Below are 56,213 nucleotides of genomic sequence, written 5' to 3'. Positions count from 1 at the left end.
TTAATCAGCTCAAATGGTCAGGGATGTTCTGTGGAGCCTTAGAATTAGGAGACCAATCTGGTTCAGAGCCCTGTGGCTGTGGAAGAGCCATTCACACTTTATCCTCTCCCTGCCTCAGTTTCTCTGTGCAAGGAATGTGCCAACCCTCATGAGATGGATGAGGATTCGAGGGAAATGCAATATCAGTTGGGTTGCTGAGCTGTTTCCCTCATATTCCTCAGCAGGTCATTGCCATGTAGTCAAATAGGAGATTTTTCCCAGTGGGAATGCTGCTTTGGGTGCTCAGCTGGTGTCTGTATGGAGTCACTCAGTAGGAAAACAAAGCATAGGGCAATGCATTGCTGGGAGCAGGAATAGGAATATTTTGTATATTTACAGACATTTCTCTGCTTGTTATTCCCACACAGAGGAAGACCAGGGAATCAGAGGCTGGTGAAGCACACATTTCAACCCTCAAAGGGTTAATAATTATTTTTCTTAATAGCTCAGCAGCTTCTTTTAGTCTCTCCTTCCCTGGTGCAGCAACTCCCCTGACTCCAGCACTGCTCCCACCCCCAGCTGGCAATTGCAAAATCAATAATTTGACCACTATGTGCTTTTGGCTAAAATGACAGAGGCAGAGCGAGAGATTCTGGAGGCAATTTAAACCCCAAATTCAGCATGGCCACTTAGCAGCTGTAAAACAAAGAGCAAAGCCAGCTCTGGAGCATTGCAAATCAGTCAAGGCTCTTTGCACCCAGACCTTCTCCCTAATCTCTGTCATAAAACACCCCTAAATCTCTGTAAGGCCACACTGTAGGACATCCCAAACTGGAGAATCAGCTGCTCAGCACCACACACGGTGGGGAATAACTGAAAAGGGATATTTTGGGGGTTTTGCTGGCTGCTGTTGGGTGAATCAGCTCCAAAGCGGTACGGGGGGCATTTGGGGGGATAAAACACGCAGGGAGGGTGGGGTGGGGACAATTCTTACCGCCACGAAGAACATGGTGAAGAAGTAAACCATGGCTTCCATGTGGAAACGCCGCTTGGCCGCGATGCTGATGGTGGGGAGGAAGACCAAGGAGCTGAGGGTGGGCAGAAGGAGTTTGGCCACCAGCGAGCCCATGGGTGCCTCGTGGTCCCGGGAACGGGATCTCCGTGAGCTGGGCAGGAACGGTGGAGAAAGCAGCCGTGGGGAGCGTGCTTTAAAATTTAAATGCCCTGCGTGGAGGAGGGCTGCGGGCAGGGAACAGCTGCCACGGCCACAGCCGCCTTCCTCCCCGCTCATCCCGAATTCTTGACGCAGCCGGCTCCGGGCAGCAGATGCTCTGTGTCCCCAAAATGGTGCTGGGTGTTTCTAGAGGAGTAAAAGGGAGTGTTGTCCTTGCATGCCTGGCGCTGGGTGTTGGGTTGGATGTGCGGTGGGTGAGGACTCTGGGTTTGGTCGCTCCTCTTGGGGACATCCCAGCAGCCCACTGCCCCCGTGCCGAGCCTGGGTCAGTGCTGATGGAACAGCCTGGCAGGAAAAAACATCCTGTTTCCTCGTGGAATGGAGAGGCAAACTGATCTCTCCTCTCTGTTGACCAGTGACAGGACCTGAGTGGGTGAGGAGCTGGACTCGATGATCCCTGTGGATCCCTTGCATTATTTTATTATTCTCTGCTCTGCCCTTCCATGCAGGAAGAACTGGTATGTGACAGGCGCTAGGGGTTTTTAGAACACTGCCATGTATCCTACTACCTTTGTGTACTTGAGAAACGCACACCAAGCTCCAAATCTGCCTTTTATTTCCCCACGCGGCACATATGGAATGGGTGCAGACATCGCAGGGCTGCCTGCGTGCCCTCGGTGGAGTTAAATGCAGTTAAATTTCCCAGCCATGCCCTCAGCCTTTGCAGCCTGGCCACCTCCAGCAGTTCTGTCTGAAATTCAGGAGCCGAGCGTCTCCGGGCTGGAGGAATTCGAGCGGATTGTCGTGCGGCGCGGAAAAGCTGGAGGAAAGGAAACCCAAAGCCAAGCGGCGTTTGGGCTGCTAATCCACTCAGTGCTTCTCTCTTTTATTATGACTTTTTATTATATCGCTGCTGCTCCCCCCCTGCGTTAATATCTTTTCCTTGGAGCCTCGCAGGGATTCTCGGCATCCTTTCGGTACAGCTGCTCCTGGGACGCGGGGAGCAGGAATGCTGCGCTTCAGCAAGCGCCTTTGTGGCTGCGGCTTTGGGGAGGAGGCTGGGAGCTCTGATAGGAGCCACCAGCTCTGGGGCTGATAGGACGGGCTCGTCTGTCCCCCGGGAGGGCGTCTGGAGGGAAGACAGGCATGCACGGATGAAAAAAAAATCCTCTTTAAACCACTGCGGTGCGTTGGAAAGGGCTCTGGGAGCGGGGGAAGGAGGGCTGTGTGTGCAGGGACAGCTTTAAAGCCCTGACTCTGTGCCCAGAGCCTTCGCTGGGCTCAGATGAGCTGGGTAGGGCTCCCGTTTTTAGCTGATACTGCAGGAACCATCCACATTCCCCGGCTGGCTGCAGGCAGCATCCCTCCGCGGGACGCTGCCCGCACCACATCTCCAGCCGCCCTCCTGCCTGGGCAGGCTATAAACTTACCACAGAGCTCTGCAGAGCTGAATCTTGACCAATAAATATTGAAAAACTCTGGTGTCCCTGTTTGCTGTGGAAATGGATCTCTCCGAGCCAGCACATAAATGCCCTGATGCTCCCCAGGTGTCCAGCCCTAGCTGCAGGCAGATCTCCAGCTCATCCCGAAGTACCCTGATCCTTTTCTGGGCCATAGCCTCAGATATAGCCATTATTCTGTGTTATTCCTGCGTGGCCTGCTTGGACCAAGGAAGGCGCCATGGGGCAAAGCAGGGCTTGTCCTCATGGGGGTTTCGAGCAGATTTGGGGTTAACAGGTTGCACAAACCACTCTGGATTCCTGGCTGTGAAAACAGCATCTCTGCTGCTTTTGTGGCCATGAAATGGGTGTCAAAGAGGTGAAAGCACCACGGAAAGGAGCCCTATAAAGGTAGAGCCACCAGCTCAAACCCTGCTGCTGAGGACAGACTTCCATGTCTGGGTGCAGAGGAACCCCCACACCATTTGTGAGGACACAGCAGTCGTGCAAGGACGCGAAAGGGTGGTGGCTGTGCACGAGTCGAACGGCATCAGGTGAAAAATACCATCGAGCAGTTGTTAAATACATCCCCCTCACCCCCAGCCTTTGCCCAAAATCCAGCTGGCGCCCACTGGAAAGGAAACCCCGTTGGCTGCTGGATGCAGCAAGTGCCAGCCGTGGCAGGCGCTCCCCAAGCAGGGAAGTGTTGGAGCTCTCAGGAGCAAGAAAACATTCCACAGGTTGTTGGGGTTTTATTCTTTTTTTTTTTCTTTTTTTTTTTCCTCTCCCCAGCTGCACGCTCTGGGCTGGCGGTTGGGTTGCAGCCAGCGCTGTAGGCATGGGGGGGGGAAAAAAAATCTCCCACCGGGCTGCACACGTGTTTGAGCTATTATTGAAAAAGAGCCCCCAAAATAAATGGGGAGGAGAGGGGCAGGCAGGTGGGGAGCTCCTGGCGGGAGCTGCTGCTGCTTAAAAGCTCTTTGTTCGGGCTGCGAACACCGCGGTGTAGACGTGGGTTGGGCAAACCTTCCCGGGAAGGAACCCAAAAACAAAGGGCCAGCACTTTGCTCCTTCCCTCCTAAACAGGTAGGAAATGGAGAAAGAGCAAATTTTAGCTCCTGCGTTTAAGTGCTGCTGGAAAGGGAATTTTCAATCCGCATTCCACAGGGCTAATTTGGTGCGGACCGGCGTGCAGGCAGCAGTGGTGATATATATGGCTGAAAAGTGGCTCCCAGATGCCAAACCCAGGTTCTGGTATGCTGTCCTGGATCCTTCCAGGGTAACATTAACCATGGCTTTCTGCAAGCACTTCTACCCTTTCAACTCAGACGCTGCACCGAGGGAAAGAGACACAGGGAGTTTTGTTTTATTTTTAATATGAGGTTGATGGTTTGACGGCGGTGTGTGTTGGAACAGAGGATGAGGGGGCTGTGCCAGCTGAGAGTATTGGGAGTGTTTTCTCCTTGGGAGAAGTTTGGGATGATCTTTCATCTGCCTGTGGTGTAGACTGTGTCAGAATTGAAACCTGCTCTGTCTGTGTCACCAGTCACTGTCAGGCTGGAAATATGGGTGATAATGACCCAAAAACAAAGAGAGAAGCTGCAGCTTCCACCTGGGATTGTAGTTTGAAGGGCTGTGATGCTACGAAGGGCTTTTTCCCACTCCCATCCCTTCAGAGTTTGGTTTTTCATCCCCTCAACCCTCCAGCTCGTGCACTCTGATGGAGAGAAGCTGGCTGCTGGTCTGGTCTCAGCAGGTTGGTGTGGCAGAGCCCCTAGGAGCCCTGAGCAATCTGGCCAGCATGGCACCATCCATTTTGGGGAGAATTCCAGCCTTTTTCTGGTCAGGAAACCTGGTGTGGAAGCACCTGGTGCAGATTGGAGCAGCCCATGGGCACCAGCTCTTCCCTGCCCAGTTGGAGAGGGGATGGCATAAAACACCTGCATAAAACACCTCTCCCCACCCACTGCAGCCTCTGCTCAGGGCTGTAGGTGAGATCCTGGCGTGGGGAACACTTTCTGGACAGCTGGAATGCAGACACGAGCCCTGGCACCAGGGAAAGGAGCCCCATAAAGGCAGAGCCACCAGCTGTGCAGGAGCTCTTGCTGGGCTGGTGCTGCTCTGATCTCCCAGGCCCAGCCCTGCCAAAGCACCTGCATCCTTCTCCTTTTATTAGTGGAATAAATTGCCACTTAAATTATCCATTCTCCCTAAGGCCTGGCCCCATTTTAGGCAGCTTAACTGAATACTTACCCTTAAAAAAAAATAAAAAAAATCCCCCTTCCTGTCTCCCTGTTGAATAAACCTATTATGCATATTCCTCACAGGTATCCCTGCTGCTGTTTTCCTTAGGGTTTTTTCCCTCTTCCCTTTCCTCTCAGCCCTGTCATGGCCCATGACAAGCATGTCACCATTAATGATGAGGACATTTGATTTCTTGTCACCAGTTTCCCATTGCTCCTGCCTCTGGGGTGTCCTGGGGTGGGCCCCCCACTGCCACATTCATGGAGGCAGTGCAGGGGTTTATTGCTCATTTCGTGGTGTTTAATGGGGTTTTTAAACAGTCATAACTCCCGGAGCCCAGTAATGACATTGAGGGTCTCAGCTCTCACCCAGCTGGTCAAAAAAAAAAGTCATTTTCAGCAGAGAAATGCTTGAAGCTGTGATGCTTCAAGGCTCAAAATCCAAAAAGGGAATGAAACCAGTCTTGGGGTTTTTGGGGAGTCTGACTCACGGATTTTGAATGCCTGTGGTTGGCAGGGCTGCATAGCTGATGGCCCTCAGCACAATACTGCTCAACTTCCATGTCAGACTCATTCCATTCAAAGAAAAGCCTTTGTACTTTTTTTTTCCCCAATTTTCGCATAGCTAAAATTTCAAACCGAGCCTGACATGCCTGGAAGCTCCTCCAGGTCCTTGCAGGAATGTGTAACCTTTGGGGACAGGTAAAATTAAAGAAAAAAGACCTTCTTAAAACCATCCAAACTCTACAGCCACCACCATACCTGGGGTCACCGCGGTCACTTGTGGCTTTCAAACTGCCCTGAGATATTTTTCACAGGAATCCATCCGATGGCAAGAGCAGCTCAGTGGCTTTGGCTGGTTCAGCTTGACTCAACATTTTGCAAACCACCTCACGCTAACAGGACATAAATCAGCCCCATCCCATCCCCTCCCCAGTGCGTGCAGACACGCAGGGCTGAGCTGCCTTGCCCAACACTGCGCCGCAGGTCACTCTGCAAGGGACCAGGGCTGCCTCCAAAGAGCTCCTTCTGGTCTCCTTTTACTCGCCACTGGTGGGCCACAGCTGCAGCTCTTGGCTGCCAGGGTCTTTTTGGGGGGTTTTGCCACATTTTGATCCCCCCTGGCGAAGTTCTGGTGGGGCAGGGACCTCATGCACTCCTTGGACAGCTTCAGTCTGCCTGTGCCACGCCAGTCTGGCCTGGAAATAACTGGTGTGGCCATGCAGGGGTGGCAAATAAATGTATAATTTCTTCAGTCAGTCTTGGAAAGGAGGAAATCCAATCGGTTGTCTCATCCCTGAGTGAAGATGGAGCTGCTGGGAGGTCCTGGGCCAACACATTCCTGGTCACACTCGTGCTCCTGGACCTGGGCAAGCATTTTGGGGGGTCTGGCTACAGCAGAGCCACCCCATCTGCTGTGCCAGCACAAGGGTCGAGCCAGGAAAGGGCTGATTTTGGTGGCAAAGTGGTGCTGGAACTCCACAGCCCATGGCTGGGACTCAGCAAGAACAGGTCTTGTGGCACGAGGTGCATGCAGGGCTTGTCCCAGGGGTGTTCTCGGGGCTCAGGGGGGCTGGCTCAGCTCCAGCGGGTCTGAGGGGTGCTGCTTGGGTCAGGATTGAAAACAGTCCTGCCACGGGAAGCACAGGGAGGAGGTCAGTGTGTCCTGCCTGGATCAGAGCTTGCTGTCCCTCCCTGCTCCAGCTCAAGGCTGGAGCTCCCTGTGCCACAGTGGAACTGCCCCAGTAAAGGAATCCCCAGCAAAGGCATCCCCCAGCCCTCCATCCCTCCCAACCCTGCTGAACCCCGAGTTTCTCCGCTCAGCTGAGCATCCCTGGCTCCCACCAGCAGCACCAGTGCCCAGCCCAGCGCTTTGTTGAACTCATCTCAGCCAAGGAAACTCCTTTCCTCCGCAGGCACTTCTCTGGCCAAACCAGCAGCCAGTCGCCGGCAACGCTCCCCCGACCGGGGAAGGTTATTTTGGAGTGTCTGTCGCTCTTTTTTTTTTTGCGCTCTGAATTCTGCACGGCACCGGTTTGGGATGGAAAAGCCTGGCAGCTGCCTGGGCAGGGCTGCTCTGTGTCCCTTGGGGCGGCTGTGGGGACAAGAGCAGTGTCCTGGGGCAGTGTCCGGAGGTGAATGACCACCACCCGGATTGCTGGGATGCCTCACTGAAACGCAGGATGCAGAGCTGGATAAGGGACTCTCATCCAAATCCTAAATTTCCCTGGGAAAGTCCTCAGCGACCGTCCCGGGTGGGAAAGCCTCTCGCTGTCCATGCAGGTGCATCTTGTCTCAATTTACTGCGAGCCCAAAAGCAGTAAATAACATCTGCAAGCCATTTCTAACGCTCCTGCCAAAACCCGGGAGATAAACCCCGCTGTTGTCCGAGCCTGGCCGGCAGTGATTAATGCTGTACCTGCTACCCACGGGGCTCTGGGGACAGCGCTGTCCCCTGAGTGGGGTGGCACCCATTTTGGGGTGGCAGGAGCTGAAGCTGCGGGGTTTGGCTGATGAGAGAGGCGTGTTTTGGGTCTGCTCGCTGCTTGCAGTTTGTTTTCTGCGCTGGTTGAGCTCCCATCGAGGCGATGGCATCGCTCCTGCTGATTTCACGGGGCCGGGGCTGCGTAAGCTGCGCTGCCGAGGCCAGGGATAACACTGTGATTTATGGGAGCAATCAGTTGCCACTAGGAGCTGGTTAGGAATTTTCCGATGAAATGGGGATTGCGTCAGAAACCGCTGAGTCATCTCAACTGTTTCATAAAAAAAAAAAAAAGGATATTAAAAAAAAAAATTTCTTTGGCTTTGATGAACTTTTGGTGAAGCACAGACTGAGTGTGTCTCGCCTGCTGCCTGCTCCCCCAGCCCTTGCCTCAGGATCAGCATTCCCACCCTCTGGAATTCCTCCCTGGGAATCCCTGCAGAGGGATGATGGGGTGTGGGGTCACCCAGGGATGGGATCTCCTGGGATGTCACCTCCTACTCAGCGCCAGGCTTTGGGGATGCCGGGGCTCACACGGACCCGGGCTGCTCTGGCGTTTTCAATGTGCAATAATTCGATGCTTTTAAAACCTCTCGTGTTCAGACTTTTCCCTCCTGGTTGTTCCAAAACGGAAAGGGTTTTCTCCTGCATGTCTCGGGCTGGGATATTTTGAAATGCAGGAGTTGGGTGAACTCAAGTGCTAAATTTTCCCAGTGTCCTGGTCACAGCCAACCGATGGAAAATTGAAAGTTGCAAATCAACCTGGCTGGGTAAATTAGAACAGGCTGGCAGACGTTTAGCCAAACAGAAAAGGAGACTTCATTTCCCATGTAAATTTTTTGGGACGGATTCTCTGTCACACAGACATCCCTGCGAGGACTGAGTCCAAATTAACAACGCTGTGATTTCTGCAGCATACTGTGGGCTGTGTGGGAAACTGTGCCCCGTGATGGGGTGACAGTCACCTCAGGGCCCTGCAGCTGGGTGCTCCTGGCCTGGGACAAATGGTGACAGGGCTAAATGTCACCACCAAAATCCAGGAGCAGCCAGTGGGACAACCTGCAGGGATGGCCTTGAGTGCAGTGCCCTGCTGGGAGCAGCTTTTGCCCTGTGCAGGGTAAGTCTGGGAGGGAAGGAGGAAAGGCTGGAGCTGAAGCATCTCTGGTGGGATGTAGGAATGGTTCAGGTGAGCTGCTCAGATCTCCTGGGATGTGCTGAGGATGCACAGGATTGTGTGTCACCACATTTTACACGCACAGACCTCAGAGAACTAATAGATATATCATATATCATATATAGCTTGGGCACACCGTGTAGCTGTGGCCTTCTTTCCTGACACACAACCCGGCCATGGCTGTCACTGAGCCAGGGGTTTGTCCCCATCCAAAATGGCTCTCGACGTGCCCCAAGTCGATTTTCTGACCCCATTTTCTGCGTGGCAGAGAACTGTTTCAAGCAGCAAGACTGACGCCGAGCTTTAGCAAACCGAAAGCGCAGAACCTTGAGAATTTGGTTTATTTTCCAGCAGAAAGTGAAATTAAAAGCCTGGCAGACCGAATCCGGCCATCCCAGAGGCAGGATACGGCCGCACAGTGCCCGTGGAAGTACAGGGAGTTTTTTGGTGGCTTGTGATGGTGGAGCGGGCGGAGGGCTGGGGGCAGCAGGTACCGAGGAGCAGAGCGCAGCATCCTCCGGGAGTGCCGGGGGTAGGGAAGGGCAGCATCCTCCCGCGGGAAGGGGGGAAAGAGGAGCATCCTCCGGAAGGTCCCGAGGAGAGGGGAAAGCGGAGCATCCTCCCGAGGGTCCCCGGCGAGCGGCAGCGCAGCATCCTCCGGGGATGCCCGGGGGGACCCGGCGCTGCGCGGACCGGCGGGAACGCATGCGTGCGGTGCGGGCTCCCCCCGCCTGTGCCCCCCCGGTCTCGCCTCAGGAAACCGGCTGGCGGCCGCGGGCCGGCGCCGGGGGAGGCGAGGGGTTAACCGGGGTGGGGGCATCCCGGGCCGAGAGGTGTGAATTCCGCCCGCTCTCCCCCCTGCCTCCCCCCCGCCGCCGCTATAAGAGCGGCCGGCGCGGGCTGGGGGGAGCCACTGCGGCGGCTCCTCCTCGCTGGAAGCCCCGGCGCTTTTGGCTGCCCTTTGAAGTCGGAGAGGGAGAAGGAGGGAGGGAGCGTCTGGGGCCGCCGCTGCTCCGCTCCGCGCCGCCGCCGCTCCCGCCCGGCCCCGGAGCATCGTCCTGCCCGGCGCCGCCGCCGCCAGGTACGGCAGTCCGTCCCGTCCTGTCCCGTCCTGTCCCATCCTGTCCTGTCCCAGCCCGTCCCATCCCGGCCCCCGGGGGTCTCTCCCCGCCGGACCTTTCCCCGCTGCCCGCTCCGCATCACCCAGGCTCCGCATCCCCGCCCGCATCCCCTCCCGCGGCCGGCGCGCCCGTGCGGGGATCTCCCGGTGCTCCGCGATGCTGCTCGGCGACATCCCTCCCCCCTGCCTTAATTCTCCCTTCATTGAACCGCGCAGCGCCTGTAGGATAAACTCCGAGCGCGCTCTGGTATTGGCTTCGAGTCAGGAGTGTCTGGGAGCTTTAATGAGAACCAAGTGTAAGGCAAGGCTCAGCCACCTGTCCACGGGATCCCCGGCCAAGCGCTCTGGGCTCCCATTAATCAATGGATCTGCCTCTTGGAAAGTCTCTTTAGCATGCTGGACCTCTCCCCCAGCGCGATTGCAGAGCGGATTTGGGGACCTGGAAGCCCTCTGGTAATTTTTCTAAGCCAGCCAGCCAAGCAGGGCTGGTATTGCCGGCAGTTCTGCGATTTCAAAACCGCTACAAAAACCTTTGCAAGGAGGAAAAAAAAAAATCTAAAAAAAAGCCGGGTAGGAAAGGAGCTCTTTATATTGCAGGTCTGCAGTGTTGCCCCTTCTCCCCAGGAGCAGCACCTCTCCCACCCCCCTGCTTCCCAAAGATACTGCCTAGCTGCTTTTCAAGGGAAATTAGCTTAGGGGAGGATATTTTTTCTTTCTTTTTCTTACAGACGTGAGCTGCTTTGATTGCCTGGAAGCATGATTTCCTGAAACCTGCTCCTTTCTGGCTCTTGCAGGGAGGTTCACAATAAAACGTATTGTGGTTTTGAGCTGGGTTTTATTTAAGAGAATGCCATTCTGGGTTATTCTCTTTCATGAGGCAGATGGAGAAAGAGATGAAAGGCTGACACTTGGGATACTTCATTTCTGCTCTTTAATTGTGGGTCATGTCTTTTCTAGAAGAACAGGCGTCTTCCCTGGGAACCGAGGGGAATTGGAGTGGAATAAATGAAAAAAAAAGGAGAAATAATGGCTGTTAACTGCATTTTTTTGTTTTTGAAGCCTTTCATCTCATTCTTCCAGGAGCGGATCTGTAAATGGGGATATTTAAACACACTGCTTTTATAGATCCAGGAACACTTCTAGTCACTCACTGTGCAGCTCTCACTTCGGTGTAAGCCAGGCTCTCTTCCAAGACAGGCTTGGAGTGGTGTCAGGTGCAGCCACTGGAAACCAGTGCAAAGTTGTGGTTTGACAGATAAAAACCGAGCTGGGAAATGAGCCTGCACCATGTTCATGCTTCTATTAATTAAATAAAACTTCAGGCTCAAGCCCTTGCAGTCACTGGTGGGACTGGTGACAAGCTGACTGGGAATACTGGAGCAGACACGAGCTGTTGAACCCAGGCAGCCAAGCAGCCCCTGCTGCTGGTGGTGGCACTGGGTGGGAGTTTTGCTTAGTGCAGTGTTTGGTTGCTTTCTAGGATGGAGATCTCTAAGTGGAGGTGGAGCAGCATCTCCCTCAGCGCTCAGCTGCAGCTGAAAGGCGCCTTGGCCCTTCTTCTGGTGGGCAACGTTGTCTTTGTCATAGCTCAGGTAAGTGTGGCACGTTTTTGGGGGGCTCTGGGCTTTGAGGAGCTCTGGTGTCTGGGGTGGGAACTCCCCATGGCTTGCAGGGCTGCTCTGTGCACACACCAGGCCTCCAAAATTTGTGAGGATGCATGGCTTGCCTGAATTCTTTAGTCTGGGCTGAACCTAAGCTGTACCTTCCATGAGCATTCCCAGAGCATTTCAAGGACTCTGAAAGACCATGCCCTGCCCTCGGGTGAGCAATTCTCCTCAGTCCCTGCCGTGGCTGGAGCTTTCATTTGCTCTGCACACAATATTTGCAGCTCCTTTGCCCTCTGATGCATGGTGGGGGTGTCAGGGACCCTCCTGAGGTGACAACCCTGTGCTTGCAAAGACAGAACAGGGGTTTCTCCAGCCTGCTGGCACCCCCTGGCACCCATTAATTTGGTCTTCCTGCTGCAGAGGGGTTTTGCAAGGGTTTGCTGGAGCTTTCAGTGGAGCTTTCAGCTGCAGCTGGCTCTCCAGCTCCCTGAATTCTCTGTGGAGCAAGAGTCAGAGAGCACCGAAAGTCTTGGAGAGTTTAGGGCTGTTTGGGAGCTCGGTTTTGCCAACTGAGCGAAACAATGAGAATTTCCTTTCCTGAGGAATCCCAAATATTGCCACTTCATTCCAATTTTGTAATGAAAACACAATTGGAAGAATGCAGGGGTGGAAACCTCAGGCTTGACCTCAGCTGGAGAAGGCAATGCCAGGGTCGAGTGGGGCAGGCTGGGAGGGTGGGGGTGTCCTCAGTGTCCCCACAGAGGCTCTGAGGTTTGGATTTGACTCCTGCTCCTCTTCCCTCCCCCCTGCTCCGAGCAGGACCTGACACAGACATCCAACAGCCTGGAGGAAGGGTCAGATGTCACTGCTTACTGGTGGGGAGAGTGGACCAAGTGGACGGCGTGCACCAGGACCTGTGGGGGAGGCGTCAAATCCCAGGAGAGGCACTGCCTGAGGCAGAGGTACACCACCCACCGGCTGGGGGGGGTCAGCAGCTGGGGGTCAACACCTTTGGGGTCACCATCTGACCCCAAAGGTCATCCCTCAGAGAGCAGCACTGGTGGGAAGGTGTCTGGCAAACCCTGAGAGGGCAGGAGGTGATTCCCTCGCTGCTGTGAGGAATCCCTGGTGCAAGGCTGGTTGGTGTTCTGTGCATGGCTCTGCCCTCTCTGGGCGGTGTGGCTGCCAAAATCCACCTTGTAAGCCTTGTCCCCCTTGTCCCTCATCCCCTGATACCTCCTAGAATAGTTGATGATGCAGGGGACAAAGCCAGAGAGACCTTTGCCACCAGCTGCAGGGACAATGTGATAAATCTCTTGTACAACTGTTGTGTCAACACTGACCTTACAGAGGCAGAGAAGAAACGTATTTAAACAAGGGAAAATTATTTCTGCTCCGTCTAACCACAATTTCTTTATTCAGAAGGAAGTCAGTGAGTGGGCTGGCTAATAAAACTTGCACTGGAACATCCAAAAGATACCAGCTCTGCAAAGTCCAGGTAAGGATATCCTTTGTCTTGTTGCAACACTCGGTGTGGAAAGTCATATATGGCATTTCTGGGTCTCCCTTTGTCCTGTAGCTGTCACCCTGCTGCCTCTCCAAGCAGCTGGGAGTTCTCTTCTTTGGGATATCACCAGTATCTGGGCTTTGGGCCTTTTGGGGCCATAAAACCCATAGAGTGGTTTTTGCACCATTTCCCGGTGGGTTCCTGCAGTGGGAGGAGGAGGAGGAGGAGGATGTGGCCCTGGCTGGGGAAGGTGATGGAAACCCTCCTTGCAGCTGGTGCTGATGTGCCAGAAACCTTTCCCGCACTTTGTTTCCGTCAGGATGTTAATGTATCCCATTCTAGGAGTGCCCTGTGAACGGAAGGAGCTTCCGAGAGGAGCAGTGCTCATCATTTAACTCCCATGTGTATAATGGCAGGACGTATCAATGGAAACCTTTATATCCTGGTAACAAGACATTCTTTGTGTGTTTCATAATGCTCAGCCAAATATTTTGATAGTTGTGATGCTACAGCCCGCAGGAAGGCTCCTCCTCTGCTGTTTTAAAGTGGTTTTTCAGAGGCACAATCAGCTGTCTCCCGAGTTCAAAGGCTTGTTTGGCAGCTGCAGGGTAGCTTGAAAATTAAAGAACAACATGAATTCACGTCTGTAGCCTGTGCTGGTCAGAGGCTGGAGGAGGATGTGAGCAGGGGGTGATGGGCTGTGCTGGCAGGGACAGTGGGACAAGTGTCCTTTGAGCTGGGGACATGGCTGCTGTGCTGTTTGTGGTGACATTTGTCTCTCCCACGCCCTCTGTGTGCTCTGTCAAATGTCACCGAGAGGCTGTGGGTCACTTTGGTCATCCGGGGTGAGGGAGAGCTGCAGATACAACTTGGACTCAGAGATGGAGATTTTATTGAATTTGTAGGCGCTGAACTCCCACCAAAATCAAGCATTAAACACAAGCCATGGCCAAGCTTTAGAGCTGCTGGGAGCCCAGGACTCTTCTCTTGAGGAGGCTCCTGAGCTCTTGTTCTTCAGATTCACGTTTGGGTGCCTAAAAGTTGAGATGGAATCTACTACAACTTTATTTTAGGGGTCTCTGCACAAACCCAAGGACAATTATCTTCATCAAATCACTCGTCCTGTATAACAAACCCCTGGCTCGCCAGCCTTGGCAGGGTCAGCGGGGTAGAATTTGGTCCATGAGTGATTTCTCCTTGTCCCTTGAAGGTGACAACTCCCTTAAACACATTTGCTGTTCGAGCTGACTCACCAGGGACGTGTCAGTGAATTGTTTTGTGTTTTAGCAGGCGTTCATGTGGCTCCTGGGGGATTTGCAGGGGAGTGTTTTGACACTGCTGCTGCCTTGCTTGGGCGTGCAGGCCAGTGGGTCTCTGATTGCTCAGGAGTAGGTGGAGACAAACACTTGGCATTTCACTTCTGATGCAAAGATGAGTTTGTTTTCTGCTTCCTGTGGATGTTATAAAATGTGGGATTGCTGTGCTGGCGGATGCTGCCAGCCAGTTGTTGTCTGCAGAAAGCAAAGGGTGAATTAAGTCCATCTTGGGTGAAAGTTTATGGAAAACTTGTAGATTACAAAATGCTCTGAGTTGCTATGATGAATATAGTCTTACATATGTATTTCTAGCACTATATCTGTTAATTTAATTCACATACAAAGTGTTGCTATGTGAACATGCATGTTTTTATGAAATGTACATAGATCACACTACAAATTTTTGCACAAAGCAGTGCTGCTGCCTCAGTGCCTGCCCTGGGCTGATGCTGGTGATGCCTCTGGCATCCCTGGGGCATCTCTTCCTGCCAGGCTGTGCAAAGCCTGTCACGCTGCCCAAGTGCCACCTCCTGCCTAGCCTGAAACACAAGAGATGATGGCACCATCTGAACTCTCACTGCTCTGCAGTTGTGCTGGTGCTGCTGCTGTTTAGCTTGGCAGAGATTCACCGGCTTTGGTAGGATGAAAGTTGTGGCGTTCCTGCTGTTTTTGAATCTCTCTTTATATCCTTTCCCCTTAGATGACTATGTTCACATTTCTAGCAAGCCCTGTGACCTTCACTGCACCACCGTGGATGGTCAGAGACAGTTAATGGTTCAGGCTCGGGACGGAACATCCTGCAAATACACGGATTTCCGAGGGGTTTGCGTGTCTGGAAAATGTGAGGTTGTTAAACATTATAGCAAAAATATTGTTAGTAGCATTCAGAGCATCGCCACGGGCGCGACGTTTGCCTGACCCTCCACGCTCTGTTTGTGTGATTTTTAGCCCATTGGCTGCGATGGCATTCTGTTTTCCACCCACACTTTGGATAAATGTGGAGTTTGCCAAGGAGATGGGAGCAGCTGCACCCACGTAACCGGCAGTTACCGGAAAGGAAATTCTCATCTTGGTAAGGCTTTGGGGGCTGAGGGCTTTAGTTGAGAGGGCTGGGTTTAAATTTGATTTATTTATTTTTTTTTTAAATCTGCTTTCAGCTCTTATTGATTCCTCAGCTTCAGTTTTCCCCAAGTATACTATGCGTGTTACTGCCACTTGTAAATCTGGGCAGAGAAAACCTCCTTTGAAAATAACCAAAACAGGAAATTTTCATGGTGCTTGTCAGAAACCAGAGGTCTCTGATGCTGTGTGGTGCAAGAGGGTTATGCAAGAGGCTGGTATCTATTTTAGTCTTTTTTTTTAGTCATTTAGCCAAAAAACAGGACACTCATGACCCAGTAAAACTAGAAATAAACTATTTGTAATAACAGGAAGCAGCAGTATCTTGAAAGACCAGGATTTCAAAAATCGGTGTGATGTAAAGCAGCAGAACCTACATGTCCTAAATATAACAGTCTAATTCAGGAATTATGATTAATGCTCTCTGAGATGGAGCAAACTGCAGGAACTTCAGTGGCGTGGGAGGACTTGTCCTGTCCTATCTCCTGTCTTGTGCTAAGCAAAGAGGAGTCAGAGGAGAAACCAGCTGTCATCCCTTGCTGGGGTTTTGGGAACGTTGGCCAACACGGGGATCAATACTGAGCCACACAAAACAGCTTCCCTAGCTAATAAAACCATCTGCAGATATATTTTCTTCCACCAATTCAGATGAACATGATATTTGTACATTTGAGGATTAAATCCTTTTCCCCCCTCAGATGTGTTTCTCACCATTAACCAGGACACCCAATTCACACATTTTTCTCTTTTCTATTACCGACAAGCTCTTGTTTGCAGCCTAAAACATTCAGGGTTGGGGTTTTTTAATCCATAACTCATTAAAAAGTCCAGGCCAGCGTGTCTGACAGATTGCAGCTCTGCCTGAGGGGTGTTTCATTCAGATCACTGGTTACAAAGATCCTTTCATTAATCCGTAGTTTCCCGTAGGCTATTCCCTGGTAACTCACATTCCCGCCGGAGCGAGGGATATCCAGATAGTGGAACGGAAAAAGTCTGCAGATGTTCTGGGTGTGTATAACCTCTTGGTGCTTCCCTAGGATGCATGCCTATGCTGGTTAATGCTTTTTCCAATGCGGGGCTGGATGTAGTTTTGTCATAGAATCACAGAATATCCTGAGTTGGAAGGGAACCCGCAAGGATCATCGAGTCCATTTGTTGCAGACATGAGCTAAATCTGTAGTCAATGTAAATCCAGCCGTGCTGTCCGAGCCAGGGTGTTGCTCCTCTCTGCTGTCTGAGCACCTGGGCTGTGTTTGTCAGCTCTTTGCGAGCTTTAATTCAGAAACTGAATTTAAAAACCTGATGGATATTACTGGGATTTCAGTGGGGTATAACATCCCCCCTGGTGCTGGCCAAGTGACATCCCCTCCTGGCCAAGTGACTTCACCTCTCTTGTGATTCCCTTGACGTTTCCCTGCTTGGGGCATGTGCAGTGACAGCAGCACCAAGGGGATGTGACCTATGTGTGGCCTTGCTGAAGTGTTGGTGACCACACCACCCATCTCACGGGGGAGGTGACAGAGCTACTCAGGAGCAGTGTGGGAAAATCTGGACTTGCCAAGGAAAAGCACATTTGCTGCTGTCATGCTCTGCTGTCTCAGAGGCTTGTGGCCTCTGGAAGGTGGCTGTCCCATCCCTGGGAGTGTTCATGGCCAGGTTGGATGGGGTTTTGAGCAGCCTGGTCCAGTGGAAGGTGTCCCTGACCACAGCACAGGGTTGGAATGAGATGAGCTTTAAGGTCCCTTCCAATCCAAACCATTCTAGGATGATTCTGTGAATTGAAAGGATTGATGCAGGGAGCAGTTCCTAGGGTAGCTCAAGGTGACCTGTCTTGGGCCACTGCTGGCTCAGCTGGCATCAGCTCCTGCTCTTGGCCTCCTGCTCTCTGGGACTGTTCAATGGTCATGCTGGGCTGGTGACAAAGGGGTGACAGGAGCCAGGGGTGACTGTAAGCCCCATAGCCAGGAGTTTGCCATGTGGAGGGACACATGGCCTGGAGCTCTGGGCACATCCTCACATGGCGTGTGTTGGAAACAGGTGACCAGTGCATTGTCACATGGCAGAATCTCATTTCATCACTGTGACACTGATTTTATCCCCTGAACGAACCAGGGGCAGAGCTTTGCTCTCACATGTGGTGGCACTGACTTTTCTCTCTCCTTTGAAGCTGTGGCTGACGAAGCTGGGTACTATTTCTTCAACGGGAACTATAAAGTTGACAGTCCAAAGAACTTCAACATTGCAGGCACGGTGTTCAAGTACCGCCGGCCCATGGATGTGTACGAGACTGGGATCGAGTACATTGTTGCCCAGGGACCCACCAATCAAGGGCTGAACATAATGGTGAGCTTTGGCTTTTTGTGGGTGATGAGAAAGAGAAAAATCCACCTTGGACTGAGGAAGGGCTGAGCATGGGAACAGAGTCCTGCCATGGATTCACATGAGGAGGGGAGTGGGAGCAGTGACTGGCCAGTTCCTTACCCAATCCTATGAATTCACAGGGCTGTGACTGCTGAATGTGGGCTTGGTAACTCCTGTCTGCAGGGAGAAGATGCCTCAGGCACTGCGAGGGGATTTCTCTTCCACTCCTTGGCATTTTTATCCGAGTTACCTGGCAGGAAAAGCAAAAATAAGAAATTGGGCCAGAGAGCTTAGACAAGTGCATAAAACTTAAACCCCAATTCTTTCTTGAAAGCAAACCATGTAAAACCAGGCATTTGGAGAAAAGTCCCTGAATTTTCTTCTGGGCAGCTAGCCAAAGCCCAGCTCCTGACACCTTCCATGCAGCCCCTGGCTCCTCTGGAAGGGGAAGGGATGGTTGCTTGGGTGCTTAAAAAGCATTAGACCAGTAAGAAGTTGTCTCAGCTTGGAGATGTGGGAGCTGCAGAGGAGGGTGTGCTCTTTATAAAGCCACAAAAAGTGGCTTTGCAGGTGATGGTCAGCGACTTGTGAAGTGGCTCCCTTAAGCCTCTGGTGACTCAGTGGCAGAGGAGGAGGTGTGACCTGTGGCTCCTGAGCTGGGGTTTATCCCCATGGCAGTGCTGCCAAGTAACCCCTGGAAAATGGTGCTCCAGCAGGAAGAAGTTGGCACTGTGAAGGAAAGCAGACTGGAAATCACAAAGGAGATGCTCAGGTCCGAGATGAATCACTTGCTCTGCGCCCCACAAATCCCCTCCACCTGCTAATAACTTCATTTCCTTGCTAGGTCTGGAATCAAAATGGCAAGAACCCATCCATCACGTTCGAATACACTCTCCTGAGGAAGCCACACTCAAAAAATCTGCAGCCCATCTACTACACCTTCTCCGAGTCGGACAGCGAGGAGAGCCGAGAGTTCGATGGAGACGTGCCATTGGGCTTCATCCAGCACAATGCAACCTATTTTGGGAAAATCTCCAGGGAAAGGATAGACTTGGAGAACCAGGTGTTTGGAAGGCAGGACACGGAGGAAGATTTAAACTTGAGCAAAGGTCAGGAAACCAATGAGGTCTATGAAAGAGCAGAAACAATTGACTGTGAGCCAAAACTGAAGGGCAAACAACCCCAAGGTAAGGAGGAGACTTGGGCCTCACTGTTGTGCTTCTCAGAGCTCTTGTTGAGAAATGCTCTGTTTCTACCTCTGGTGAATCTGCTGGTTGGTGTTTTGGAAACCTCGGAAAGTTCTTGAAAACATCTCTGCTCACAAATCCTCTTTGCCCTTCAGATTCTGGTTTCTGGTGGGGGCGTGCTGGGGGTGGACACTGGGTGAGACCTCCCTGCTGGTGCCCTGCTGTGCTTCGCCTCACGCCAAGGACAGGAGGGAGCCCTGGGTGCACAAACAGCTCCTGTCACCTCCCACCCCTCCCAAACCCCCAGAAACTCCTTCCCGTGGCAGTCCCTCGGGTATCCCAAAGTGCCTGGAGTGCTTCCCCAGCATGGCTGCATGGGCTGTGGGGCTGGGAGGGCACCTTCCTTTCCCTTCTGCTATGGCTTCGGGCAGTGCTGGTGGGTGCTGAGCTCCCCTCTGACCACACCACAGCGGGATGAGCCCTCCCAAAGCTGCTGACCCCATAAAACTCCCCCTCCCCAGAACCCAACCCCTGCCTCTCGCCCCCCGTGTGGCTGCTCAGGCTCCCCGCTGCTCCGGGCTGCTTGTCCCTCCCAGCCTCGATGCATTTTGTGGTTGTCACTGTGGTTTCCCCCCTGTTGGCTCCAATCTAGATTCAAACGTAACCAGGTCTACTTACCAGACAGACCATGGCGACAGAGAGGTGGAGCCCGGGCTCAGCTCCAGGGAATTCCTGCTGGAGAACGCCATCACCGACAAGCTGCTGGGCAAGAGCTCGGACTCCAAGGAGCTGCTGCTCAACATGACCATGAACAGCATCTTCGCCCAGGGAGACCCCATCAACTCTGTAGGACCCCACATTGACAGCCTCTACGTGGACTACGAGGACACTGATGGCCTTGTGACCTACTCCATCAACGGCACCTTCATGGAGCTGAGCAACGGCAAAGCCACCAACACCTCTGCTGAGACACCGTTTGCCAACGCCACCGTCACCATGAGCAGCCCTCAAGGGAACAGAACCCACAAAGCAAGGTAGGAGACGTGCTTTTAATCCTAGTAAATCAAATTTTTTGCTGTTCTCGGCTCGTAATAGCCCTGTGCTCAATGCATGGTTTCCACCTCGGTGGAAGCAGGAGGTAAGTGGGGGTGGGATGGTGAAAGCTTTCTGTTGGGAGTTCATTTGGAAGGGAGGGCCAGGGGTTTGGGAGCAGAAAGTCAGGGGAGCATTTCAGCGAGAGGAAAACTCCATGCCCCCCTTGGTGGGCATGTTGGGAAGCCCATGCTGATATTTGCCAGCTGAGGAGTTGCTCTGTGCTGTCACAGCTTCTTGTCAGAGCCGTGGCCAGAAAGAAACCTCTTCCTTTTGCCTTCCCTTGACGTCCTGCTCCCACTCCCCAGCCCCTTCCTCCGAGTTCTGATGCAGCAGAAGTTGGTCCTGGCCCCTTTCCACCCACCCTTTTGATTGCCACCCACAATGCTCCTCCTTTGGTATGGCAGGAATGTTCTTCCAGCATCTCCCAGGCATGGCTCTGCCCAGGAGCTGCTGGAGAGGCAGAGCAGAGCACCAGGAGCTCCACTGTAAGTCCTGCAGGAACAGCCTGGTTTGTTGGTGCAGGGCAGGGAGTCACGGCTTGGACAGGAATATCCAAAGCTCTGCAGTAGCAGCTCACTGATTGATATTTGGATCACCATGTCAGGATTCCTTCAAATCCTGGTTTGAGTGGAAGTGGGGAGGTAAAGAAGGGCTGAGCTGGAAGGGAAAGCCAGAACTGTGCTGGAGGAAACAGGAATAGGACACAAGGAAAATCTGTTGTCCTGGAGTGGGGCAGAGCAAGGGAAAGGGCAAAGCTCTGTGGGGTTTTCTGTTTAGGGGTCAGCCTAGTTCTGGGCAGGAACTTGCAATGGAGACCTCCCAAATCCTTCCCAGGATCCGTTTGGGATGGGTTGTGGCTTTTTGCTCATTTTCAGTCCCTGTCAGTGAACAGGCAAGGGAAGGTCAGCTCTCTGGGGACAGCCTGTCCATGTGGGACAATGCTGGTTACAGGTGGAGGAGATAATTTCTCACTGAACTGCTGTAGTTCACCCAGTTACAGGAGCACCTTGCACCACTGTGGGGTGTTCTGTTCCCTCTCTGGGAACCAATCCAGCTGGGATGGATGGATGGGTGGCTCTGGTGCTGCTTTTCCTCTCCTGGAGCAGCTAAAAACCTTTCTGGGGTGTGCTGGGACAGATCCTCCAGGCACTCTCCATCCTCCATCCAGGGCTGATCCTGCAACAGGAGCCACGAGTTTCCCCCTTTGCTTAGGAATAAAAACTGAAATAAAACATCCAAGGATGGTGGATGGAGATCTGTGGTGCTTGTGTGCTTTTGCCAGGGTTATTCCCCTATTATGGGAACAGTTTTGGGGAAAGAGACAGCCCAGACCTCAGTTAAGGGTGAGGGACTGGTGCTAATTTTTGGTGCTGTTGCTGGCTTGAAAAGCAGATTAAAAGCTCAGGCAGGGAAGCAAATGCGTGACTTTGTTATTTAGCTCATAATAAAGAGGGAAAATAAAATAAAAGAGAAAATGCCCCCAGTTTTGTTGGACAATGGGCTGCTGTCTGCATTTGGAGGAGAGCAAAATGCCAGTTTTGTCTTTGCTGGAAATGAGCTGAAGGCTGCCCTGTGCCCAAATGTCTGATTCCTCTGGAAAGAACTTGTCCCTGGGACCATGTTATGGATAGAAGCTCTTTATTTAAGATCACATACATTAAAGGGACACTGTTGAAAGATTTACTGTCCTCAGATGTGGGATTAAGCTTATTTTGAAGATTTTCTCCCTTTCAAGGGAGAGGAGTCCTGGTCACAGGACAACTTTGGTGCCTTGCAGGGTAGGATATAGACTGGGGGGATCTAGGTAATATTAATTTAATTTCCAGGCAAATTAAAGCTCAAAAAGCAGATGCTGGCTATGTTTTAATGATAATTGTCATTTGTGAGCCCTCTCCTGGCTGGGTGGCAGCTGATGGCAATGGCAGGGATCAGGAGCTGGTTTGGGTCCCCAGGCAGAGCTGCTGTGGCAGATAAAACACTATTTATAGTGAGCTGAGGTTGTTATTTTTCCACCAAAAAAAAAAAAAAGAAAAAAAAAAAAGAAGTCACATTCATTTCAGTTCCATTTCAAGCGCAGGAAGCGACCATTTGCCAAACTGACAGAGGCAAAATCAACAGGGAAAATGAGATTGTTGTTGTTTTTAATCCTTCTGGAGGCTCAGTGCTGGCGGTGGAAGGAGGGTGGGTCGGAAAGGAAACGGCTGGATTCTCAACAGTGTCCTTTTAAAGGTTGATTTGATGGGCTGGACCTCCACTTTTTCTTGCAAACAACTAAATAAGGCAATTCCAGAGCTTCTGCTGCCTAGAAATCATACAAGCTGCATATCCTGCCAGGCCAGAGACAACTGGATGTGAGGATACAACCTTGTTCACTATTCCAGTGTAGCTGTTTCAAGGGTTTGGACAAAGGTATGAGAAGAGAACCGAAGCCTTTTTTTGTTGTAAAGGTGCAGTATCCCTGAGTTCCCTCCCAGCAAGGGGAGCAGCTGCAATTCTCGGTTTGAAAAATGCCTTTTCTCACACCAGGCTGACTCTGGTACTCCTCTCCCCGTGGCATTTTGTGTTTTGAGCAAAAAAAAAAAAGATGCAAATTCCCCACCTGACAAGCAAGAAAAAGAAATCAGAGCAAAACCAGAGTGGAAAAGCAGTGGGATTTGAGGAGAGGGGGTTTTGAGGAGCGAAGGCTTTTGGAGATTGGAGCAGCCAAAATCTCTGCTGCACTGAGCAGCACGAGTGGGTTTGCCCAGCCCTGGAGACACAGGGGAGGAGATACTGCACCTTTAGTCACTGTGTGCCGAGGGCCAGGTGTATTTGAGCAGAAAATGCAAACTTTGTTAAATTCTGAACTGTTGCTACTTGTGGGTATTTTTATCCCATTCTCTCTATTTCTAGACAGTGGAAGCTCTGCCTCTAACCGGGCTGGGGATTCTACTTGGGGCTCAGGACAGGTATGTTGTGAAACTAAAAAAAAAAAAAAAAAAAAAAAAAAAAAATTAAAAAAAAAATTAATTGATTCAAACGAACGAACCTCCCAAAAAATCAGAACAACCAAACCCAACCAAAGCCAAACCAAGCACATCCCCTCCCAAACCCAAACCCAACCGAACTGCAGCCAGATGTGTGTGTCTGTCGTGGGCTGTCACTGCTAGCCTTGTAAATGCCTTTTTTTTCCTTTTGTTTTGTTTCTTTCTTTTGTTTTCTTTCTTTTCTTTTCTTTCTTTTATTTTCTTTTTTTTTTCTTTTTTCTCTCTTTTTTTTTTTTTTTTTTTTTTGCTTATTGCTAGAAACAGATTGAAGTTGTTAAGAAAGGGCCAAGGTGTGAGTGCTGCTGACATGTACAGGTGGAAGCTTTCCTCCCACGAACCCTGCAGCTCTACATGCACCACAGGTAGTTATCAGAAGCAGCCCAATCCTGCACAGCCTGCTGAAATCACCCGGTGTGTGAGTCCATTTTCTGTCTGCTAGGGATGGGAAGGACCTGGTGGTGTTTGGGGGATTTCTGCTGCAGCACAACCCCAGCTCTGGGTGTAAAGGGGGGAGCTGAGCATGCAAAGCCCCCTGAACCATCAGGTGTGTTGAGGAGGTGCCCAGCATGTCCATCACCCCTCAAAACATCCTCCTTTGGGCAGCTCTGAGTGCTGCCTTCATTCCCCATGGCTTTGTGTCCCCCTGGGTCTCGGCAGGAGCTCCAAACCTGAGCTGAGCCTCCTTTTTTCTCCCCCCTTCCTCGCCTTTTTGACAGCTTCAAGGGGTTTGAAAAGCTCAGCTGCTTCCCTGCAGAGGGAAATCTTGAAGATTGTTCAGCTCTGGCAGGAAACACAATAGCATTTGGCTTTTTGATTGTGTTTTGTTTCTCCCACTCCTTCTACCCCGGAGCTGATCTGGGCTGCGAGGGTGTGAATCTGAGCAGCCACAGAGATGCCAGGGATAGCGAAACTGAGCCTCTAGTCTTTAGGCAGAAATTCCCTCTTTTTGCATAAATTCCTCCCTTTTTGTCCCCCCCCGGGAAGCTTCAAGGCACCTGATCTCCTCCCTCACCCCGTGGTTAGGGGGTCCTGGCCCCTGCCCATCCCTCGGGATGGATTGTGTGGGTTGTGCACTCGCCTGTGCTGCCCCTGAGATGATCCAGATCCTGCAGTGCTTCTGGAATTAAAAAGAAGGGAAGGAGGGGGAGAGAGGAGTTTACAATCTCAGGGACATCTCTAAAAGATCAAATGCAAGGATTTTACACTTTAAGCATTTGTTCTTGTCCAGCAGCCTCAAGCCTGCAGCAGGAGCTTTGTGAGATCTCCCTTTCCCCAAGATCCCATCATCCACACGATCTGAGACTTTTTTGTCTTTTTCTTTTTTTACTTTTTTGATCCCCTCTGAACAAATTTCTGCCTTGGCTGGGCCAGCCTGCTCTGCCCTGGTTTGCAGCGAGCCGAGAGAGGTTTAACTCAAATTTCTCCCTCCTCACTGCCTTTTCTCACTGACATATCGCAGAGAGGCAAAGCCATGTCAAGAGCTGTAGATCTTTTTTTAGTTTCATGTAAACCATATGTTCCCTGAGAGCTGAAATCCTTGTTACCTGTAGCCAGAGCAGCCTCCTGGTCCCCGGCCAGGTCTCAGAATGGACTTCCCAACATTTACTCTGGCACGGGAGGCTGTGGGGGAAAAGGTCTCTCTCTGACGACACCGGCTGCCGCTGCTCTGGAGGGGGAGCAGGAGGGGCAGGGCTTTCCTTGCCAAAAATCCAGGATCCCTGCCTTGGCCCGGAGCTCTGGATGCACCTGGGGAGCACCTGGTGCAAAGAGGGTGTCATTCACAGAGGGAGTGGGGGGATGGAGAGGGTTGGGGACTGTTTTCTGTCGCCTCCACCCAGGCAGGGTGGGAGCTGCCGAGCAGACTCGTGGCCCCGAGTTTTTCCTATAAAGATGTGTTAGTCATATATTGGTTTTGGTGGCAAGCCCTGGCAGGGGTGGCCATGCCCTGCTCTGAGCTGGCCAAGCTCAACCACACTGCTCAGACTGGTGGGGTGGCCAGTGCAGTCCTTCCTCCCAGCAGCACCCATCCCTTGGGACAGAAAGTCCAGCTTGCTGCTTTCCATCCGGAGGAACTTTTGAGAAATGCAGCTAAGAAAAAAAAACAACAAAAAAAAAGGTCTGGATGTCCATCTCACCGAGCATCCTGCTGTGTGTGTGTGTTCTCTCTGAGCCCAGGAGTGATGTCCACATATGCCATGTGTGTTCGCTACGATGGGATCGAGGTGGACGACACGTACTGTGATGCCATGACCCGTCCTGAGCCCATCCATGAGTTCTGTGCTGGGAGAGAGTGCCAGCCAAGGTACCACCTCACCTGGGCACTTCCTCTGCCCTGGGTGGCTTTGGGGGAGGGTTGGTGTGGATTTGGGGGGCAGCAGGGATAGTCCATAACACCCCCAGCCCTCTTCCCACCTGTCCAAGCTACGCTGGGATGCAGCAAGAATTTCCTCCTGAGTGCTTTAGCTCAATCTGCCAGGTTCAAATTTCCATAAATCCAAAAAGAGTTGGCACCTGGGGGTTCCACCGAGCCCAGCTTTCAGCAGGAGCATCCTGCCCTGCCTGGCACACAGAGGACCTGTGTGAATTGGGTGGAGAGGCTGTGCCTGCAAACTGTGCCCCAAACCCATCCCTGTCATCCCTCCAGCATCCCAAACTTCCTGAGGTTTGCTTGTGTTGGGACAAGAGCTGCTGCGGAGGAGAACTTACGCTGGATGTCCTTTGGAAAGTTTTTTTTCTGATGTGGCTCTTTATCCAAACACTGACCACAGACTGGAGCCAGGCTGTCCAGAGCCAGGCTGTCCAGAGCCAGACTGTCCAGCTCAGGACAACTCCAGCTCTGGTGTGGGGCATGGGGTGTGTTGGTTGGGAGGTTTGCAAGTCACAGAGGGTTTGGGAAGGACTGAGCTGTGGCTGGCAGAGGGAGAGGATTGTCTGGTCTGCTCTGGGCTGTGGATCAGGGAAAGGTTCTTCTCCCAGAGGGTGCTGGCACTGCCCAGGCTCCCCAGGAAATGGGCACAACCTGAGGCTGCCAGGAGTGTTTGGACAATGCTGCCAGGGATGCACAGGGTGGGATTTTGGGTGTCTGTGCAGGGCAGGAGCTGGGCTGGATGATCCTGTGGGTCCTTCCAGCTCAGGGTACTCTATTCTGTGACTGTGATGGTGACAGACTATGGGAGCAGTAAAGGGAGGTAAATCCAGGGATTCATGTCCTGGAATGGTGTGAACAGAGCAAAGCAGGAGTGAATTTCTGCTCTCTGTCATTCTGTAGAACAATAATTAGGGTACTTTTGGTGCTTAGATTCTCCCTCTAGTCTTTCCCAAAGCTATTCCTCCTTGTGGCTGTGCTGTTCCAGCTCCATGGACTCTGTGATTTACCAGTGACTGCAACTGGGGAGCACTGGGAACTCAAACAGGGCAGCCACCAGGCTCCCTAGCACTCAGGCAGACAGGAAAATGCTTGGGCTGGCAATGCTTTTCCAAGAGGAAATCTTGATTTTACATGATCTGGAGAGGGAAGACCTTTGTTTCATCTCCCGGCTGAATTTAGGTGACACATCTAAATGTGTGACATCTCTGAATGTGTGACATCTCCCTAGGCTGCTTGTTGTGCCTGGAGCCCCACATGGGGTGTGAGGCCTGTGGGAAGCTGGGATGGGGTTCTCCTGCTTGGAGAATGGCAGAAGTGACCTGGGGGTCACCCACATCCAGAGGAGCTGGGAATTCTGCTCCATTCAGATTTTAACTCATTCTTTCATTGCTATAATATTGCTGCACTGTAAAAAAACTTGACCTCTGATGTCTTTTCCCTTAGATTACAAGCTGCTCCTCTCTTGTCAGGACAGAGGTGGCAGGGGACAGTAAAGGACAGGCAGTGCTTGGAGCAGATCCCACTCTTCCAGCCTGTCACACGTGCTTAGCAGAGTCAGACTGATGGTGGGACACGGGTTTGTGTCCCAGTGGGACTCGGGCAGCTCTGTGTGACATTATTGCTGCCATCTGCAGGGTGATGGATGGGGTGTCCTCTCCGTATTTCAGCTGAGCAGGCAAAAAGAAGAGGTCAAACACGGGTAAAAAGCCTGATGGAGAAACATGCTGGCAGAACCCGCAGTGACAAACACTCAGCTGTCACCAAGGCCACCAGGCCAGGCCCTGCCATGCCACCCTCCCTCTTGACAAGCTGGTTTCAGCTGCAGGCACGAGCTGGGGTCTGCAGGGTGAGCCCAACATATGCTGATATTTCCCATCCCTTGGGAAAACCTCTCACTGTGTTGGCAGCCTGACTGCAGCTCCTCACCGCTTTCTCCAGCCAGACCCAGGCAGGGTTTTCTCCAGCCAGACCCAGGGAGGTTTGTCCAGCAGGGTTTTCCCATGGGATTGTCCAGCAGGGTGATGTCCTCTGTTCCCTGCCCAGGTGGGAGACAAGCAGCTGGAGTGAGTGCTCCCGGACCTGCGGGGAAGGCTATCAGTTCCGCATCGTGCGGTGCTGGAAGATGATCTCTCCAGGCTTCGACAGCTCCGTGTACAGCGACCTGTGTGAGTCTGCCGACATCGCCCGGCCTGACGAGCGCAAGGTGTGCAAGAACCCAGCCTGTGGGCCCCAGTGGGAGATGTCTGAGTGGTCTGAGGTGAGTCCTGCTGGTCCTGCTGCACCCAGGCTTGTGCTGCTCTTCGTTTTCCAATTTATCCTCATCCGCGGCCATCCGTATCCATCAGCCTGTCAGGACACACTGGCTGCAGTCACATCGATGTGCATCAGTGTTTTTCCCCCTAAAATGAAGCCCAGGCTCCCATTGAGGATGGGATAGGCACTCCCAGAGTGTTGGCACACTGAGGTAGGGCAGGAGCCCACGGCTTACATCCTCCCATCTCAACTTCCTTGGCAGCCTCTTCAACCCCAGTGTGCTGGGAAGGTGATCCCAACTCACACTTGAATTACATTCCCATAAAATTCCCTTCCTCATCTCCAATTCTCCTGCACCACGTGCAGAATGAAACCTTTTCCTAGCTGTGCCTTAAGCCAATCCCTGAAACCACTGGGAGGTGGTTTGGGGAGGCAGTGTGGCTCCTGTTCCATCTCTTTGGGTTTCTTGGGAAAATCTACAGAAAGGGTTTGTGGCCCTGAATTCCTTTCCAGGCACATCCCTTACAACCACAAACCCATGGGAACAACCAAACCAGTGCTGCATCCTCGGGGTGCCTCTTCCCAAATCAAGCCCAGACCTCATCTAAGCAAGAGCAGATGAGCTCTGAGCCGAGCTGTCCGTGGGTGCCAACCTGCCCCATGGTTTAAATCACGAGGAATATGACTCTTCCTCCTGGGAAGCTCCCAAAACTCTTCTCAGCCATAATTTAAATGTCTCCATTCCTCTGCAAGCTGGTGTGCATCGTTTCCCCGGAGCTGACGGAGGGGCTGGTGCATTCCCTGGTGGCGCAGGATGTTTTGACTTTCCCAGCTGGTAGAGACAAGCTCCCAGAGCACGTGCTGGAGAGTTATTTTGTCCGGCGTAGCAAACTGGAGAGGTTTATTTTACAGAAATCTGTATTCTCCTCCAGCATTTGTCAGGGACAGATTGCTTGAGACAGTGCTGGAGTGGATTGTTCTTAGCCAGCAGCAAAGCTAATCTCCTTTGGATCCCATCGGAGGTGGGGTGCCAAGTTGGCTGGGGAAATAGGCATTAAAAAAAGCACATTTCAGGGCTCTGAGGATTAACATCTCGGCACGGTGCGTCTGGGCCTTGTGCTGTTGACACTTTTCCCTGCTTTACGTTATGCATGGAGCAAATGCAATGTGTATGTGAGACTGTAGTAACTCAAATCCAGTTCTAAATAATGTCACCGGGCTGCTCGGTGCCAAATTTATCCACAGCATAAAAATCTCAGTTGTGCAGCTGGGGGGGAAAGCGTTCTCCGAAGAGGTGGAAAGGAGCTGGCTGTTCCTGGGAAGGAGGCGAGGGAGATCTCACCCTGTCTCTAAGTGACAGCTAAAACTGCATTTCTGGGGTTCCACCCTCTGGCATCACCTGCACCCGGGCAGGATGCATCCCTCCTGCGCTTTTAGCTGAAGCTTTTGAGGGTGTTTGGGCAAGATTTGTGCGTTTTCAGTGTGTGCTTTCCGAGTCGTATGTTAAAATATGGAAATGTGTGCCGGCAGCCCCGGCTGACGCTGTCCCCTGTCCCCTCCCGGCAGTGCTCAGCCCGCTGCGGGGAGCGCAGCGTGGTGACAAGGGACATCCGCTGCTCGGAGGAGGAGAAGCTGTGCGACGCCAGCGCCAGGCCCCTGGCTGAGAAGAACTGCACGGGGCCACCGTGTGACCGGCAGTGGACAGTGTCCGACTGGGGACCGGTGAGACCCCGAAGGAGTGGCCATTGTGCCCCCTGCATGGCCCTTGGCATTGGGGTTTTGGGGTTGGGGTCATCACGCCTGGCGGATCTCAGCTCCAACAAACTCGTGGGCAGCCTGGGCTGGGAGCTGACCTCCAAATAATCCCACTGCTTGGACTCTCCTCATGTCACCTCTGCCAGCATTGTCACCCTGAGTCACCCTGACTGGCCACACTTGCTCATCCAGCATCCCAGAGGATCCTGTTGCTTCCCTCTGGGTCCTCCTCGAGGCTCCTGCCCTGGGGGAAATGTGGTGCAGGAGGGGTTAAACCCTGAGAGACCTGGCTGAGGGCCTTAGTGGGTGTCAAAATCCTCTTGTCTGTCTGCTGCGCAGCATTCCTTGGCAATGCTGATGCTCCATGCCCAGAAATTGAACCTTTTAACTCTTTTCCCTTTTTTTTGTTTTCCCCTCTCTCTTTTCCCTTTCCCCCCCTTTTCCCTTTCTCTTTTCTCCTTCCCTCCTTTCCCCTATTTTTCTTCCCCCCTTATTTTCAATAGATAGATTTTCTTAGAAATAGATTTTTATAAATAAATATAAATTTTTTTATAAATAAATTTTCAATAAATAGATTTTTCTTCCCCCCTTATTTTCTCTCGCTCTCCCTTTTTTCTTCTCTTTTTCTCCCCCCGGCTTTTTCCCTTCCTGCACAATTCTGCTCCAGAGACCCCCTCCATCCCAAGCTATTTTTACCCAGGTTTTGATACATTCACATCAGCTAAAAATAAGCAGTTTCCATGGCAGCAGCAGCGCTAGGAAACACCGAGAGTCTCCGCAAGAGCGGCCAGGGAAGCGCCGGGGAGCACCGGCTGCTCCGGGCAGTGGGAGCTGATATTTGCAGCCACTTCCATGGTCCCCTTGGCCTCTTTGGGATCAACCTCAGGGTTCCCTGATGGTGGTGTTTCCCCTTTTTTCCTGCCCTGAGAGGTGTTGGGACTGAGGAACTGATTCAGGCTGCCCAGAGAAATTGTGGATGTCCCATCCCTGGAATTGTTCCAGGCCAGGTTGGATGGGGCTTGGAGCAACCTGGGATAGTGGGAGGTGTCCCTGCCTATGGCACAGGGTTGGAATAAGGTGATCTTTAAGGTCCCTTCCAACCAAACCATTCTGCAATTCCGTGATAATCAAATCTGTGTTGGCTGCAGGAAAGATCCACTGAGCTTCTGCAGGGCTGTTTTAAGCCGAGCCCCAAAAATCCCTCTGCAGTTTGGGGCAGGCAGGTGTGGGGAGGCAGCTGAGCCCTGTGGGGGCTCTGTCCCAGTTTTGGGATGGGTCAGGGCTGGATCCCCGTGCCTCCCCAGCGCTGAGTGCCCGCTGTGGTTGCAGTGCAGCGGCGGCTGCGGCCAGGGCAGGATGATCCGCCATGTGTACTGCAAAACCAGCGACGGGCGCGTGGTGCCCGAATCCCAGTGCAACCTGGACACCAAACCCCTGGCCATCCACCCCTGCGGGGACAAGAACTGCCCCTCTCACTGGCTGGCACAGGATTGGGAGAGGGTAAGTGCAGCCCCTGTGCTTTGGGATGCCCTCCAGTGGGGTCGGGTTGGGGTGAGCGGATCTCAGCTGACCCCACTGGTGACCCCACAGTGCAACACGACGTGTGGCCGGGGGGTGAAGAAGAGGATCGTGCTGTGCCTGGAGATTGTCAACGGCAAGATCAAGACCCGCAACCCTGCTGACTGTGACGTGGCCAAGAAGCCTGTGGAGGAGAGCACGTGCTTCGAGCGGCCCTGCTTCAAGTGGTACACAACCCCCTGGTCCGAGGTGAGCGGGGAGGGAACCCCAAAATTGGGCTGCCCCATTGAGGGTCAGCAGAATTGGGTGAATCTCCGCAGGACGTGGCCCCAGAGCACCCCAGGGGCTTTTGCTGCACTGGCAGCTCGGGGCAGAGAGCATGGTGCAGCTGGGACTGGCTGAGCCCAGGAAGAATGGGATCGAAAGCGAGTGTTTGGGGCCAGCTGCAGCTTTATTTTTTTTTCTTTATTTTTGTTCTTTTTTTTTCTTTATTTTTTCCCTGGTGCCACTGCTGGGAGTGTGGCTGGAGGCATGCATGGAGCTCACAGGGATGCAGAATTTGGGGATGCTGTGAGGGCACAGATTGCTCCAGCACCCTGCATAACCCAAAAGGCAGCCGGGGTTCTGTGGCCAAGCCTAGCGAGCTTGGGCTTCCTGAATGAGACGTGCCATTCAGCCAGGGGAAGAACTCCTCTCCTGCCCTAACATCTCCAGCAAGCATGTTCTGGCTCAGCACAGTCCCCTGGTGTGGCAGGGTCTTGTCTCACCCCCTCTCCCTGTCCCCCAGTGCACCAAAACCTGTGGCATCGGCGTGAGGATGCGCGACGTGAAGTGCTACCAAGGCAAGGACATCGTGAGGGGCTGTGACCCGCTGGTGAAGCCGGTGGGCAAGCAGACCTGTGACCTGCAGCCCTGCCCCACGGAGCCCCCAGGTGAGCCCCACCACCCCCAGCAGCACCCCATGGCCTTGATTTTCCATGGATCCCTCCAGCATCTTATCTTCCACTGCCCCCATTTGGATAATCATCCCAGGGAGGATGCACAGGGACAGCTCTCCCTCTGTGCCCAAGTTATGGAGGGCTGTGCACTGCCTCTTTCTGGAGATAAATTAAGGGGAGAGCTCAGAAAAACATGCTCTGACCTGCAGATAAAAAGGGCCTTTGCAGCGCTGATCTGGGTGCTGCTTCTGTAAGATTCCAGCTCGAGCCGAGGAAGTTCCATCTGTGCCATTATTTTAATGATTTTTGGTCTTCGGGTGTCCTGTGGGATTTGTAACTATCTCGTTATCTGACTCGTCTGCTGGCTCAGAGTCCCTGTGATCTTTAGCAAACACGCGGTTCTAATCCTTTAATAGGATTTGGGAATAAGGACAGTGTGGGAGAAAAGCATGAAAATGGGAGACAGATTTGGGGCCAGCTCCTGGCTCAGCCCTGGCCCCACTGGGTGCTCTCAGCTGCCCATTCCCTTGGGTCTGGCATGGAGCTTGGGAGTTGCTTTGTGGCCACCTTGGAATATATATATGTATATATATAAAAGTATAAATCCTATGGGTTTGAAGCAAAATATTGCACTGAAAGAGCTGGAAGACTGCTGAAGCAGCCTCTGTCTCCAGCATCTCACCTGCCCCTAACTCTGGCTGTGATACTGCTGGATTCCCATTCCCTTTCCCAAGGGAATTGGGGAATTTCTGCCCTCTCTGTGTTTGAAATTGGGAATATGGTGGAGTCACCTCGTGCCCTACTGGGTGAGACCCTTGACTTGGGGACAACTGGGTGCCTTGGTGGCTCCAGCCATCCCTGGGCAGCTCTGTTTCACAGGAAAGGGATTGAGCTTCAGGGCTGGGACCAAATGAGACTCCCTGAGCCAGGCCAGGTGTGATGGAACAGGTCAACCTGCTCGTGCCTTTGCCCAGGTTGACAATGCTATTTGTGGAGAAACTCCATGCTGTTTTCAGGGATGCTCTGCCATCTCTCGATGTCGCTCAGGCTCTGGTGTTCAGAGCAGCTGTAGGGGGGTAAAACGAGCTCATTAGCCAGCAAGGGTTTATTTTCTTCTTCTTTCCCATGCCATGCCTTGTGTTTCCTCTCCCCCAGACGACAGCTGCCAGGACCAGGCAGGAACCAACTGCGCTTTGGCCATCAAGGTGAACCTGTGCAGCCACTGGTACTACAGCAAAGCCTGCTGCCGCTCCTGCCGCGCCCCACACTCCTAGGGCCAGCTCCCCACACATCCCACACTGCTGACAAGGATGCTTTTGGCCTGGTTTTGCTGTCCCCACCGATTTGCTGTCCCCCACCGATGCAGAACTCCTCTCTTGGTGCCGAGCAGAAGGACCTTGGGAGCCCTCCGGGAGCAGAGCTGTACATAAAGTCGTGTATATTTGATTCCCCCCCCCAAATTCCAGCCACATCCAAGGTCTTGTCCTTTGGTTTCCTCCCTCTGTGCAGGTTTGGGGTTGGCGAGGGGAAGGTGTGAACTCTGGGAAGTGCAAGTTTCCCTTCGCAAAGGGGGTTGGCACCTCTCTCCTGATTTATCCCCAGACCTGCACGCTCTCGTTAGCTCAATTAACGTGGTGGGAAGCTGATCCTCGTTTGAACTCAAGCCCTTTTTTGTAATATGTAGGTGTATACTTTTTCAGAGAATTTTATCTTATAATCAAATGTTAGTTTCATAGTCCTTACAAACCACCCCTTTCCCCCCCTGATGCTGACATATTGTATATAATATGGAAACATAACTGCACTTTATATCACAAAAAAGATGTGCTCTTTTTTAATATATTTGTTTACAGACAGTGAACTTTATCCATATAATCATTAATTTGTACTCATATGTATATTTTAATAAAGTTGTCATATTTATGGTGGTATTTTGTTTTATTTTCCAGTTTGTGGAGTGTTTCCAGTTTATTCTCCAGCGGAGTGCTGGGAACACTGGAACTGGGGCTGTGGATTTGCTGGTGCCCAGGGGAGGCAGAGCAGCTTTAAGTCAGGGGAATTACAGCTCCTTGGATAGTCATACAAGGAAAAGTCCCCACAGTGGGGGGATTTGGGGACTGTTGGGGGCCCTTTGGGGTTCTGTGCCTTTAGAAGCTGCAGCTCTTCAGGGGGTTGTGAGCAAAGAGACTTCATATGGTGCAAATAAGAGAAAAGCTGTTCTGAGCCTCCAAGGCGTTACTGCTCTGTGTTTCTACAGATCTGAACACCCCTAAGGCTGGGCCAAAGGCTCTTCAGCATCCCCCAAATTGCTGTGTGCACCCCAAATGCTGCTGCATTGCTCCCTCAGCAGCAAGGAGTTCCTGAGAGCTTTGCAAACATCACCCCAAATTTGCAGATGCAGAGACAAAAAAACCCAAAAAACCACCAACCCCGAAATCCATGTCAAAGTAGTTTATTTCTCTTTTTTCCCCCCCTTTTTTGTTGAGTTTTTCCCTCCCCCAGTCTGAGATTCCCAAAGTCCTGTACAACAGATCACCAGGTGAGGGTTAGTGAAAGCCAACCGTTTGCTCGGTTTCCAAGCTACAAGGGAAAGAAACCAGGAAAAAAAGGAGGAAAAGGAAGGCAGGGAGGAGGAACCACGAAAAACGGGAAGAGAAAGGCTCAAGGCATGGAAACAAACCCCAGTGAGAACTGTACATGGAGCATGGCCCGAGTGACTGCATCCCTCTGGAGGGGTTTTGCTCCTGGGATGCAGCACTGCAGAGACCAAACCCGGAATATTAAACACGTACGAAACCAACCCCAGCCCCCCACCCCAAACAGAACCCCCCCCAGAAAGTTGAAGATACTCATTTGCAAAGACTGACTTGTACTTCAAAAGGTTTCCTGTGGAATTAAAAGCCCTCGTGGTTTGAAGTAAAATACCCAGCCGGGCTCCATGCAGTGTCCATGAGGGGGTTGGAGCCACGGCTGCTTCTTCCCAGAATATCTTTGAAAAGGAAAATCCCCCTGGAGCCCAGCACTGAGGCCACCAGAGTCTCTGTGCTGCCAGTCCATCCCCACCAGCCATCCCCAGGTGATGCTTTTAACCTGAATAATGCCCAGTCTGGGAGAAACAGGGTGTTCTGTGCCATGGAGAGTGATGAGGTCGGAGGGGAGGAATGGAGACAGCCAGGAGAAGGCAGAGCAGGAGTCCCCTCAGAGCTGCAATTCCTCTCCTAAACCTCTGAGTTGCCCCAAGGGCTCCTTTGCAGCACGTCTGGTGCAGAGGGACACCTTGGGGACCAGCTCTGTCCCTGCTGCTCTGCCAGGATCCAGCGTGGGACAGAGCTGGTGCCACAGCCAGGCTGCCCAGCCATGGGAAACGGCTCAGTGGAAAATGCAAAGTGGAGCTTTTGCCTAAACCTAGAAGAGTTTTGACACTTTCCTGGATGGGGAAAGTGTCTTTTTCCTTTTTAATTTTTATTTAAAACCTCCCCCCCAACCAAATAAATGCATGTAAAAATGTTCATGCAAGGGGTGAGCACAAGGTCATTCCTGTGACACGAAACCCTCAGTCAGATGCTGTGCATGGCATCACTTGGAGCAGGGATGCTGATTATCCAGAGGGATATTCCTCCATCCCAAGGTGTGCTGTGTGTTATTTCCACAGCTGGGTAATGAAGGGGTTTGCACCCCCAGCCCAGCTCCTTCTGGGGGTCCATGAGGTCACCCCGGGGGCTCCAGGGACAGGCTGTGTGCCCTGCCACCATCCTAACCCTGAGGGGATCGTGCCTGTCACTGGGAATTAACGCCTGGCTGGAGGGGTGGGATGGGCTGGGAGCAGTGCAGGGCTGTGCACACTCACTCACACTCACTCACACCCACAGCCACTGCAGCAGGGAGCAGTGCAGGACGGCGTGGCAGAAGGGTGGGCAGTGACAGCCCTGCTTTGCTGGAGGACCTTTTGGGGTCTGTGTGTGCAGCTGGGTGCATTCCAGGCCCCCCAGATCACACCAGCAGCTGCTGCTGGCCTGCAGCATGAGCCATTTCCCAGCCACCCCTGTGCCCCACCATTCACCCATCATCCCCCAGCGCTCAACCAAACGGTGAGGAGGAGCAGCTCCTCTGTAGAAAAGGATGCTCAATATCAAAATCCTCTTTATAAAAGGAAAAAAGAAAGCAACGCAGAGCTGGAAAACCTCACATTCCAGCTGCACCCCATTGGGGGTCGCTTTGCCCCCTTTACACCCTCAGAACGCAGAAATACATTCACTTCATCATTTTTTTTTCCCCCTCTTCCTTTCTCAAAACTCCTCTACGAATTCCAACCGGCCCTTCCCTCTGTCCAAAACCCCTCGGAGGCCCCAGGGGACACCTGGGGCAGGGGTGGGCAGCTGTCACCTCACACATCGGTGCTGATGCTGCGGCTCCGCGAGAACGCTTCCCGCATGGCCGAGAGCCGGTTGGGGTTGAGCGCCTGCAGGTTGGACACGGGCAGGGCCAGATCCTCCTGGCTCACCGTCTTGTAGCTCACCCTGTCCCCCCCGTTGTGCAGATCCTCGGGGGGCTCCTGGAGGAAGAAGGTGGGGGGCTCCTGCAGGAAGGACGTGGGGGGCTCCTGGAGGAAGGAGGTGGTGGGTTCTTGGAGGAAGGAGGTGGTGGGCTCTTGGAGGAAGGACGTTGGGGAATCTTGGAGGAAGGAGGTTGGGGGCTCCTGGAGGAAGGAGGTTGGGGGCTCGTAGGGAGCACAGCTGGGGCAGCTGGGCTGCCTCTGGACTGGTTTTTTGGCGAAGGGGGATGAGGAGTAGAGCGAGGGGCCGTTGGTCAGCACTACGTTGCGGTTGCAGTGCAGCGGAGGGATGTGGGAGTGCACGGCGAAGTCGGGCTCCTCCTCGTCCTCCTCGGATTCATCCTTCTTGCAGCAGTAGTACTGAAACGGGAGGGGCTCAGCTGGCACCCCGAAGCCCCCAGCCCATCAGCCCCTCCCCACCTTGGCGTCCCCCGGCCTTACCTGGAGCCTACAGTAGCAGAGGACGGCGATGATACAAAGTAAAATGACAGTCGCTAATATTCCACCTGTGATGACCACGGTCCCGGCTGTCATCCGCCCTCTTCTCCATTAACAGCCTGCAAAATGGAGCGCAGGGGGTGAGGGGATGTGGTGGTGAGCTGGTGTTGGGTGCTGGGTTGGGCTGCAGAGCCCCAAACCTCCCCTCATCCCCCTTAAAATGAGCTGGAAACCACGAGGGCTCTGTGGGGCAGCATCAGGACAGAGCCTTGCACTGTGGGAAGTCATCAGGGAGTCCCCATCCCACCAAAAATGCCACCTTGAAGGTGCAAGGGTTAAAAAAAACCTCCATGCAGTGGGAGATTGAGTGAGAAGCAGCTCTGGGGTCACATTTGGCTCTTCTGCATTTAACAGGGGGAGTGACAAAAAACAAAACCAGGCGCCCAGGGCACCCTCTTGGCTCTTGCCAGGCAGCAGAGAGCCTCGGTGATGAGAGAAGGAGCCTCGAAACGAGTATTTCAGAGCTGTACACATTTTTTTCTCTGAGCTTATAATCCATTTTCCCCAGGAAAACAATGTGGTATTTTAATTTGGAATAAGCGGAGCTGCTAAGTGAGCCTTTAATGACTGCAGGGACCAGGGGTGCTGCCCACCCTGAGAGTGGGATGTGTCCAACTCCCAGGTTTTGGGGAACCACCAGCACCCTGGAATGCCCCTTGGAGGAATTTGGGAGTTCACACAGCACTGGGAGCAGTGAGCATCCCTCTCTTGGATGCTCATGAGAGGCCTTGAATTCCTCTTTCTCCTGCAGGATAAGACAGCTTTTTGCCCCAGGAAGCCATGGTACCTGCCTGCTGGCAGCTGCCAGGCAGTGCCACTAAAACTGGCATAAATAAAGCTCCAGAAACCTTTTAGCTCAGGCTGGGAACAGGCGAAGCGACATAAATTCAGGGAGAAATCATCCCCTGACCACCTACTCTACAAGTGCTTTAACAAAGCTGGCTCCCAGCTCGTGCTATCAGGTTAAACCAAAAACCAGCCACCCCAGCCCCAAATTACTTCAGCACCCGAGGAAAAGCAACTGTATCTGTCAGGGATTTAACCTGCTTCCAAAGAAAACAAACCCCCTGCCATATTTTCAGGCACTTAATGTCCTGCTAGAGTTGGGTGAGTGCTGGATGGATAAAGCAGGGTCACGTTTAGTGTTGCTGCTCGGGAGGAGGGAAGGGAATTTATCCCAGCAGCTTCTCGCACCACGAAGGGCAAGAGCTGAGCCAAAATCTGCCCTCACTGCTCGGGGAAAACGCTCTGAGGAGGCTCGGGGAGAGCAACAGAGCCATGGGAAGGGTTTGCAAATGATGCATCGGTGATTTAGAAACCCTGGCTGCTGTTTAAACAGGGATGGAGGTGTTTGGCCGGACCAGGTTCTGCCTGGAAATGCCCATCCTTGGGTCCATCGCTGCTCCCATTTGCAATCCTGGAGCCAAGGGTGCAGGTTGGCACACCAACCTGGCTCTGGGGTGGCCACAGCCCTGCAGGCTCTCGGCGATGGGCGCTGCACCCATCGCACAGCATCAGCATCTCCCTGCCGGCCCGAGATGGGAGGTGACAGGCAGGGCTCTGCCAGGGAAAGGCTCTCCGGCTTTTTCACCCGGTAATTAAAGCCCCGGGGCACGAGCAGGGCTGCACTGAGCCGATTTTCACGGTTCCTGTCCAGCCGCGCCCAGCCAGACGTGGCATCGCTCCCTCCGGAGCTGGACCATTTGCATTTCTGCCTTTTCCCCTCCCCAAACATACTTCTCTGATTAAAGCCGCATACCTGGAAGCTTTAAACCCTCCAGCGTGCAAAGGGGGAGGAAAGCAGAGCATGCAGAGGCCCATAAGCTGAACAATTCCTGTCTAGACCTCCTTTTTTACATTTGTTCCTAATTTCACGCTCCGCAGGCTCCCAGATTCATATATTTAGCAATAAATATCCTGGTAGAAGGAAGTGCTTTGCAGCTCTGCTGTGGTCTCGGGCAAGGTATGCAGGAGGCTGCTCTGAAGAAGGCAGGAATGGGAGATTCAGTCCCTGGAGACCTCAGCTCCTTCCTCCAGCCTCAGGAGCCCTGCAGGCACCAAGGCTGGCTGAAGCCATCCCAAATCCAGCCCCCAGCACATCCTCCAACCCAGGGAAGCTCCTCATGAGCAGCATAGAACGGGAGGAGAAGGGGTGCTGATGGCTGGTGATTTTTACCTTTCCTTTTTACATACCCTTTTATACATTTTCATACCCTCTATATATTTTCTGTACCCTTCCTTTATACATTCTTTGTACCCTATAGCCTTCACGCCTGTAATTTTTGTAGTCTGACATTCTAGCTTAGTTTTGGGGTTCTGCAAGGCAGAGAGACCAAACATTCACAGTAGGAGGCCAGAGAGCTCTGTGCTGTCTCAAAACTCGAGGTTTCAATGTTGGAGTTGCCCATGTTTCGTAAACTGGGCTCTAGCCTCATCTAGGGGGGAAATACTTAGAATAGGGAGACATGACTTCATTTATTACGTTTCTTACGGGGGAATTTCAGACAGATATGCTAATTTGCATGGTCCATAAAATTGCACATGCATTATACAGTGAGCGAGCATCTCAGTGTGCTCCACCTTTACAGAGCTGTGCACCCAAACTCTTATTAAAACACCAAACTAAAAACCCCAAACTAAAACCCTTTCACCCCTTTTAACCGTGCCTGCCTCAGCATTCTCAGACCAGCCAACAGGCAACAGTGGGATGAGAAATCATCCCCTTTCACCCCCCCAGCATCCTGACGGTGGCCCCTGGAGCCCTGCGGGTGCTCACAGCTCTCACAGCTGCGCCTGGCTCTGCACAGCTCCCTCCTCTTGGGGAGGATGCGTAGGAGGGAAGGAGGGAGAGAGGCTTGGAGCAGCTGGGGGGGCTCAGCCCAGCCTGAGGATGCAGACAATACCCGGCTAAGCACAGCTCCTGAAGGCTGAGATGCACAGCCAGGGGCTGCAGGACTCGTGGGGATGGGCTGGCCCTGCCTGCTGAAGCTGGGGGAGAAGGAGATCAAGGGATGGAGAAGAGATCTAGGGATGGAAAAGGAAGCTCCTCCAAGGTTTCTCTGTAAGGTCCTCAAGCACCCAGTAAAGCCAACTTCCAGGATTCGCAGGTGTTAAGAATAATCTTCAGGACAATTAAATAAAGGAGGATTTCAGCTATGCCATCCCACCCCAACTGCCCTCTGCAGGGTGACAAAGCCGCTCTAATGCATTTTGCACCAGCTAGAAGTGCTGCCATGGCAAGGGGCACCTTACCCACCTGTCTCCAGGAGCTGGAGATTCAAACTAAATAGCCAGACTGGGTACAAAATGCCAGCTGGCAGCACAAACAGCAGTGCTGGCAGGATTGATCCTGCCTGGTGCTCAGCACTGGAGCAGGCAGGAGCTGAGAGCCACCCTAATGAACACAGGGGGATAAACAGAGGCAGAAACACCCTCTGCTCAAAGGAAACCCAGCTCAAAGCTCAGCATGAAACCCCTGCCCCTCGTCCTCTCTGCTCACAATGTGCAGGGCAGCAGGGCTCCGCTCTGCCCTGCACTTCCAAACGGCCAAGATGGAGAAACGAAAGGAGAAAAAAAAGGAGAAACACCCATCCCAGCCTTCGCAGGGAGCAGGGGAGGCCAGCGCCGTGTCCTGAAGTAACACCATCCTGCCTGCCTTGGCTCTGCTCTGCACGAGCACATCCCTGGCTCTGCTCTGAGCTTGGACAAGCTGTCTCTGCACCGAGTGCTGCTGTGTGTGGGTGTTGTCCAGCACCCGGGGAGGGCCTCTGAGGGGGGACTGACCCTGGCACAGCCACCAGACTGACCCTCCTCCAGGCTGGTGGGGAGGACTGACCCTGGCACAGCCCCCAGACTGACCCTCCTCCAGGCTGCTGGGGGTGATCAGCTCGTTGGGTCACTCCAGGGCAAACACCCAAGGGAGAGAGCTCAGCGTGGGGATGATGAGGTTGGGAAGATTGAAGCTCTGTGTGGGAACTGGGAGTTGAGCAGCTGTGTCAAGTCTGACCCTGTGTGGTGGAGGGAGATGAGCTCTGCAGGTCTTGCCCTGGCAATGCAGCCACTTCCTAGTTCATCTGTGTGCAAAGCGTCTGGATGCTGACAGTTCTGATCAGGCCCTGCTTCAGAAGGAAGAAAAAGAGCTCAGCACTGTGCCAGGGAAATGGGAGAGCACGTGAGTGATGCTGACTGTCCAAGAAACCACTGCCCCAAGCCACTGGCTCTGGCTGCTTTCTGTCCCAGAGCTAGGTGCAGGCAGAATTTGGGAACCAGGACCTTAAATCAGAGTAACAGGAAATCCCAGTCTGTCCAGGGCAGAGCAGACTGGATCTGTGATGCTGTAAAGATCAGGATAAGCCTGGCTTACACTCCTCTGTTGTCACTCCTTAATGCCTGAAGGTAAACCCCAGAGAGCATCAGTGTGAAGGAAAGCCACTGCCACCAGCCTGGGAGGTGGGGAAACAGCAAATAAACCGGCAGCCAGCACCAGTTTGGTGGCAAATTCAGCCTTCCTCGTGCATTTCCCCAGTTCCTGTAATCCTACCCAGTCAATGAACACGAGCTGGGCTCTGGGAATGGCCAGGCAGAGTGCCAGCAGAGACTTTGCACTGCCGGAGCCAGCGGACAGGGCAGCTGCCAGAAACAGGCAGGGAACGTGGCTTTCCGTGTGCAGAACACTTCCAGCAGGAGGCCTGCAGCACTCCCTGGGCTCTCTGTCCCCTCCTGGGCAGAATTCCTGGCCTGGGAGCTGCTGCTCCTCACGGGTAGTGGGGATTGAAACAGCCAGGCTGGGCTGGGGAGGGACGTGTGGGGTCACTGCTGACCCCTGGCTTTGACCAGACCTCTGACAAGACCCCCTGGGCACTCCTCAGCACAAGGAGACACACCTCATCCTTCCATGCTTCCCCATCCCAGCAGCAGAGCTGTCCCCGTGGGAACTCCCCATCTCCAGGCACTCTGTGCTCCGAGGGTTTTTCAATGTTTTATGAGCAGAGGGCACTTTGCTCTCTGCTGTGCCCTGCAGGGAGAGTGCTGCTCACAAATTCCCAGGCTCATCTCCAGCAGAAGGGTCCTCCTGGGTGCTGGAGATGGCTTGGAGATCCCAGCAGCCCCATATTCCCTCCTGTGCCTGCCAGCACCGTGCTCAGTCCATCTCTGCTCAGACCCTGCCCTGGGCAGAGCAGCTCCTGCACTCAGGAGGGGCTTTTCCTACCCTGAAAGGTGAATTACTGTTGTAATTCAATATAACCACATCTAAAAATGGTATTATATATCATTAACCCTCCAAATTTCATAATGAATTTTTGTTTTGTTAAGTATTGCACATCAGTCCAACAACTCCTTGTTGTACAAGCTTTTCCCAAACACCAAGGACATGCTGTGTACACATCCCTGTAGGTCTCCCTGTCACAGAACCATATTTTGGCTCAAAGGGACCTTTAAAAGTCATCCAGTGTGACCCCCCCAACCTGCCAGGCTGGATCCCTGTGTGACAGCAGCTCATTGACAAAAAAACCCAGCAGAGGAGGCTCAGCTTCTCCAGAGCTCCATCCTACAGCAACAGCCACTTCCAACTGTGGGGTTCCCTGAAGCTTAAAAAAAGCAGAAGTTCACGGGAGAATCAGGGATCCTCTCCCACCAGTTTTTAAAGCAGAGATTCGCTCTTTAGTCTGAGTTTTCAGCACATTTCAGCAGTTTTTTTTGGATGCAGGGGTTGCCCGTGTGTGCTCTGCAGTAATGAGGCACTAATGGCATTGAGCACAACCAAATCACGCCTCACAGAAATAATATTTGCACAGCTCATCAAAGTGGCATTAAGGCTTACTAAGCACAATGCCAGGCAGGAATTTCAATGACTGCAGATGCTCAATGGAGGGAGGCTGTGCTGCTGGGGAGGGATGGGGGAATCGCTGAATCACCTGGGTGCTGCCCTTGGGAATGTCCCCTCCTGGGGACATCCTGAAGGTGCTGCTGCCTTCATTGCAAAGGGATGGGGAAGGTGACTGCAGACACTTCAGCACGGATGGAGTGCTCACCCTGCTCTGCCCCTCTGGGGAAGGACAGCCACAGCATCAGCAGGGATGTTGGTGACATCGAGAGGAATGCTGGTGGCACTGAGAGAGATGCTGGTGACATTGACAGGGATGCCACTGAGCTGCCCACCAGTGCAGCACCCCAGCCCTGTGCTGGCATCAGTCCAGGACAGGGAAATCCTAATAATCCAGGCCCAAGGAACTGGTGGAGAAGTGATGGACTCACCCCCAGGTCTGACCCTGTCCTGTCTGAGCTCTGTCATGATCTTAGAACTGCTGTCAAACCACTCCAGAGGGTTTTACCCTCCCCAGTCCCACCTTTCACTGCCCAAACAATCCCCTCTCTGCTTAAATACCAGGAATTATTTCCATACATCAGCTGGGAAGCAGGCCATAATCCCAAACACACATAAGCAGTCTAAACTCCTTCAAAAAAAAAAAAAAAAAGAAAAAAGATGAAAGAAAGATATGCTGTCTTTCCACCCTGCATCATTTAATCGCCTCTTGAGTTATGGCTTAGGCAGCTTGAGATATTAAACATTAGACAGAGCAGGTTTGGGAATTAGAAGCTCGAGATAAGCTGCTGCAATCACTGCTGAGTGGGGAGAAGGTCAGAAAGTGGGGATCACCCTCTGCCCAGCCCAGCGTTTTCTCCCAGCAGGGCAGTTTTGCAGCCTGAAAACATCCCCTGGCCAAGCTGAAAAGTTTGGATTGCCTTTTTGAGAGCCAGGTATAAATCTTACTCCTGATTAAGACTTTTTGCTGCCACATTCCCCAGACCAGACCCTGGGTGAACAGAGAGCTGGGAGCAGCTCCATGCTCCCACCAGCAGTGTTTGGGGCAGGATGAGCCCCACCCTGACCCCATGGCCTCACAGATATCCCGGCAGGCAGAGGAGCCATCGATCCTGAGCTGCAGCTGAGCCATCGATCAGGGCTGGGGAGGAAGGGCACTGCTCAGTGCACATTGCCAGTAAGCAGTAAATCCAGCAGCTCTGCATTTCCAAGAGGTGTTCCGTGAGCACAGCTCGGTGGGATGGGAAGATCCTGGGCAGATTAAAGTCTTTGTGAGCTGCACGCCCTGCTTTGCTCTGCTCAGCAGTCCCAGATCCAGCCTGGGATGCAGGCAGCTCCTTTGGAATTAAATGCAGCAATCCGAGAGCTCCAGGGACACTCTCCCTGCAGGACCAGCAGTCCTCTGTCCCTGCCCACCCCTCCCAGCTGTGTCTGGCTGCTGTGACACCTCCACCAGCACCACACTGTCCCTCCCCAGCATCCTTGAGCTGTCCTGGGCTCTGGCTTTCCACTTTTCCCTCCTCAGTCCCTCTCCTCTGCCCTGGGGACACAGACCTTGGTCCTGCTGCAGCTGTGTGACACCAGGGGACTCCCTGGCTGCTGCAGCCCTGCCTGGGATCTCCAAAGGGATATACGTTGCTGCTGGCAGGAAAAAAAATCAGGAAAAAGGGTTGGGAGTTTCCATAGCTACAGCTTTACATGGCTCTGGCAAAGGTTCCAGCTCAAGCCATGTAATGAGGCACAAGCAGAGTGTTTTTCCCACTCCTGCCCAGCAAGGCAGCGTGGTGCATGAATAAAGAAGAGGAGAGGAGAGAGGGAGCTGGGGGATTTTGGAAATAGCACATAGATGTTAAGGATTGGCTCAAGAGGTGGTCTTTGGCACGTGTTCCCTGCCCTGGTCTGGGGTGGAGCATGAGCTGCACTTGGGGTGGGGAGGAACACACATTCCACCATCCCAGGCTGCTCCAAGCCCTGTCCAGCCTCACCTTGGACACTTCCAGGGATCATGAACAAGAGGGAGATGAGCTTCCTCATTGTTTGCAACCTGGAGTTTTTCTACAGGCAGTGAAATCTCCTTATGTTATCCTCTTTAATAAGGATTTATCATTGCTGCATCAGGGGAATTAATACAGACCGTCTGAGAGGGTAATTTTCAGATTTCTTGGCAACTCACCATGAACCAGTTCCAGTAAATTTTTCCCTTTTTTTTTCCCTCACCTTAATTTTGTTACAGCTTTTCCTGGGAGATGAGAGAGGGAAAGATTTAACTCAGAGGGAAAAAAAAAATACCCAAACAACAAAACCAACAAAAAACCAACCCCACAACAATAAAATCACAAGTGCAAAAGCGGAAAAGATAAAGGAATTCACACATCTCAGCTGAAAACCCTCATTAGGAGAATAAAGAAACAGAGGAAAAAACCTTCACACAAATTGCTCTGCTCAAGCCCATGCAGGCTGGGAACTGCCAGGATCAGATGCTTGAAATATCGACTGTTCTCAGGGACAGCATCTTCCCCAAAGCAGAACATGTGTGAGATCTTCTTGCCTCTCGTCAGCACTGGGACGACACCAGCCCTGCCTTTGAAATGACTCCTTGGGACAAGGCAGTGCCTCGTGATCCTCATCTGCCACCTCCCTGCCATGCCCAGGGGACAGAAATGATGCCACCAGCGTCAAAACGGGGGAAACTGAGGCAGGTGGGAAGGTTGGAGGTGAGCAAAACTTGTGGCACTTCCAGAGCAAGCTGCAGCTCCTTCCCTTCGTTCCTTCCTGCCCAACTGGCTGCACCTCGAAGGAGCAGGAGATGCCAAGTGTGTTCTCTTGGGAAGCCAAGCTCAGACCATGCTCTGAGTCCCTGAGCACCCACAGCACCCCAGGAGGGCTCAGAGCCCTGAATCCCCCAGGGATGAGCACACAGAATTCCTCCATCCATCCTGGAAACAGGAGGGGATTCACACAGCACCTCCAAATCCCAGCTGGATTTCAGCTTTCTTCCCTTCTGCAGTGAGTTCACTTCACCTGAAGGTATTTCCTAGAACTCCTTGGGAGGCAGGAATGTTCTGCTGTTAAATTCCAGAGTTAATGGGGTGGACTGGGAGCTCAGAACCAAATTAGCAAAACTCCTCACTGAACTGAGGCTGATTTCCTGAGCTGAACTGGGATGGACTGGGAGCCCAGAACCAAATTAGCAAAACCTTTCCTGAACTGATGCTGATTCCCTGAGCTCTCCGGGCACCACCTCCTTCGTTACCATTCCACCTCAATGTAAACCTTACAGAGAGCTGAATTTCGAGTCTTACAAACCCCAGACCTGCAAATGTGAGCATCATCCCTGCCCAATGCCTGGCAGTGCCCCTTGGCACCAAAAAACCTCTCAAAACGTGTGATGGAGCTGTTCCTGCAGGAGATGTCCCTTTGGAAAAGTCAACTGACCAGAAATCTCCTCTGGGAATCAAGAATACATTCGCTGCTGTCCCAAACCACAGGTCTGGTTAAAATAAACACCTCCAACCTGGCTGCCACCACTGCTGGGCTTGACAGAGGAGAGAACAGGAATGTGTGAGAGTCCAGGAATTTCTGCTGGGAGCCCAGGAGGCTTCAGTTCTGCTGCTGGTTGGTTTAATTTGGATTACCATGGACTTGCACAAGCCTGTGATAGTCAGGCTACGAGGTGATGTTAACAGCCCTATCAAACAAAGCCCTTTTCATTTCAGGTCCTGGCAAATGTTCTCATCTCTATTAATTTTTCGGAATATTCTTTTTTTTGAGCAAAACTCCAGCAGCAGCAGCAGTGTGTCAGTGTTATGCATCCCTGGGGCTGAGCAGCTCTAATCCTCTGCAGTCAACAGTTCTGCCACAGCCCAGCAATCTTCACACTTTATATTTACTACCAATCAAGTCAGACACTGTTTTAAAGACCAACCCTTCGCCTGCTGATTTGAGCATTCAACAATATAGAATATTTTAAAAGGTACCTAGAAAACAAGTCAGATCAGTGCTGTTTTCTCAGAAATTGGTATCACTGTTTTGTGTGTTCTCTGTAACCTGTGTTGTTTCATTTTCAAATACAACATAAACAAAGATGTGATGCCAGAAACACAAGGGAAAATAGGTGCAACTAAGAAAACTCTGCTTTCTGTGGGCTGAATCTGCTCCCACGAGCTGCTGCGAGAATCAAGAATAACTCTTGAGAAAACAGTAATGCTGAAGTGTTGCAAATCAGAAAAAAAAAATCATCTGGAACTGCCTAATATTCATTGTTCTTGTCTTTATCTCGGGGAGCTGGGCCTGCCCATGGGATGTCACATCCAGTGCTGGCCACAGGAGATCACAGAATCACGGAATAACAGATTGGTCTGGGTTGGAAGGGACCTCAAAGATCATCTCATCCCACCCCTGCTATGGGCAGTGACATTTCCACTGTCCCAGGCTGCTCCAAGCCCCATCCAGCCTGGCCTTGGACAATCCCAGGGATGGGGCAGCCACAGCTGCTCTGGGCACCCTGGAGGCCACCAGCTCTCCCCTGCAAAAGGAAGGTCCTGAGAGCTCCTGCCTGAGCCCAGCCATGTCAGACCTGAGCTGCCTTTGGAATCACACAATGCTTTGGGTGGGAAGGGACCTTTAAAGGTCACCAAGTCCAGCCCCCAGCCAGGAGCACACTCCCTGCTCTGGGCACACCTTAACTCTGGCACAGTCACTCAGAAAATGGTGTTGGTGACAGCTGGATGGGAGACATCACCTGGAGGGCTTTGAGAAACACCTTTCAATGGCTTCAGTGGTTTTGGATGTGGCAGGAGGGCTGGCTGTGCTCCCCTGGCAAAGCTGCAGCCACAGGCAGTGGCAGCTTCATGCCCATCGCTGTTTGCACAAGGAAAAAGTCCCAGAGGAAGCCCATAGGACAGCCATAAGTTTGAATTATTACCCCAGTTGCTGCTTTGTGTAACATAACAATAAACCCACTAAATTTTTCTAACAACAAACGCAAATCAGCACTCATTATCCTTCCCCTCCCAGCTCCACTCCCACTCTCTCAGCAGAGCTATTTTTCCCCAGATCCCACCGCTAATCTTTCCAGGGCTTAGCTTCCCAGCAGGCAACACCAATCAGACCAAGACACCTCTTTTCCCTTCCACAGGAGAGCCTCACGAATTGCATCCCTGTAAATCCCTCATGGAGAGGATGGGGAGAGATCTCCAGCCATGAGGCTGTGCATCTCCTGGGCTGGGACACCTCAAAGCTGAAGCCCCACGCTGTATTTCCTCCCCAAGAAACAGCTCGGATTGCCACAAAATGCCTCCTGTTTCCCTCTGCAGCCCCTGTATATTGATTTAAGTAAAGAATGGCAACCTGCACGCTGTTCTGTGCATTCCAGGGTGGAAAAGCAGGAGGCAGGAGCAGCATCGCTGCCTGGCAGGGATGATGCAGGGAAAACCTCCGCTGAGAAGGCAGGCAGCAGGTAAAGGAGGGAGTTAATGGTTTGCCAGAGCTCAGGCAGGAAGATCCATGATGGATCTAACCCCAAATCCAGGCTGAGAGCGCAGGGAATCCAGATGCAAATCGAGCCCGAGCAACGCGCTCTGCCTAAATCGGGAAGCAAAGGCGGGTTTGCAGGCAGGAGCTGCGCCGGGATTGTCCCTGCCGGTCACCTCGGAAAATACCACAGCAGCTCCCGGGGAGAATCACCCAAACAGCCCAGAGGAGCGAAGGTGGAATGCCGCGAGCAGAAATGAGCAAAGCTATGTCTAGGTGAGTTATTTTTCTCGCAGGAAGCGGTGCCTGGGAGTGATGCTGTAGCAGAGCTGTGATTTTTGCCGCCGCTTTGGGGACTCGTCTGGCGCTTCCCTGTGAAATCCTCCTCGCTCCCGGCACGCTCCCGCAGCATCGCAGTGAATTCCAGCCTCGGCGGAGCCTCTGCATCCTCTTTTACAACGAAATCCGTGACATCTCCCTGCTGTGATCTCTGCCAGTTCGTGAATCTTTGAACCTCGAGGCATTTTGATGCCGTTCGGCTGAAGTGACCCGAGCTGGGGAGAGGCTGGGGGGATGAGGGATCCATCACCAGGCTGGGGTGGTCCCCACAGGGTTTCCAAGCAGCCACATCACCCAGCAGAATGGGAATTTCTCTCCCCGTGGCAGCCACTTTTCTGGCGTTTATACTGATGTATTTCCCCCTTTAAAACAGTTTGTGAGTAGAGAGGACCTGGCTCTGCCTGGTGCCAGCTCTGGGGCAGTGCTGCAAGAGGCCACTCGTGTCCACTGTGGTCCAACCCCTTCGGGCAGCCCAGGAACAAGGGACAGCAAAAAATGGAACCACAAAGGAGTTCTGCTTTGCTCTGAGTCCCCTCCAGCAGAAGGGAAGGAGATCCCAGCTGTGTGGCCTGCTCAGCACTTGCAGCTCGCCCAAGATAATGAGCTTATGAGCTTCTGCAGCTCAGCCCCTGTGATGAACTCGTACCTAGAGCAAAGCCAGGCCTGAAGCTGGTGGTGCTCAGGGCTCTGTCCCCTGCTGAGCAAGATCATCTCCTTTATCCCCTCCCCAGGAGAGGCCAACCAGCCTTGGAAGAGCCTAAGCTGGACTTCAGTAGCAATTCAAAGAAAAAAATTGCTTTTCCACCAAAGCCTGTTTTTCAGGCACTTTCTGGTGGTTATCTCATCACATAAGGTTTTTGTGATTGTTGTGTAGAAAAGGGAGGAAGAGGAGGAAGGGGCTGTGGAGAAGGGGAAAGGCAGGGATGGGCAGCAGGCTGGGTGTGTGGTGTCTGAGCAGCTCCAAAGGGCTCTGAACAGCTCTCCCCCAGCGCTGACAGCCTCATGGCAGCTCCAGGTGAGGCAGAGGAGAACTGGAGGGGGTGGAGAGCTGCCTGGGATGGGATGGGATGGGATAATGGGATGGGATAATGGGATGGGATAATGGGATGGGATAATGGGATGGGATGGGATAATGGGATGGGATAATGGGATGGGATGGGATGGGATGGGATCAGGGCATGGCATGGCATGGCCCTCCAGGAGGCAGAGCCCTGTTTTTATGGGCATCCCTGGAATTCCCTCACCCCCACAGCCCCCACAGAGCAAACCACTGGTGAAACAGGAAGATGTGTGAGCCCACGACATGATTTCCTCTCTGAGGGGCAGGAAAGGACCATGAGCATTAATCCTGCCTGCCCTGGGCTTGAGGAGAGCAGCCAGGAGCACATGCAGATGTGTGAGTGACAGCAGAGCCACAGCTCTCTCCTCCTGCCACGTGAGCAGCATCGCTGTCACCTGCGCCAGGCAGGGGAGCACGGCTGGCTCTTGGCTCCTTGCAGCAATTCACTCGCCCTCCTTTTCCTTTTTTCTCAATAGACAGGCTATTCAGGGCTCTGGGACGTGCTGAATAGAGGCGTGGGCTCCCAGTGGCCCCTGCTGTGGCCTGGCTGAGCCCCTGGAGTGTGACAGCCCCCGCCAGCCCCCTCTCCCTGCACAGCCTCCCACCCTCGTCTCAGGTGCTCAGAGGCAGCTGCTTTATCCGTGGCTAATGACATTTATTTTCCGCTCAGTGCCTCGGGGAGGGCTCTTTCTCTCGCCCTCCCTGCTGATGTGAATCCTGCTGCCCTATTATGCTGATCTGAGAGGTTTTTTTTATTGCTGAACTGCTGGTGATCTCCCCCATCCGTGCCCCCCAGCCTGCTGTTCCTACAGCCTGGCACTCTTTTCCCAGGTTTGCTCCCACCAGCACTGAAGCAAAGAGCAAACCCCCTCACATATTCAGGATGGATCAGGTCTCTCACCTGGCTAGGACGGGCTGAGCCTTACTTTGGGGTTTTTTTGTAACTTCCCCCTAAAATATCCTTCAGAAAAGGCAATTACCAGAGTGCCATTAAAGCTTTCACCGTTGCACAGCCACATAACTCGCTGGGAGCCTTTTGAAATAACCTTTAAACAATAGATCCTGTCTTGTTTACTGAATGTTCCTGAACTCAACAGTAATGCATCCAGATGTCACCCCTGCCTACTGTAGGCCTAACTATTTCTGGAAACACACCAAAGGCAAATTGCTCGGATAATGTCAGATATTGTTGCAAAAAGAATATGACAAGTTTCCATCTCCTTGATAAAAGCCGTGGAGCAGAGAGTTATTTCCCAGGGCAGCAGAGCTGCGTGCACCTTGGAGGAGCTGCATCCCTCCCTCCCTCCTTCAGCTCATGGACAGGTGGACAATGGCACGTGTTTTCCAGTTTCCAGCTTGGGAAAAAATCTGGTTTGGTGTCCAGAAAAGCTCAGCACACTCACAACATCCATGCCAGGTGACTTTTGTCCTGCAGGTGGGAGATGGGGAGAAGCACTGGAGGTGGTGAGGAGGGGCTGAGCTGTCCTGGTGATGCCTCAGTTCATCTTGTGCTGGGAGTGCAGTCAAATGTCAGCTCTGAGCCAGCACAGGTGATTGTTCAAGGAGCTGGAGAAAGCTCTGTCTGAGGTGAGAGGGTGACAGAAGTCACCAGCCCCTGGCTCATGTCCTGTGTCCACTCCTTGTCCTGCCAAGGGGAGCAGCTGATCACACTGAGGGAGCTGCTGGACCCAACATTGTCCCTGCTGACCCTCAGCTACGGGGAGAAATCCATTCTCTTGGACACTCAGGGTGGGGTAAAATCATCACTGTTGTGATTCTGGCCTGAATCAAGTCTTGTCCCTGCTCAGTGCTGCCTCTGACACCTTGATAGCCACATTTCCATGGAGCCTGGTCCTGCTATTAATGGGTCAGCGCTGTTATTAACCTTTCCAGGGACAAATAGGTCCAGGGATATTTCAAAGTGGTATTCTGACCTTTCCAGCTGCCCTCTGCCCAGGGCTGTTCCCGCAGGTTCCTGGGGTCTCAGTCCTGCCTGGGCTGTGAGCTGAATGTGGCTGGAAGGTCTGGAGAGGCTCAGAGTCCATCACCCAACCTGTCATCCCTCTGTCCAGCTGCCCTGCTGGGATCAGGGCTGTTTGCTCAGGCAAAGGGGAACCAATCCTACCCTCACAGATCCCAAGGAGAGAAGAAAATACCACACAACGACCTGGGAGAAAATGTGAATTAGACAGGGAACGAGCTGCAAGCTCAACCCCAACACCTGCACCTCTGCTCCATCCCTTCCCTGCTCCTCCTCAATGTCACAGTTTGCATCACCAGCCGAGGCTGTGGAGCCCTGCCAGCATGCAGCACCTCTTCCCTGGCCATGTCCTTATCCATATCCATGACAACAGGACAGACAGGTACCGAGCAGGCCGAGTGAGAAGGGACCAAGCCATCCCTGCTTCTCACACCAGCTCTGCACAGCCAGAGGGAAAGGGCTGAGTCAGGCAAATCCCTGCAAGCTTGGCCAGCTGCAAAGCCCCTCCTTGTGCCATGTGGTGGGCACTGGGGACACATCCTGACATCCCAAGGGTCAGTGGCACAGACTGTTGCAGGCTGTGAGGATGCAGCGAAGCTCTCTGGGCTGTGCATGAATGGCTGAGGGAATTGAGCACCTCAGTCTTGTTGAATCTTGCACCCAACAAAAGTTTTAAAGACCCCAAAGGGATGCTCAGGAGTGGCTGTAGGGTCAGGGGTGTTCTTCAGCTTCAGATGGGAAACATTTAGAAAGGCTTTAGTCAATAAGCCACGAGCAGTGACTCTGTCCCTCACCCACTGCTGAACAGGTTCTCCTCAGAGAGCAAAGCCACCCAGACTGAACCTTCAGGCTTGACTCTCGTGTCACCTCCACGAGGGTATAGGGACTGACCAGATCTAATAGAAAAGGACCAGGAGATGTGACAGCCAGAGCCATCCACCAGGGAAACAGCGATGAACACGGCGAGGCCACAGCCAGGAACCACAGCACTGGTGATGTCCTGCAGCCCTCAGTGCCCAGGTAGGCACAGGTATTTCAGAGCTGCCTGTGTTTGTAATCTGGTCTCGCTGACAACAAACCAGACAGGAACAAATGCTGTTTTCTTCCTTTGCCCTCAAATCCCCCCATCCTTTCTGAACGAGAACCAATGTACTGCGGGGCGATAAATCAACAGCATTCGCTTTGCTGGGGATTTTGTTGAAGTTCTTTATCTCTCCTGAGCTCCAGCACCACTCCTGAAGAGGTCCTGTCATCGCTCTGCACAGAAATTCTGACACGCAGAGGAAGGAGGTTACACTTCTAATTAAAGCTGCACGCTCTTTAAGGTGTTTAAAATCTCTTTTCACCAAGTGACAGCCCTAATGCACCTTCCTGCTCGTTTCAGGCAAGAAGGAAATCAACCACAGAGACTGCAAACAACCTCCAGTTACTCACAAACCATTGCAACGGGGCAGGAGCCTCAATACAGGTGTGGGATAGCTCAGGCACTCACTTCATGCACAATTCATGTCAACTACTTTCCCTCACAGCGCTCTAATTTAGATGCTTCCTCAGTGAAGACAAGATGTGATGACTAAAGATCCCATCATTCTGGGTACTTTTGCTCAAATGAAGTCACCCAGGAGCACCATCTGCACTCTGAAAATCAGGAGAACCCGCCAGGTTCCCTAAAATGACAGCCATACATCATGACAGCATGAAGTGCAGAGTTTTCCCATCTAGGTTTTATGCTGATTTCGCTGCTCGTTTCGGGCTGGAAGACAATCTGTTGAACCTCAAAGTGCCGTCTTCCCTTACCTTTAATTTATTCTGCCAGAAAACTGTCTACCTTGATGAGTATGAGCACACCCCCACCATCTCCCAAGTTTGGTGATCTGTTATGTCAAATATAAATAATCCTGTCTGCAAGCGGTCGATATGGGGAAATGAAAAGCCATCTTCCCTTGGGGGATTTCTCTCTTCCTCCCACAGCCCCCCCCCGAGCCCTCAGGCTACCTTTAATGTACTGAACAACATCCGTGTGGCTCTGAGAGCACAGAGCTAGGTGGCTGCTGGATCCAGAGTGACAAAAACAACCCACAGGTGACAGTGCCATCACCTTCCTCGCATTCCGCTCTGGGTCTCTGCTCTGCTGAGTGTGAGTGAACAGGATGGTTTGCTGCCTAGCCCGGGGCTGGGGTGGTCCTGCAAACTCACTGGGATGAAGAGGGGGATTCTGATGTCCTTTAGGGTCAGGATATGAGGTGGGGACAACCGCAGGCACATGGCTCCAGGTGAGATGTGCAGACAATTCAGAGAGGCAGGTTCCAGTCCCACACCGAGTGTGCAGAGGGGACCGAGGTGTCCCTGGGCAGAGAAGGACATGACCTGCACACCCAGGGAAGGCATGGGATGGGGGCAGCTTTCCCATTCCGTCCCTGAAAGGTTCTTTCATGACATCCTTCACAGGCTTTGGACCTGAAGGTGCTGTAGGATGAGGGAAAAGCCAGCCTGGAGCACCCCAGTGTTTTCCACGCAGGTCTAAGGTGGCAGGACTTGCCCGGTCCCCCTGGGCAGGCTGTGGGGAGAGGATGCTGTGCAGCTCTCCCTGTCCCTCCTCGCCGTGATTCCCCCCTCCAAACCCCTTCCTGGCAGCCGGGCTATCCTCTGCCTGCTGCCCTCCTCGCAGGCATCCCCCGGGATGCGGGATTCGGGATTCGCCGCCGGTTCCCCCGGAGCTGCGATCCCAGGCAGTTTCGGATGCACCGGGAAGCGAGCGGCGGGGGCGGGAGGGAAGAAAACAGGGCAAAACCACCGCGAGAGACCCCAGCGCTGGGAAGGACGGGGAGAAAGGGCCCGGCAGAGCCGGGGGGATCCCCCAGAGCCCCCGGGCCGCTGCCTTCTCCCGCTCCGCTTACCTTCAAACGGGGGAATGGGGCTGGATCCGCTCAGGTGAGGACCGCGTCTCCCGAAGTCTCCCGCTCGGAGAGCATCAATACCGAAATAAACGGTATTTAAAAAAAAAAAGAAAAAAAAAGAAAAAAATGAAACAGCGACGGAAAAATTAAAATCAAGCGGCAGCAACGAGGCTGAGGAGGCGGGCGGCAGCGGCGGGCGCGGAGCAGGCAGCCGGCAGCAGCCACCCCTGTCGGCACATGGCCGGGCCGGCGGCTCTGCGGGGGCCGCTCCCGCCTCCCGCCCCAGCCCAGCGCCGCCGGGGCCGCCAATGACGGGCCGGGAGCGGGGCCGAGCCCCCCGAGCGCCCCCCGAGCCCGCACCGGCCCCGCACCGGCAGCGCTCCGCACCCCGGCGTGCGGCGCCCAGCGAGGGATGCGGGGCTGGAACCCCCCCGCCCCGGGATGCGGCCGCAGGGTCTCCGCGCCGGGATGCGGGGATGCTCCGGGCAGCGAGGAGGAGGGGGAGAGCGGCGCTGGGTGATGGGTGACTCCCCCCAGAGCTGGGTCACCCCCTAAGGGAGAGGGGACATCCCGCTAAGGAGCTGGACCACCCCCTAGAGAGCCGGGTCACCCCTCTGTAGCTCCATCACCCCCTTAAAGAGCCGGCTCACCCCCCTATAGCCGCATCATCCTCTTAAAGAGCTGGGTCACCCCCCTACAGCCGGACCACCCCCCTACAGAGCCGGGTAACCCCCTCTATAACCGGATCATCCTCTTACAGAGCCGTTTCACCCCCTCCACAGCAGGATCATCCTCTTACAGGGCCGTTCCATCCCCTCCATAGCCCCATCACCCCCCTACAGAGCCGTCTCACCCCCTCTATTGCCACACCACCCCCTGACAGAGCCGTGTCACCCACCACAGAGCCAGGGGACACCGGTTTGGACAAGAGAGCTTCACCCCCAGTGCTGGCACAGCAAAAGAATCCCCATCCCCAGTGCAGGGGAAAAGTCAAAGCAAACCCCACAGCAAACCCTACAGCAAACCCCTGTTTGATCCCACACAGATCCCAGGATATTTTACAGGTGCCCTGAGTTTGTTCCCTGCTGTTTGTCAGCAGCTGTGCTGGGTTTTTTGGCTGTTTCTGGTTTCCTTAAGGGCCACCCCTGCAGAAGGAATGTCTCTCCTTTTCCCAAATCTGTGCCCATTCCAGCACAACCCCAGCTCAGAGTCATCATGCACAGCTTTTTCCAGAGTGCTGATTTTCAGCAGTGGTGATTCACAAGATTTCCTTAACGCTGGGGTAGTGACGACCCCTCAGAGCTGAAAAAAGCAAAATTTGAGACAAACTCTGAATCCTAGAAGGGCATTACCCTTCAGCAGGTGGGCAACCTTCAGCAGCACCACCCCAGCCACACATGGGGTTGTCCCCCAGTCCCAAACTGGTGTGACAGAGGAGCCTCAGCTCCCCCTGAGCTCCCTGCAGAGCTTCCCTGGGCACTGAGGATGCTCAGTGTGCCTCGGGAGGCTCTGCCAGCTCTGCTTCATCCCCTGCCACCATCCTGGGCTCTTGTCACCATGCTGGGCTCTTGTCACCATCCTGGGCTCTTGTCACCATCCTGGGCTCTTGTCACCATCCTGGGCTCTTGTCACCATGCTGGGTTCTTGTCACCATCCTGGGCTCTTGTCACCATCCTGGGCTCTTGTCACCCAAGCTGTCAAACTCCCCGGGCAGCAGGGACCCTTCTTCACGCCCCAGGATTTCCTCTGTCCATCAGGACGTGTGACTTTTGTCCCGCAGCGCTCATTTCCCTGGCACTCAAACTCATTCCCAAGAACTAACTTAATTTTTCTCCTCAGCAGTTCCAGCCCATCGATACTTCCCTGCCCCTCTCAACTGCTGAGAATAATCAGTGTTTTTATAGCACATCTGCTCTTTTTTGAGATGGT

The 56,213-nt window shown here is 53.0% G+C and overlaps 2 protein-coding genes across 7 annotated transcripts; one reads left to right on the top strand and one right to left on the bottom strand.

The window, feature by feature from the left end:
* Positions 1 to 8,903: 8,903 nt before the first annotated feature.
* ADAMTSL2 (ADAMTS like 2) lies at positions 8,904 to 33,584 on the top strand. Of its 6 annotated transcripts, none has more exons than XM_085076887.1 (19): positions 8,904 to 8,921; positions 11,092 to 11,203; positions 12,038 to 12,180; positions 12,641 to 12,716; positions 13,068 to 13,170; positions 14,742 to 14,887; positions 14,990 to 15,113; positions 16,088 to 16,168; positions 17,328 to 17,503; positions 18,366 to 18,708; positions 19,361 to 19,742; positions 23,088 to 23,191; positions 25,005 to 25,131; positions 27,241 to 27,454; positions 29,017 to 29,172; positions 30,535 to 30,705; positions 30,796 to 30,972; positions 31,511 to 31,655; positions 32,817 to 33,584. In XM_085076887.1, the coding sequence occupies exons 2-19, from the start codon at positions 11,093 to 11,095 to the stop codon at positions 32,933 to 32,935; spliced, it is 2,898 nt and encodes a 965-aa protein (XP_084933013.1). In that variant the 5' UTR covers positions 8,904 to 8,921; position 11,092; the 3' UTR covers positions 32,936 to 33,584. The 6 variants fall into 6 exon arrangements, 5 of the variants coding, with proteins under 5 accessions (XP_084933013.1, XP_084933009.1, XP_084933011.1 ...); XM_085076883.1 differs by lacking the exon at positions 8,904 to 8,921 and adding an exon at positions 9,295 to 9,572; XM_085076885.1 differs by lacking the exon at positions 8,904 to 8,921 and adding an exon at positions 9,296 to 9,572 and having other exon boundaries at positions 18,366 to 18,630; positions 19,394 to 19,742.
* Positions 33,585 to 34,097: 513 nt separating this feature from the next.
* Positions 34,098 to 54,821, bottom strand: FAM163B (family with sequence similarity 163 member B). The gene is made up of 3 exons (XM_085076888.1): positions 54,285 to 54,821; positions 36,655 to 36,770; positions 34,098 to 36,573 (listed from the first exon to the last, which is right to left on the bottom strand). Exons 2-3 carry the CDS (start codon positions 36,745 to 36,747, stop codon positions 36,046 to 36,048), a joined length of 621 nt encoding a protein of 206 aa, XP_084933014.1. The 5' UTR covers positions 36,748 to 36,770; positions 54,285 to 54,821; the 3' UTR covers positions 34,098 to 36,045.
* Positions 54,822 to 56,213: the final 1,392 nt, after the last annotated feature.

This window comes from Lichenostomus cassidix, chromosome 17, assembly GCF_008360975.1.
Source record: "Lichenostomus cassidix isolate B80296 chromosome 17, HeHo_3.0, whole genome shotgun sequence".
NCBI lineage: Eukaryota > Metazoa > Chordata > Aves > Passeriformes > Meliphagidae > Lichenostomus > Lichenostomus cassidix.
This window is presented reverse-complemented; position numbering and strand designations above follow the sequence as displayed.

What these genes read in the sequence shown, in the direction of transcription:
- ADAMTSL2 (XM_085076887.1), top strand. Translation starts at nt 11,093, where the DNA reads ATGGAGATCTCTAAGTGGAGGTGGAGCAGCATCTCCCTCAGCGCTCAG. An exon ending in AAAGTCTGCAGATGTTCTGG is followed by an intron (nt 16,169 to 17,327) that starts GTGTGTATAACC and finishes TCTCCTTTGAAG; the next exon opens with CTGTGGCTGACGAAGCTGGG. An exon ending in CTGCCCCACGGAGCCCCCAG is followed by an intron (nt 31,656 to 32,816) that starts GTGAGCCCCACC and finishes CCTCTCCCCCAG; the next exon opens with ACGACAGCTGCCAGGACCAG.
- FAM163B (XM_085076888.1), bottom strand. Translation starts at nt 36,747, where the DNA reads ATGACAGCCGGGACCGTGGTCATCACAGGTGGAATATTAGCGACTGTC. An exon ending in TCTGCTACTGTAGGCTCCAG is followed by an intron (nt 36,574 to 36,654) that starts GTAAGGCCGGGG and finishes CTCCCGTTTCAG; the next exon opens with TACTACTGCTGCAAGAAGGA.